The sequence below is a fragment of the Ylistrum balloti genome, unplaced genomic scaffold, assembly GCF_031769215.1.
Source record: "Ylistrum balloti isolate Yb309-2 unplaced genomic scaffold, AGI_CSIRO_Ybal_v1 Utg370586, whole genome shotgun sequence".
Classification (NCBI taxonomy): Eukaryota; Metazoa; Mollusca; class Bivalvia; order Pectinida; family Pectinidae; genus Ylistrum; species Ylistrum balloti.
In genome coordinates this window covers 1-58016 of record NW_026782364.1, presented here as the reverse complement: position 1 = coordinate 58016, position 58016 = coordinate 1, and the positions used below count along the sequence as shown (strand labels likewise).

Sequence of the window (58016 nt, the reverse complement as noted above, 5' to 3'; positions counted from 1 at the left end):
TATCGTGTAGCCGTTTCCTTTTCCTGGGACTCGTCAGTGAAGATAAGGGTCTAAATTTTGAATCCAAGAAAGCGATCGAGGTTATTTCAAAGTGATCGAAAGTGATGTCAAAATCTAAGACTGAAGGTGCACTATCCCCATGATTCTCTAAAGTTCGTAATCTTTATATATCTGCTAAACAACGTCATGTGTTTATTATGCACCGCGCCATCATGTAGGCATGCAGGTGACCGCAAATCTCAGGGACTAAAAGTCCACCAGCAGTGTCTACCACCTGCAATCTCAAATATTTAACAATATACACGAAAGTAAATAGTACCTTTTAATACAAATTTAAAGTTACGTACAGTAGAGCCAACTAGATGGCCAATCCAATAACGGGCACGTTTAATGAAAATATATTATTCGTTGCTGTGCGTGTTCACATGCATCTAATCTAGACGAAATAATTAAAAACCAACCTATGTTGTAGATCTGTCTAACAACATCGAAGGAAATCTTAGGCACTGGATTGTCTTACTGAATTTATAGAAAAGACATCGTCTGTCGTTACAACCAAAACTTCAACTTTAACTTGAGAATTGGTATTTGTGGTATTTTTCACTAATTTTACGTTTTTTATTTGTCACTGGTGATTCATAGTTGGTTCCATTTGGTAACTTATTTGCATTAGAAAAATTCAGATCGTCACAGACTTCTATAAAATATTCTTTGAGATAATAAATGAGAAGTATTCCACTATTAAATGCTACACTGTAACGAAACGTATTTATAGTACAGAAATTGTGTTCAGTGGGATACATGTGTTTGTGTTACACTTTCTTTATCCACCTAGTGCATATATATCAAACTCGGTTAAAGTCTGATACATAACTGATACCTTCAGTTTGCTTATCAACATAATATAATAATATATCTCATAGATTATGTTTGTTAAGTTTAATTTAAGCAAATTAGGATAGATAACAATATATATTCTATATTTTAATAAATGTATGGCGTTCATTTGAAATATACATATATATAGATGTAAATAAAATTTGTTGGGAGCTGTGTTAGAAAGGTGCGACGGTATATCGTAATATCGACTTCTCATATCATTTTGGAGTCAAACTCTACACCGATATGTCGATAAATCGATAGAACGTCAAAATAGTCGTACTCATACTACAGCAGATAGAGTTTTACCGACGGTACAGAGAGTGTGGGGGTTAAAACTTGACAGGTTAAATGCTCAACAAAGTACAGATCAATGCTTAACATATAAACGTCAACATTCAATAAAACAGGAAAATATATCCACGATTTTTAATAGCGCAGCTTGGTTTTACTTTAAACCTAAATGTTGTTAAAATAAGCTTACATAGAGTTTAATCTCTGAGCTGTTCCGTTCTGTATTAAAACCAGCCTTACAATCGGTATATATGTATATGGATGGTTATATGCAACATATTCGAAAGTTTGGCAATTTGTACAATGTTAATCATTCGTTTCATTGTGGTTGATGATAATAAGGAAGTCGATATGAACAGGATGTCTGCTAGCATCCGGCACGATAGTTACCTTATCCTCAAATACATCGTATATATCCATTTTCAAAACACCAAATAAAAAATACATTATGGCAATCAAATTTCTTTCAAACCACAAAATCCACTAACTTATTCCGTTTTACTTCTCCATCCTCGCCCATTTCTTCCTCGAATGTTTTGATAAAAGTTTTCATTTTGATGAATATCCTATCAGTCTTGCGTTTAGTACTGTCGAGCATTCTCTGGTTTCTCAGCATTTCGCTGCTCGGTAATTTATTGGCCTGGTTGTTCAGAGCCATGGCCTTAAGCTCACGAACGGAGCGTGTTACCACGTTCGCCGCGGGTGCTTCTATATCGGGTAATTCTTCATGCCCCTCCTTGGTCACTTGGGGAAGTCTGAGTTCAGCATCATCCCGTTTCCCTAGACTTCTTGCAACAGAACGACCAGATGGTTCTCGACCCCTTTCAGCGTAACGAGAACTTCCTTGGCTATGTAACCTTGACCTTCCGGATGCCTCTCGATTCCGCTGTGTCATGAAATCAGGAAGAATATTATATTGTTCTCGGGTCACAGATGTATCAGGAACTGACGCGTTTCCGGCATATATGGATGCACTTCCACGATTGCTCTTTGTCAGCGAAAGTCGGGAAGATTCTCTAGGTCTCTGTTCGTGTGGTATTTCTCCAGGCACTGCAGAGACATGTTTTCCTATTTCGGTTTTGCTTTTGTTGATACCTAATGATTTTGTATTGTCTTCCATTAATACTGTCTTACTAACGGAACTAGAACGTTCCTCACCATCCTCTTCCTCTTCTTTATCTTTCTGTCTTTTCTTTGTCATGTCTGTCTTGCTTCTGCGGATGAAAGGTAATGGCGGATGGATAGATCGCTGACGTTTAATTCTTGTCAGTTCCTTATCCGTCGGGATAAACACAGAAGTGAACCATTTCTCAGGAAACGTTGTGGGATCTCTGTTTGGTTCCGGACGTTTTGGTACTGGGATGCGAATCGTGTTTGAAGCAGTAAGTGGCTGGTTAAATAAGTCCAAACTGTTTGTGGTCTGAAGAAATCCATTCATGCTTTCGACTTCCTTTCTTACATGAAACAAATCATGTTCGTGTTGTTCCTTTAAGCGTTTCCTATCTTTTTGAAGTTTTTCTAAAAATCTATTCAAGGCTTGTTCGAGTTTTTCGTTTTGTAGATAAACGCCACTATAGTCAGTTTTCAATTCCTCCACATTCAAACGCTTATTTCTCTTCCCACCCCAAATCACGTCGTCATGCATGCTGTTGGATCAACAGGTACCGTTTATGCGTATCTAGCTGGTTTGGTAAGGCAATGGCTCGCTACATGAAAAAGAAACAGACTAAATGAATATATTTTAGAAGCATTCTTAATTTAGAAGACAAACTACCGTTGGTATTATTTAAAGTTTTAATCTGGTACAAAGGTGTGATACGATGTCTTTGTTGTAGTTTTATGTAAATAAAAATCTAGACAATTAAACTTTAAAACACATAAATATTCAACAGTACTGAGTAGTTCTTTTGCCATATATGTTTGTCTAGCGGTGCATGTTTGGCCTGTATCGTATTTCTGATTGTCTATACACAGCGAAAATGAAAGCTGAAAAGAACAAAGTCTCATTTAGGCCCTGGATACATATAAATGTTAGCTACTTACAAAATAGAAATTAGTATTTACTATGACAGAACGTCAAACGTATTTCGACTTTGCGTGGCGATAACAGCCAATACTGTATGCCGTGTTGTATTAAGAAAATACTTACATTGTAATGTATATTAACATCCCCTCTGCAACTTCAATAGAGAAAGCGTTCGCACAAGTCCAGGATTTGTATTGAAGTCATCATGGACATGAAGGTATATCAAACTGAACACTGATTTAATACTGGTCAGTGCAAAAGAATCAAGCGGTTGATAAGTCTATAGATATATTTAAATATGCCGGATTATTATCTCTTAGTGATATCAGTAAATCTTGCGTAAATTTTCCCAGGCTTTACTGAGTTGTGGATTTCAGCTCTCTAACGCGATATTTTGTCGAATGGTTACAACTAATGCGCATAAAACTTTGGACAGAGTAATGCGGTAAATATTGTTTTTGGATCTGAAATCATTGTTCTGAAGACTTGTCAATTGATAGATAAGTACTATGTCGCACAAACCTTCAAGCTAACACACGACATCAAAACACGCCTCCAACAAAACACATTGAAAGCGCCGAACAACCGATATGTGCATTTGGTACTTAATAAACAAATGGAAATAATTAGCGGGAACGGTCTAACGATACAGGATAATAGTGACGATAGCAGATCAGAACAGGCAATGTCCGCTATCGCATTTAAAAGGTACCACGCATTGTGTTACAAAGCGAGGACATGGATGTCGAATGAAGCGAGGCTGATTGCAGATAGGCATGGACATAGAGGGTAATTTTGAAATCCAATTCTTGTGAGAGGTGATAAATGACTTCCATCTAGACTACAGATAACCTATCTTAACAATGGTAAACGACAGAATGCTTCCGAAACCCGTCTTTATCCAGTTCCATTTGTTCTTAACTGTAGTCCGGTTTGTGAATTGATGATTTACGTTCAGTGTGAATGGCATTAAAATTAACCATTGTTCTATACATTATTCGAGTCGAATTGTCTTTTTTTCGCTAAGTGAGTTGTTATGTAATGTATTCTGCGTTTTCGTCCCAAAATATAAAGCATCATTTTTGTAAATTTCATCATTGATATCTTTAAGAAAAAAATTAATTGTTGTTGAAACAGATGGGTTCTCAAAGTTAAACAAAAGAACCGAAAATGCCTTAAAACAAACAAAAAATGGCATCTACCAAAATCAAAGACGTCTGCCAAAATGTAGCAGATATTATGTATACCAGAACAGAGAGAGGGATTGTTTTCTGTTCTGCGGTCTACCTTGGCGCCATCAGTCGCATTAGATGAACTCTTACGTCATCAGAGATCTTGCATATTTTGGACACGTGTTTAGGAATGACAGACATCGATATTTAGTGTAGGAGACACAAAGCATGTTAACATTTAATACATTAACAGGGCGTAGATTAGTCACTTCTGTAGATTACTCTGACAAAGTACGTTGGTTAACAGTTACCTACGCAGATGTTGAAAGTATCATGTGGAAATTCTAACTTGTTGACACATTGAAAGTACAATATTTGTACGTCGGTAGATATACTGTAGTACCGTGACATTCTGAGGATCAATGTCAGAATAACTTGAGGAATAAGTGTCATTAAGATTTGAAATTGAAGAGAATGAAGGGCATGAATCTAGCTAGTAAAGGACAAATCACCGGAGATATATCATAATGTGAAACTAATTAATTCAAGAAATGTTTATATGTTTTCTTTAGTGCCTTTGCATAAAAGAAGATTCACTTGAGTTATTAGAATTTAACTAAACTGTAAAGTACAAAGAAATCAAAATTTCTAAGCATAAAGTGATAACATGATATATCAAATGTATCACTAAAATGGTGTATCTTCAAATACCAAGCTGCTTCCGTTTAAATCCAAGCTTTCAGTGGTGAAGATATATACCGAGCTTCCAAGCTTGCAGTTAAAATGATGACGTTATATACCAAGCCCAAGTGAGGAAGTTATATGGAAGTTTTTTTTTTCTCAAAATTATGGTTCTATATACCATATTCCGTGTTTAATAGACATTGTTCCAAAAGTGTTTTTCACAAATATTCATGATATTCATTCTCAATTTATCTTAACCATATGCCATATCATATACAGTAAGTTCCTACAGTTTTGGTATTTTGTATGAGTAGACCTACTGAAGCAAGTCATGTATTTACAAGCATTCTAAAATTGTACACCAATAATTAGTACATTTATGAACAATAAATAGAGTACGGTGGGGTATTTTCAATCCCGTTATCGAGTTATTCCCCTTTCCATTGTTGGCCAGTAGCATTACAAGTGGAATAGGTTAAGGAGTTCATGTTGTATGTCAAACTTTTCAAACGTACAGTAAGGTGATAAAATTATAGGCTTGGCTGATAGAGCTACCATTAGTTTAGATAATACTTGACAGAGAGAATGACAAGTGTAAGGTATCCTTTCTAAATGGGTTTGATTTGGAAAAGGATAAGCTGCACTGCTCATTATTAAATGTGTTTTACCTCCTCTTTAATTTGAAAACATAAAAACAAAAACAAATACATAATGCGCATGTCCTCTACCATTACGAATATGAATAGAGGTGACAAGAGTACCCTCCGCGTGACAGAACACAGAATAATAAAATTCAGCACCAATCGACATACCAACATCCGTGGCAATGTAATTGATATTTTTCATAATGGTATTTATTCGTGGACGGATATCACTGTTTTCCCTTTAAATGCTGTTCAAATTGTTTGTGAAATATGATGAACCACTAACAGGAACAATACAATGGTATGAAAGCTGTCAGAATCAAGACATATTCACAAAATACCAAACTGGATCACGATCCCTCGAACAGCACAAACTAGACATACCGATGTCAGGAACGTTCACATAACATTGGTAAAATGTTCACTTCACTAAACAAAACGTTCAAATGACATTGATACAATGTTCACTTCACTAAACAAAACGTTTACATGACGTTGATAAAATATTCACTCCACTAAACAAAACGTTCACATAACATTGGTACAATGTTCACTTCACTAAACAAAACGTTCAAATGACATTGGTACAATGTTCACTTCACTAAACAAAACGTTTACATGACGTTGATAAAATATTCACTCCACTAAACAAAACGTTCAAATGACATTGGCACAATGTTCACTTCACTAAACAAAACGTTCACTTGACTTCAGTAACATAATGTTGTTGTCGCGTTAAACGTTTTAATGACATTAATGGCACGTACAATTTTGCACAAAAAATGTCGACATGACGTAGAAAATACAAACTAAACACGTTACAAAACTTTTCGTGAAATCCTGTTAATGAGGTTTATTGTGGTATTTGATCAGGCACGTTAAGCAAATCTGCATACATAGATTCGGACTCCTTTTCAGCTTCCTTTTCTTTAATATCCTCTTCGTCCTTGAGGATTTTCTCATCTATTGTCTTAATGAAGCTTTTCACTTCATCGTCTAGTTCTTCCCTACGCGCTTTCGTTGCCTGCAACAGACCCTGTTGTCGAATAGCACGTTTGTTTGGTATTCTATCAGCTAAATTGTCTATATGGGATATTTCCTTCAGTTTTCGTAATGACATAACAACGGGTTTCACAGGCTTGCTGCATATTATTTTAAGTCCACCTTCTGATTCTGGACGGCTTGATATTGTTGTAGTCGACATGGTTCTGTAGAATGGGTTTGATGATTTTGCTCTAGAATTTGAATTGTTCGATGGCCTCTGTCCTTTTGCACCTGGCGGCGCTGATTGCTGTCTTCGAATGCGAGGAATTGGGACGTCAGTAGCCGGGAGAACAGACGTGTACCATTCCTTCGGAAATTTCTTTCTTTTGTTTTTATTTCCACGACGTAATCTGGCAACTCTTTGCCGTTCGTCTTCTTCCTCGTCAGCGCCACCGTTAGGAAGAGATCGAATTTTACCTGTAGGTTTTCTGAACGAAAAGTCCTCGGAAGAGTCGGAATCACCACCCCATGAGTCTTCGGAGTCTGAATCTTTTTTCTTCTTTTGTTTCGGACGTGGACGTCGGGGTTTGTTGGCAGATTGGGCTAGAAGCGGATGCTCAGAAGTACTCTGTATTGCTTTGAGACCGACAATAGTCTCCTTCTGGTCTAGGATATCCAACTCGTGCTGTGAAGTTACACGGTGAAAATCCTTGCATAGCTGTTCGATTGTCCGAGCCAACTCTGTATCAAGTCTTTCGTTTTCGAAGTAAACGTCGCTATGGTCGATATGAAGAAGTTGATCTAACTTGCTTCGTTTTTTGTCCTTTTTGTTCTTTGAGTTCATATTTTATTGACCTCAGTTTTCATTTTGGCCACTTGTACCTGGAATAGCAACAGTGATTTTATAACCCAAAGAAGTCATTAAATAACACATGTCACTTCTTGTGACAGGACAATAAAAAATCAAACCTGATAATATATTGACACATTTTGTTTACATAACAATCATTGCATTTGCAACCTCATGATGACGAATTTGACAGGTAAGGTATACGTTTCTATGTATGCAAATTATGTGCATAATGGAAAGAAATATACATGTACCTGACATATCCTCAAAACAACCACAGATTCTTATGTTTAAAACATTTGTTTTTGTTTGTTTTGTTTGCTTGGGATTTTAAATTGATTATTATTATTATTATTATTATTTTATAATGACCTTTGCCATGGAAAAGGGTAAAACTGGAAAATCAGTTGTAAACGTACGGATATTTCATTCGGCATTATCATTCTATATTGTCAATCACGGTACACTGCGTTTATTTCCACTAATAGCGTCATTCTAATTCATTATAAGAGTCATACTTAGAAGATTAACGAACGCACAATAATCGACAGAAACAACTAAACAGAACGAAAACAACATACTGTCGTGCAATAACTTGAAATGAACCCACAGACATGTATGTTACTTTGTTACAAAACATAAATAAACGAACCCTTATCCATGCTATATACAATAATCAAGACTGTTTATCAGTAATGTGATTCGGTGGTCAAAGGTACGCTGGCGCACGGTTTGTATGAATACACGTGAAGGACATAGATATCGTCTTCAGATTAGCGGGTATCACATACAGGGGCCACGCTTCGGCAGCGAGGCATTGTCTGTAGGCAGATGACACCTTCATGACTCATTAAACTAATTGGGCATATTGCGACTCGTTTGCGCGTGCATGGTGAAATGTAACTATACCTGAACGAGCTCAAATCTACTTGAAATACTTTGCTATGTAACATTTATTTTCGACATGTCAGATTTTAGTATTGTTCTCATAACTTAGAAACCAAAATATCGTAACATGCATGTTTTCAAACTGAAATCCACATTCGTCTTGTTTCTGTAAACGTTAGCATAGGCAAACTGTCCTGAATGTTACTATAATGTTATCACTTACTATTAACGCTATGGAACTTGGTATGTATAGTTGTATACATTTGTCCTCAGGAGTCCACAGTAACTAATATAACCCGCCATACTATACTGAAGTCAGTCTAGTTTATGTCTTCTGTTTTTAACAAGTAATTGATGTTCGCAGTACTATTTTGATTTAAATATTATATATACATTTATGTAGCATGAATAGTAAATTAGGAACCCCGAGGTAAGTCTTTGTCCTCTAATATGTTAATTTTTTTCATTACAATGTATCTTCAATATAGGCCGAATAGTATTCATGATAAAAAAATTCATAGTGAACAGCGTTTCGCATGTAGGGTTAAAATGTATTACAACAGAGACGATGATGATGTAGTTACTAATATTGAGTGATTTGTCATTGACATTGAAAGGAATCTGTTGACTTTTTGTTTATAACAATAAACTTATCTATTTAGTATCTATAGTAACTGTTACCTTTTTATTTTATATTATTATTCTTTTTCATCACAGTTCTGTATCTCATTTTAGACAAGATATATTTTATCATACTAAATATTCTATATTTAATTATGTCCAACGTTCCTTAATTCAATGAAAAGCATTTAGCATAAGAGTAAAGTATTAAAACATTAAAAATCCAACGGCGTTGCTAAATAAGTTAACGTTTGTGAAACTGTAGATAGAGGGAACATTTGTGAAACAATAAATAAGGATCATTTGTGAAACTGTAAATGAAGGAACATTTGTTAAACTGCGGAAATGTTATATCATTGTAAATTATATGTAACCCCTCTCCTGGTTTCAATCTCGAACATTTTCTGTTTATCTTTTTAAATCAGTATATAAATCAATTTATAAAATGTTTTTCTACGCCATCATAATATTGATTAATTATCACCCATATACCACAGTGTAAATTTGAATAAAAAAATCTGTAAATGAGGGACTGTCTGATGAAGATTTATATGCCTTTACGTGACGTGTGTTCCGGACAAAATGTTTGTTTAAGAATATTTATGAAGACGCATACACTACAGGAAGTCAGAATTACATAAAGACTAGACAATACATACGACAGAGGTTTTTTTATCTTCAGTGAATTTACGGGGATAGTATGTTGACATAGCGACCCGCTATTGTAGAATCATTGTATTTCCTCTGTAATGTAACGTCGTGTGGGAGAAAGCATACTAAAACCTCACTGATATGTAAACAAAACTATGTTGTACAGAAGGAACTCTGTAGTTTCTACAAGTATTCATATTATTATGGTATCAAAATCCTATTTATCTCGTTATGATGTGGATATCACTAACATCATCTAATACCTATAACGGTACATCCAAATAGCACCATACTGAGTCCAAACTGCAATAAACTCGGTTCGGTTGATCAAACTGGGTGGTCATTAGAAATAAGTCTATATAATATAAAACTTGTAACACTGTCTACAAGAATAGAGATTGTTCCTATAGCTATTGTTAGTATCATGTGTTATAAACCCAGTTATTTCAACGGACAACAGTTATATAATAAATGGGAGCGCTCTTACACGTTGCCACAAGTAACGTATAAGTAGAAGTGGAGACGTTCTCCTTTTAATTGGGTCAGACACGCAATGATGTTACTATAAAACAATACTTCTTGTTATGATTATGTACTACACCGGTACTGATATATGGCTATCGATTATCTATTAGAAACATTAAGAACATTCTTGGTCTATTACATTACAATATGACATTCCTTTGGATTTTATTCGTATCTACGGCCTAATGTGTTTGATATTGTATTCCTTTTTATCATTGACAAATTGTTTGTATAGGGATTATAAATCTCAAACAATGTCTGTAATGGCACATTACGTGTACATACCTAATTATGGTGCCTTCATAGAATTAGGTATAAAATTCAATAAAAGTGTATTATTTTTATATTGATATATAAGTTAACTAATTGAATATAGATATAAAGCAGATGTTTTGTGTATTCTTTTATTTACGTTAATGATTTCATGAAATAATTCCAAACGATTTTTTTATGTTTCATTTGCAGGTTAACAATACAAGATTTATCACTAATGTGACACGTATTTATCTGTATATATACTTACTGAAGCAGTATGGAGTGGCCCTTTTCTCCTCTGTCTAGGTTATCCCTTCTCGGTACCACTGGGTTGTTGCCGACTTTGCACTGTAATGGTAAAGATGACGACCCCGTTTGTCGACCATAAACGACCGCTCGGATGTCACTATGTATACGGGACAGGGTATATTGTTATGTTGGGTGCGATCGAGTGAATACCATTTTCGGCCAAACCTGGCACAATGTACGGGTATATACACAGGCTGCTAGCTATTGATCCTGGTGTAGGGTTTTCATGTAATCTATGTATGTAATCTTTATAAATGGAATGTCCATCAAATAGACTCTGCATGGACTTGGATTGGTAAATATAATAGCTGATTAAAGAATCTTATGTTTTAACCAGATAAAATTCAATGACACAATGCGGACAATACATCGCAAACCATTGGCTATACTGTATGCCCACCCCCTGTATAACCATACCACCACAGAGAACAGTTACGTAGACAATTTTGGTAGAGGAGGCCGTTAAACAGCTCAAGCAGTATAAAAGTACAGTATATATAGAGTCAGCGAAATAATTATATCGTTAAATATTCACTACAACCACATCATAATGTTTAAAAACAAAATTTAAACATGTCAGAAATGTTCCTAGATTTCAGCCTTGTTATAACTGTATAAAGGAGATAAAATGATTTGATTTGTTTATTAAGTCCCTGTATTTGTCATGTTATGTCAATTGTTTTAACTTGTAATCAGGTTTCGATTTATTTGTTAATATTATTCTCTTATCATGTCAATAAGGAGGCTAATTCACCCAGGTGTCGTAAATGATTGTTTTTTTCACTCCATGATGAATTAGTAATGCAGTATTTTCGAAAATAGGTCGGGCATCTCTTAACAAAACTAAACATTAGACAAGTGATGTTCTTATCACAGAAGACTTCTATTTGATTAAGGATTGACCTGTTGAGTTCAGCTTTCAGAGTTCAGGACCGACAATAAAATAAATTTGTCGTTCTTTTAGAACAAATCTTGAATAAAAACGGAAAGAACTAAAATAAAGAGTTATGTGCAATTAAGCCTGCTTTCTACAATTTTGAATATACTTTGAGAAAATGATTAATGGGTGAAAACAAAAAAGTCACATTTGTCTCTAATGATTGTATCAGATCAACATCGTTACATTCGTTTCAGTTTATCTACTGTAGTGTCATGACATTCCATATCCTTCGATATATGTAATGGGATATTTCTCTGAAAGCATCCTTCACGCTTATACATTATGGATATCGTATTTCATAAACAGGCCCATATAATCAATTTGATTCTGTGGCTATATGGAGATGGACGATACTACAGACGGTTACTTATGGCAATATGACATTAACATTTCAAAAAGTCGAGCAAGAGGTTTTAACTGGTAAGGTGTTGTATTCTAAAGTAATGCATATTCATACATGATAAACTCTATTCTTATAAAAGAATATAATTAAAATTACTTTTTCTCACGTAACGCATTATAACGTCTATGCTTAATGCTTCCGTTCCTTATCAACCCCTGTAACGTAACTTTGACAAATGTAAAAACATTTTTAAAACTTGTGAAGTGCAGATATATTGTAAATAGGTGTCCTTATAATTCGTCTAACATGTAATGCATCTTCTCCAAACATATATGTACCATTTCTATGGCAACTGTGAAGTGTGACTTATAGTACGTTAGATGACATCCATTGAGTAACCATTATATTTTTTCCTTGTGTTTTTGCATGGAATCAGCAATGGCTTGTCGTCAAAACGGCTATTCCACATAACGGTAACAGTGTCTATAATAAATAACTTATTTCAATAATATCGCCAACATTATTAGAGCGAAAATCCACATATCATTCAATCAAGTAAAAGCTAGCAGTCGGGCCATGAAATGACTGGCAAAAGCATTATTACGTCATAATACAGCGAAATCAATTGCATTTATAGTACCATAATTACATTGGCCTTTTAGTATTGTTGTAATGGATATGCTAATATCTTAGTATAAATTAAGTTTTTTGAACTGTCTTTTTCAGATATAAGACAGCAACACTGAACTGTCTTGTTATGGCTGAAGACAATAATACTGAACTGTCTTGTTATGGCAGAAGACAAAAATACTGAACTTTCTTGTTATGGTTGAAGACAATAATACTGAACTGTCTTGTTATGGTTGAAGACAATAATACTGAACTGTCTTGTTATGGTCGAAGACAATAATACTGAACTGTCTTGTTATGGCAGAAGACAAAAATACTGAACTGTCTTGTTATGGTCGAAGACAAAAATACTGAACTGTCTTGTTATGGTCGAAGACAATAATACTGAACTGTCTTGTTATGGCAGAAGACAAAAATACTGAACTGTCTTGTTATGGTTGAAGACAATAATACTGAACTGTCTTGTTATGGTTGAAGACAATAATACTGAACTGTCTTGTTATGGTCGAAGACAATAATACTGAACTGTCTTGTTATGGTAGAAGACAATAATACTGAACTGTCTTGTTATGGTCGAAGACAATAATACTGAACTGTCTTGTTATGGTAGAAGACAATAATACTGAATTGCCTTGTCATGGTATAAGACGGCATCATAGGACGGTCTTGATAAGGTACAAGACAGTAACATTGACTGTCTTGTTATGGTAGAAGACAGCAACATCGAACTGTCTTGTTATGGTAGAAGACAGCAACATCGAACAGTCTTGTTTAGGTATGAGACGACAACACTAAACTGTCACATTATGTCATTTGTGGTCGTTCTAAATGATAGTTGTGCAGACAAATATAAGCATATTGCAAAATGCGATATTTGCCTTAAAAAAGTTTTGTCTTTACAACGACCAAAAAGCTTTGTCATTTATAACGATCAAAAATGACAAGTCATAACAGTCCAATGCTTAAATGAAATTCACAAGGTTCCACGCATAGATCCACTGTGAACGACCATACGTCCGTGCCCTGCTATGTGAGTGTAACCATGTGGTACAACACAGTATAGAAATGTAACCATTATGGATAGATATGTTTAAATAGATGCAATTGTTTGCCTATATCCGTTCAACACATGCTTTGTCAGTGGGTATAGTGGTGTCGCTGTATATTTATACAGTAGTGAGGTTTAATGAACTCATTATGTTGGTATGTATACATAGAAATAATTGTACATGTACTCAGTTGTAGGTGTTACACCTAGGTTCACTTAAATATGAAAGAAATGTCAACTTCCGTATTTTATTTTTTTTATTTGATTATTGTCTCAGCTGAACAACACTTTCAGAAATCACCGTAAAACAACCACTTTCTACAGTCTGGCCATTGGTCATTCGGCGTAATTTGCCACTACCGAGACAGAAATTTGTATTACATTCAGTAATACAGCAATACAATAACGTTTTCAAAATATTTTTAGAATAGAAAAAAAGTAATACTTTCACAATATAAGAAAAGAATAATTTGGTAAATCTACAAAAACAAAAGATTTATCAGTAAAACAAATCTCTCATTTCACGTCGTTTTTACATATTGTTCTCTGTGCTTTGAGTAATTTTCTATATTTTATTGGAGACTATGTAATTGTCGAATATATTGTGTATAGCGATAATAAGGTGAATTTAACAGGTATCTCTTCAACTAAAAATATTCACATGAAATGCAGCAATTTTCAATATGATGTATCCCACATACTTGTATTGTGCCATCGGTGAAACCCTTCGTGCCTTTTCTCAATGAGAGCTATCAGTTCCTATACCGCAGTGTAGTAGTGATATCTGCATTCCTATCTAAACCCGATTCAAACAAGTTGTTAGTTAGTTACTATATCTTTATTATTCTCAAGGAGATTTCTTGAGCGTGGTTTTTATCAAATTCATCCCAAAAGACTTCAATTACTATGGTGCCTCTCAGAAAACAGTGTTGTCCCTTCTTTGTTTATAGGAATCAGTAATGAACTCTCTGAAATTGTGAGATATAACGCCAAAATCATTGCATGTGACCAGATATTAACTAAAATGTACTAAAAAGGGTAGAGATGCTTCAAAATCGCAATAGAATTTGGTCTTCCGGACCACTTGGTCTTATTTTCCGTGTAATTTTTCAAGGTTATCTGTGTAAATCTTTTTTATTTCCTCTCTTTCGCGGAAAATTCTGAACACGATATCAGTGCAAACATGCTACAAGTGATCAAAGTATGGACTTAATGCTTGAAGAACTCATCAACATTTAACAAGGTCGCGGCCACCAGGTACTTTTGTGGTGGTCATCAGATACTTAGGTGGCGAATGTCTGATAATTACCGCCATCACTAAATATATATACCTATATGAGCTTGATAGGCTTCAAACCGCATCTTTCATGGCACTATATGTGTTTGACATTATCTTTAACAATGTTCGAGGTACCTGGCTCGACTCTGACAGTACAGGGCCCAAGAGTCACCATAGACGATTAAGGTTTTAAAAACACGGGTAATAATCCGTTATGTAGCGTATCGTATAAACGAAAACAAAAACAAAAAACAAAACAAAAACTAGATAAAAAAAATCATTCCTTACATACGTGTTCAGCTACCACCAACAACCCCATTATTATTCATCTAACATATGCTTGTTTATCAAGTATCTATACATTAATATTTCCATTGGCATCAAAACAATTATTTCAATAACTACATTTTAATACACATAAAACATTAGCACAAACCGATCTTTGATACATACTCAAACATTCGGCCTGTTCGCTTGTGTAGACAGGCCGATTCTCTTGAACTTTAAATGTAATACTTCACACATAAATCGGAACGGCCCTTCAAAGGCTTGTTTCAAAAAGCAAAATCAGGTGATACAGCTGATCGTTCAAAATGTAAGAGTTATCTCTCTTAGCTGATATTAAAATGATGTCGTAAAGTAGTTTTACGATATAGCTTAAGTAAGTAATGGGTTAAGATGATAAATTATAGACACATTCCTCTCCAAAGAAGAAATGCTATTAACAGTACATTATGTATTGCATATAGTAATTCAATATGTTATGCGATTATCTTTTTTGACAACCAAAAACTAGCCTGTGACAACACGCATGGACCACATTGAGCACACGCTGTTTGCTACCAGATCGAAAAACAAATGTAAGATGATTGTGATCGGGTAACTTATTGTATTGGTGACATTTCTCTTTTGAGCAAGTCTTCTTCCTTCATCTGTCATAGCGAAGGCTTCTCATTCAACACAGAAACTCCCGCGACACATTCAGGACTCTCAGTTAGGGACGTATCACGTTCCTGTATAATGTATTGCAATTATCTGATGAGTTAGTTTATATCCAGTGTTAGAGTCAGAAGAAACTCGATTTGTGTAAGTTGTGCTGTTTGACAGGGTTAACCAGTTCATACATCTGTTGGTATTGGTGAGAAAACACGAAACTGACAAATTATCTTTGAAATAGGCTTAATAACAATACATTATATCCTTGGCATATGAGTTTCGGACCCCCTAAGAATCATTTATCGCTAGCTACGCTATGTCGATGAATGTCTATCGAACAAATACATAAATGACTTGAAATGTGTTCATACTATAAGAATTAAAACGAAAGTAACTAACCAGAGAAAAACCAGTATTTTTCTAAAAACAATATAGATTAATATAGTTTAATATGTACACTGTATTGAGAAAAATTATACAATTTGCCAAAAACATATTCTCAAAAACATTACTGTGAATGGTTAGAATAATAAATTTTCATTCTTTCTGGAGGCATAATATGTTACAGCAACCAAGATTATCCATGTGTGAGGTCAAGCAGGTCAATAGTTCAAGTGATATGGCTAGACAAAATGGTTGTTCCGAAATACCTAACGCTCCAAAACCGATGTCTACACGATATATTATATCTTACAAGGACATACATACATACAGATACATATATTTTATGTTATCTTAGTTTCACAATATGTGTTTTATCAACAAAATAAATTTAATCATAATATAAATACTTGCTAAAACATTAAGTTAATATACATGTGTATAATGGAGGTGGTATCATATGACGACGCTTCTGAAATGGCATACTAATCATTCCAATAATATGAAAAGGCGGAGCCTAAAGAGAGTATAGCTGCACAATTACAGAAATGGAGGAATTTGACTTAACGCATAAATAATGTACACAGGAATAGATACATGTAGTTTCTGGATAAGTAAATTAATAGTATGAGTCATGCTGTGTTGAATGAAATCTTGGTTACCAGGATATAAGAATATTTACATAGTCAATATATTTAACTCCAAATAAACAGATATTTTTGCTGTTTTATTTAGTTTGTATTTGAAATGTTCTTCAGATGAATAAAATGTGAACTCCTGTGTTAAGGAATGCAGCCCTAACTTCTTGTAATTAAGTGAAAGTGAGTCATAGCATGTAATGCGGGAGGTTACTCTAATCTTGGTCATCCAGCCACTATATCACATTACAATGTTTCTAAATGATGGGTCAGAGACATATATAACATACACTGTAATGTGTTATATACCTCTCTGGATTGAGTGAGGCTCTTTCTCTTGTGGACAGGGCCTTTCTCTTGTCATTTAGGATCATGCCATTATCATGACATAAGCGTGTGTGTGTGCTTGTATAAATGTTGTGAGGTCATGATACTGGTTGATGTTCTTGTATATATGTTGTGATGTCATGATACTGGCTGGTGTTATGATATGTTAAGCAATAAAAAGCCAATTTTTTAGCTAATTGTAAAGAGAGTTAGTGTAAATAAGTATATTAGGGCATTCTGTTTTTATGTTGGTTTCAAATGTACATTTAACTTTGATTTCAAAGGTGTACTTCCATAACAATTTTCCTTTTTGATGAACTATATACTATTTACAAAGGTAAGATATATGGGTACTAAGGGAAGGCAACTCCACTCACATCCCAATCATTTCAAGCTGCACTCTATATGCTGTACATTAGTTAAGTAAGATTTGTCAAGACAGGAATATTGCCACAATGGCTGGTGTGTCTGGTATCACAGGAAATGAGATTCTGGAATAGACAACATGTACATGTCTGTGATGATATGCTCTGGCATCCTAACATCACTATTAGCACTATGTTCATAAACAATTGGATTCCAAAGTTTGTGAAAATTATGTTTGTTTAGATATTGCTTTCAACTGTATACAAATAAATATATTATACTATATAGTGGGGGCTGTGATTGCTCAGTTGGTTAGAATATATTGGCCCTCATAGAGTCATATGAAGATACAAGGTGCATTGTTTGACCTTCCGTGGCATGTTGTTGTTCCACCACCTACTACAAGAAGACCCCGCATTTAAATGACTCTGGCTGTTTCCGGGTGATAAACTCAGCAAACAAACATGATCATGGTGTGTGTGCGTTTGGATGTTCTGGGAAAAAGAGAAGAGATATAGTTATAGCATTGCTGTACTGACATTGTTTTATTCTAATATTTCAGAGATTGGTATTCAGGATGATTGCCTATGATGATGAAGATTTGGATGAACATGTTGACTTACGTGGTGGCAGTGATGATGAGGTAACTACTTACATGACTACAACCATTGATTCACAAAACATTGTGTTCAGGCCCGTTACATTTAATACTCTGATACAGTCATCAGACTTGTATATATGTGTTTAGAGTACAATAATTTAGGAATAATTCCTATTACAATTAGTGAGTAATAGCTTTTCTGAATCTATGGGTATATATTATGTTTTTCTTTCCCCAGTCAGCTTTTACTATTATTGAGATAAATATCTTAGTGGAAGTATATGATTAACATTTTGTTAACACTAATTTTCTCAGACTGCAATGTATATGTAAATAATGTATAAAGAAAAAAAACTGCTTGCACTATAAAAATGTTCCATGGACAAATGCAATACATGTTTATACATTCATATTATCAACTATTTCAACAGTTCAGCGATGCAAAGTATTCGGTCCTGGAAAAGTAACTGTGATATTTTTGACAGGATTCTAATTTTATTTACAGGTTCCAGATACAAGAAAGCATGCTAAGCTGATTGATGCCATCGCTTCTTTAGATGGGAAAAACAGGTAAGGAACCAGAGATAAATTGGATGATTTATATGATCGGAATGTTGGTCTTTTCATATCACTAATTAGCTGTATTTTTTACTTTGTCAGAAAATAATATACAGTAGTCACAAATTAAATTTTTTTACTGGGATTTTAAATATCTTATCCAGTCACATTTATTCCAAAAGTAAATAAAAAGATAAATGAAATAAATAAGAAATTTAAAGAAAATAATAAATTGTAAATATGTTGATCATTATAAATTTGCCAAAAGAACAAAAACATGTAAAGAATGACAAAAATATGTTGGAACAGTAAACCAAAGACTTTCCTTCATAAATACAAAGATACAATTTTATTGTGTATGTGCAGAATCCATGGTCTAATTTCTGTCGAATCTAGGATGGTCTTGTAAAATAATGCAACATCTGCTCTAATATAAAAAATATAATACATAATTTCACACTGTTGAATTTCACGCAAACTTTGAACTTTTAATAGTTTTGATGTTATGCTAAAGTAAGGCAAAAATTGAATCCACATGAAATTAGGTAAAGTTTGTCCATGTCTTATCATGTCAAATGACAGTTTGTTGTACATAATGTTACATTAGTGTTTGTTATTGTTCTCTGTCCTGACACAATACATGTATATACATATCTCTGCTTTAGTGAGTACAACCTGTTATATTATACATTATATTTTGCAACAAGGTCAGTAGAAGGTTGGTGTACATAACCTCATGTGAAGATCAGAGATGTGTGATTCCATGCTGCCTATCTGTAGTAGTCAGTGTTTTCTCAAGAATCTGAGAATATTCTTAGTAACATACAAGTAAACTGTCCAATTAATACCAATGATGAAAATTTATGTATTTGTGTATTTTATAGTCATCGACTTAGTCAAAGAACAGTTCCCACAGCTCAAGTCTCAGAGTTTGGCTTCACTGGTAGTAGTAACAGTAAGTTTATTATTTTCAGTGAATAAATCATACATTAAAATCAAATTTTCCAGAAAAGTTAGAAGTGAGAGTAAAAAGAGAGTTCAGACACAAAGATCAGGAAATAGCTTTTAATATTTTCACAAGTGAAATATCTGGTATTTTAATTTTTTAACTCTCAAAATATTTATTGGGAAATCTTTTAAATTCACCAAAATTAAAGTCTGCAAGAATGAAATTCATTGTGAGTCTTAACAGGTTTAATTTGTGTTTGACAGAGAAAGCCAAAGTGAGACTATATGAACTGGTGGGATCGCTGAAGGATACCACTAGTCATGGAGAACTCAAAAAACACCTCCGTACGATTGACAAACGCAGCAAAGTGGTCTCTGTTCCCTTACCAAAACATGAACGTGGAAAGGTTGGTCCTAAAAATTATTTCTAAATGTTTTTGCAACAGTTAAGTGATAAACAGTTTGTATTAATAGATAATAGGTATTGTTTGTATGTCACATGACATAGTGTTGAGCATACATACTTCTTTGATTCAAAACTATTTTGTGGAGATTTTACATACATTTAAATCATTAGCTTCATGTGATATTCTTTTTCTGTAGATTGAACGGTCAGTAGCATATGAGAAGACAAGTGAAGAGCTGAAGAAATGGGACCCAGTTGTGAATGAGAACAGATCGGTAAATATCTCAGTATCAATCAGTGAGGATGACAATTTATCTAAACGATATCCAAGCAAATAACAGGATTTTACAATAATTTTCATTCCATATTATAAGTTTGAAGCAAATCTGAACAGCAGGCTAAAATTAAGAAAATGTGTTGAGTTTCATCATTATACTAAATGATGTCACCAAAATTATTTGTAAATGTTTAGGAAAACACATTTCCCTGTTAATATTTTAGAAGCCATGTGCATAAGATAACACTTATCCTTGTCAGGATTCTAGAGGCCTCATTCCTGAATGGATTTTATCAATCTTCATGTATTTTTGAAGGAGCATTATACCTTTTAAAAGTTCAAATTTCAATGTTTTAGGGTCGAGGAAAGTTATTAGATAGAAAAGACCATATTAGATTATCATTAATTGCAAAATTAAACTGGCTTTTCCTTGCACTGTTAACTAATAATCATTGTTATTTATCAGGCAGAGCAGATTGTGTTTCCTCTAAATCAACCGTCTTTGAAACTACATACAGCAAGCAAATTTGCAGGAATCAAAGTGAGTACACATTCAATTTTGATATTTATTTTTTCTTTGTTTACTAAATCAATACAACATTTATTAACAATCAGCAATATTTTGCTTTATTTTATTGCATTTTATACTCAAAAAGAAATTCTCTTAAATATTCTTGCTGTAAAGTCCAAACAACACCTGAAATGCATTGGAGAAAATCATCCTGTTACTTGTAGACATTGATGTAAACTTATGGAATTATTCCCTCAGATGAGAATCTGAATTTGAATTAAAAAAAAAAAATTGAAGACCAAGCTTGGGGCATTACCTAGGGTTCACTCTCATAGTTCAGATTATATGTTTATCAAATCGTTTCTATTTATGACTCTTTTTGATTTGGTTGGTCCATTGCAGAATATGCTGCCAATTTTGCTTAAGATCATATGAAATCATATGTGCATAACACTAAACTCTGTGAATGGTATATTTGATCATGAAGATCGGAAAACTTGCTTTCGTGTGGAATTGCATCTGAATGTGCAGTTATTTTTACAGCCCAGAACTCCATTAGAGATGGAAGTAGCTGCACTGCTTCAAGGAAGTCAGAATGTGCCAACTAGAAATAAAGAATTGACAAAAGCAGAAGAGAAAGCTCTACAAGCTATGAGTATCGAGGAGGTAAGAATAAAATATGTGGTGTTATGACTTGGTCCTGCACTTACCAGGTGCCCTGATACATACTTAAATCAACTGATCTATCTAATCTTTTAAAACTTTTTGTCATTTCATGCCTATTTCTACACATAGACCTTCATGACATTAATGAATTGAAAGTGATCGAAATTAAGTAAAATAAACACTCGCAGTATAACAGATGTATTGTCCCCCAGGAAACTTCAAAACCATTCAACTCAAGTTCACAAAACATGCTGTATATATCAAGTTAGTACCCTAGTTGTGCCTTTTGCTATTGAGGATATTTCATCTTTTTGCTGTTACCATGGAAAAATAGTCAATAAACACAAAATTACTGTTAACTTTCCTTTCTGGACTACAACTTGGAAACCATTCACCTCAACTCTACAAAACTATTTGTTATAAGTTAAAGTGCCCGAGTTAACTTTTTTTCTGTTACCATAGGAACAAATAACCCTCTTCACAAATTAAAGTTTTTCTGGACCAGTGCTCTGAAACCATTTAAGATAATTGCTCATGACGTATTTAAGTACTTATTTTGTTAACATGGAAACAGATAGGCCAAATCACAAAATTAAGTTTTTTTCAGACCAGTTCTCTTAAACTGTTCAAGGCCATATCACAAAATTAAGTTTTTTTTCAGACCAATTCTCTTAAACCGGTCAAGGTAATTACCCAGTACTCAAAACTTGAACAAGTATCAAGCTGTCTTTCAAACACGCTTTGTGTTATATTTTTTCATGTATTGACTGATTATGGACCAAAAAAATTTATAGGATGGTATATTTAGCTTTCAATTGCTTGGAAAATATGTCAAATATTATGTTGTTATGTAATTTGTAATACATCTAGGAACTTTCACTGTAAGTTCACAGATTTATCACTACGTTTGTACTTTTATTGAGGCCGTACACCAGCGATTTATGCTGAACTTGTTCCTTCTCACATTTGGATTGAACTTGTAAGATGTAATGTTACCTATAAAAATCCTTTATCATTCAGGCTAGAGAGAGGAGGTCAGAACTGCAGAAACACAGGGCACTTCTCTCTTACAAAGAATCCAAGGCACGTTGGCAGAAAAAGATTAAAAGTAAAAAGTAAGTAGATAGTGGCACTTGACCACAATACTTCCATGTTGTCTGTAAGAAATTTTGGGTAACATTATTTGTTACTGAATGATAAACATTCCAAAAACCATTGACAACATTCAAGTGTCTACACACTCCTCTACTTAAATGGACAGTGCTATCAAATAAAAATATGTTAGTCAGGTTTGTAATCACTTAACTGAGAACATATTGAAAAATTCCACAAAATGAAATTAAAAAATGAACTGAAACATGTCAGACCTGTGTTATTTAATGAACATAACTTTTATAAATCTTATCAAGATTACGGCTTCTGATCATTACATAATACAGATATCACAAAGTTTTGAGGAAGGAGAAGCTGAAACATGAGAAGAAAGCACTTGATGAGCTAGAAAAAAATGATCCAGAGGGATACCAGGAAAAGCTGGATGACATCAACAAACAACGCATACAGGTATACATTGACATCTATACACAAATGTAGGATACGTATGAATGAAAATATTGTAGGATATGAACTTTGATGCTTGGAATATTGTATATTGAATATTATATCACATTTAGGATGAATTTAGTAGTTTTCTTGATAAATATTTCATCTTGGTTAAGAAATCAAAGTTTATAGCTCAAATATCTTGAAAGCTATTTAAATTTTTTTTTCAGTCTAGATAATGAAATTCCATTTTTGATCTGATGTAATAATAACAAGGCTTTCTGTTGTAGGAGAGGATGAATCTGAAGCACAGAGGTGGGAGCAAATATGCCAAGAAGCAAATGATATATGCCAAGTATGATGACAAGGTAAATTATCTATTATTGTTACCTGAGTCATCCTAACTGCACTTCCTACATGTATGTGTATATCTTGCTGAAGTTAAGGTGTTGGCAGTCCTGGTACCTAATTGTTTACAGTATAGTCTGAAATCTCTAAGGTTTACTGACTTCCCATTATCACAATTCGATACTGATATGCAGATCTCACCAACATGTTTAATTGCAATATTACAAACCATAGATTCAAGAAACATACTTCTCAGGCTTTCTAAGTATACAAGGTTATAAATAGAATACATTTGTGTGTATTTAATGGTCATGTTAGAGTACATACCAATAATATTTTACTTCAGTCAACATATTCAACAGTTGATGATAATTATTTGGAAAGAAAATTCCATATTTGTAAGACCACACTTTCAAGAAGGTTTTTTTTTCTATGTTTTGCTTTGCTTCGCTGTCCCACCAGCTAAACATATATTTATGACACCTGTCGTAAATTCCAGTTCAAAATCAGATCTGGACCTTCAAGGCAAAATGAGTTTTTGTGTGAATAACTTATATCTGCTATTCTGCTTTTGGCGAGATCTTCAAGATGTCGCTGCAAGTTTATCTTTCCTTACCTCCATAAATTACCAGAAGTCAGGGGATCTTATTTGATTGTCTTCATGCTAACTACTCTGACCCCTATAGATTACCAGAAATCAGGGGTAATATTTAGGATGTCTTTATGCTAACTACTCTGACCTCCATAAATTACCAGAAATCAGGGGTACTTATTAGGATGTCTTCATGCTAACTACTCTGACCTCTATAAATTACTAGAAATCGGTGGTACTAATTTGAATGTTTTCATGCTAACTACTCTGACCTTCATTTAGCTCTTAAACAACGACAATATTAGGGGTATGATAAGGATGTCTTTATTGGTCTATTAAGAAGTCATATAAAAAATAATGTTTATACATAGAAATATGTATAATGTTGTACATATGTAGTTACTTTTTTATATATTTATATTTTTAGCTTACTTAGATATCTATTATGAATTATATTGGCTGGTATTAAGATCAAGGCACACTAATTTAAGGGTAATCTATCATGGCTGAGGGAGAAGTGTCACTCCTTGTAATAAATAAGAAATTAAAAAGGTAGTAGATGTTATCTGTTGACCTTATCTAGAGTAACATGTACACTCTAACTGTAATCTAATTGTAATGCTGGCACCCCTGAGTACAGGTACATTGTGCTTGACATTACAGGTAAAGTCACCTGCATGTTTATTTGTATATTGATGAAATTTCCACTCTCATGTAATGTTTGCACAATACCCTATATCTAAAATTTTATGGTTCTGGAAAAGATTGGTCTGAAACTTTAAACGAACAGATTTGTAGAGTAACCAGGTTATACATATGTGCATTATTACAAATTAGCACTGCTGTTAATTATGATATCATCATATCATTCTAAAATCTATTTGTTTTGCCAGGCTCGCCAGTCTGTCCAGGACATGTTACAAAAGAGTCGCGAGCTAACCAACAAGATAATCACAGACGCTGGTGATAGTGACTCAGATGGAGGTGTCTCTATGGACAGTGAGGATGAGTCAGCAATGTTAGAAAGTGAAATGACTGAAGAGGGAAATCATTCACAGAAGAATCCATGGATGTCTGTAGAATCTAAAAAACCTAAATCAACAGGATTCGAGAAACCAATAGCAATAGTCAATACAGATACTAAACAGGATTTGATGGAGGTACCAGCAAGAAGAAAGGAACCAGAATCACAATCTAATGAGGATTCTGATTTTGACGAGATAGAAAATATCTTTGAGTCGCCAAAAGTAATCACAAAAGAAGAAAGCAATAAACTTCAGTCAAATATCAAAGCAAAACAAGAAAACAAAAAGCAGCCTAAAAAGAAAAAGAAACAAAAAAGTAAACAGAACAAAGCAGGAGCAGAAAAGCCGAAATTACAGCAAGTCAGCGTTTCCAAGGAAGAGGAAGTGGATGAGGAGGAAGGTGAGGAGGAGTTAATAACTGAAACCCTGACAAGGAAACAGACCTTGGAGGACATTGAGGATGGACTGCTTGATGAAGAGGAAGATGAAAAGGACCAAAAAAGGAGAAGAAATACTGAAAGAGGTATTACAGAATCTTCAAAGCAGCAGAAAGATAAAAGTTCTGAGGTACAAGTTGATCCAAAAAAACTCTTCACCTTGGAATCCAAGCTGGTGAATATTAACAATCCAGATGTGGTTACAGGAAGTGATGATGAAGATGATGAGTTAGATGCTGATGAACAGCAGAGGTTGACAATTGCTCAAGCCTTTGAGAATGATGATGTCATTGATGAGTTTACTAGAGAAAAGAAAGGAATTGTAGACAGAGATAACCCAAAAACTATTGATCTTACACTTCCTGGCTGGGGCGAATGGGGAGGCACTGGTGTCCAAATGTCAAAACGCAAGAAAAAAAAGTAAGTTTGTTAGGAACTGTCAGTTCCTTCATAAGTTTTCATCATACTTTGCAATTTATATCTGTCATTTAAAAACTGACATTGAAATTTAATCTTGAATTGTAGATACAACAATCTTTAACATTTATGTTGTAAGTGTGAATAAGATGCTACTTTGTGTCTTTTAAACATTATTTCAAAATGGAAAAATAAGTTTGAGAATATGTGCCAGGGAAAAAGTAACTCAGATTTTACATAAGAATCTTTCAGGTAATAATAACACATCTTTAGCCATATTCTGATTTTTTTTAAACACATTGGTATATTGCTTTTACTTTCATCATTAAAAAGTTTATTGAGGAAAGAATGTTCAGCATGTATACATAACATTTTGAAATTTGTCCTGGACTTTAAAAAAGATTTTAATTAAGGCTCTTTAAAAAGGTTTCTGAAAATATCTACCATAAGAATATATGCTACCACAGTCATCAAATCATCAATCCTTTGTCTCCATTAACATCCACCTTCTCTTCACCAATTTCCACTGGTAATATGATTCTGGAAGAGTGTCAGAGCATATTTTACATGTTTTCAGATTCATTATCAAGGCTGCTCCTGCTATCCCTAGAAAAGACAGTCAGTTGGGAAATGTTATAATTAGTGAGCTGAAGGATGATTCTGTACGAAAACATCAGGTAAATAAAGTTTTACAGATACACTCGATTTAAAATTGATTTATCATATCTTTTTCCTTTAATATTACTTTTCTTTTTTAAATACATGGTAATGCCACTTTGTCAGAAAAAAGCATTACTATTAAGGCAATTCTTGCTCGCTTTAATTTTCTCAATGAAAACTATATCATCACTATTCCTCCAGGCTGTGTGTCTGGGTATCACTTTGCATTCTGATCCTTGCTTTTTGGAGTTATGCCTCTTTGTTGAAAATCAGATTTAATCTTCATACTAGCACCTTCTCCCAAACTTGTATGCTGATATCAGTGAAGTATTACATGTAACATAACTTCAGACATTGTACATTTGTGAATTTTTTAATCACAGATAATTGCCATGGTAACAGAAACAGATTTCTAATTGGTTGAGATATTTTGGCCTGTAAAATCATACTGTATTCATTTAAAATTTATGACAATTGTCATTGTATTTATTAAAAGATAAGGCACCTGTTTGGCAATATTAGAGTCATCACCAAAAATTAACATGGGCGGATATTGAGCGATTGTGAGCACAATTCTTTAATTTGGAGTAACCTCTATTGATCATTAAGCACTTGCATAATTATTAGTTTTCCTTGGGGATAACAGTAATAGTTATGATTGTTCAAAGTTTATTTAGATATAGAATTATCAAATAGTCATGTTCACAATGATATCAATAAAGATCTCTGATTTATTTCAGGTGTCAAAATTACCTTTTCCCTATGCCAATGTACAACAGTTTGAGCAGAGTGTCCAGGCACCAGTGGGTAATACCTGGAATCCTGAGACAACCTTCAAGGACCTCATTAAACCCAAGGTCATCACTAAGCTTGGTTCTGTTATTGAACCTATTGATAAAGCTGAAGTTTTCAAAAACCAGAAGACAAATAAGGCAAAGAGGAAGGCAGGCATGGCGTTCAAAGATAGTGGAGATAAAAATAGTGATACAAAAAAGAGACCTAATAAATCTAAAAAATAACATTTCCAAGGAGAAATAAAAAAAATACAGATAGTCATTGAATGAAAACATGCACTGCAATGCATATGGTTTATGAAAATAATGTACATTTTCTCAAGAAGTAGTCCGTAAATGAAATTACTGGAAATAAAATACTGAATATGTATATTAATACTCTTTACTGATTTGTTGAACAAAATGGCAGCAAGCTTCTGAAGAAGGGCTGGCTATCAGCATCTGCAGTGTCTAAACCTCATTAACCTATTAACAAAAAAACCAAAGCATCATAGTATTTGGTTTGCAGAGTCGTAAAGAAGGTCAGTAATACCATACCTATGAATTTGATTTCTTCTTTGAGAATAAACTAATTTATATTGATAATAATTTCCTGGGCTTATGTGACCACACTAATTTGAATGTGTCCAATTTATGGACATAAAAGTAGATACAAATATAAGTTATGTAACTAACAAGTTGACATCAAGAGTTTTTGAAATGTGTCAATTTCATGTTCTTTTTAAGGGGAGATAATCTTCCTTTTTAATTACAGTTATCAACTGAATTTTTTAATTAGGATCTGGGTTTGACCCTTAAAAGAAACATAAAAAAATACCAGCATACCAGGTACATGTATTTTATACATACACATCAAATCTAATATACATTTAACTCGGAAGTATACTGTTAAACTACCATCTGGTTCACTTTGCTCTCAGTGTTATATATACCACAAGAAGAATTAGGGGAGGGATATCACTCAAGCAAACTATTTCAAGAATTACTGTTGAAAAACAACATTATCTTACTGGAGATCTATATGTTATATGTAAATTTAAGAATTTACATATTTGTCAATATTTTACAAGTGATCAAAATAATCACAGTGGGATTCAGCAAAGATGATGACATTGCAGAATAATTGTGATCTTTTATCCTGGTCAGGTATATCCATGCTTTTTACTGATGTGAGATTTCCTTCTCTTACCCTAGGGTTTAGATGGAGTTCTTCTCTAAGGATCACGATATAATGTCACAGTGACAATTCTTTCAAGCCACCTCAGCAATTCAGTAATGCTTTTGTAACACATGTCAGCTATGCGAAGCACGGGGACAACAAAAACACAGATCTAATTGGTCAAAGGAGGGTAAGGGAAAATGGGGGAATATCAGTCCTTGAAAGCCTGATGTGTACTAATTGAATACTCTTTCCACTCAAGTCTCAAGTTGTGGTCCCCAAATCCCATCTCTAAGGAGTGAAAGATTCTATTAATTTTCTCTTAAGGAGAGAGCAAATAAATCATTTTCTGAAAGTTGCCATTGAACCTTTTTTAGACAGGAGGATGAAGATTCCTTACTTGTATTTTCTACGTAGGAAACATGGTATATGTATGTGATTATCCAACACTCAACAAAAGTAATTCCATCTATGTGGTCAAAAACATCATATATACAATGTACTGTATTAAGGGTAACAAATATTTACTACGAGAACCCTCTTAATTCTCAGAAATGAACAAAAGTAACAAATGACAGAAATTATTGACCTAAATATATGTTATTGAAAACTTGAGTCTTTGGTCACCAAAAAACTAGAAAGTCAAAATGGTTACTGGGGTATGTTTTAAAACAAAATTGGTGATGGTGCAAGGAGTATCACTGACCAAACTGATTGAGACATTCTCAGGGTTACAAGCACTGTGGTACTTAATTCTAAAGGGAGATAAATCCTTCTTGCTTAAAAATGATATAGCAATGGCATATTATATCGAAATGAGATTTCTTTAATTCAGTCAAACCTGTCATAAAGCACAAGCACTGATCATAGGTTATTTCCTTAGGTGGATCCTCAGTTATAAAGACATAATAAATAAAAAGTTGACAGATACCTGTAACTGAATATTGATGGATAGCCTATCATTTATGAATATCAATAAATCAAGTTAAAAGTACTTATCCTAATCTTTACAATCAAATTAGGTAAAGTTACATGTATCATTATTTATAGATATTGGGTATTAGCATAAATTAATCAAATAACAGCTATCCATAAAGTATCACCGTAATTGGCCTCAAACTTTTTTGTACTTGTCTCGCCATGTAGTACATATGTATCTACATTATTTAAGTAAATACAAAGACTTACACTCAGTGTTATGTTGGACAGCTTTCCACCAAGCTGCATCATTTCAATTTCCTATTGTGCATTTTCCATTTCTTGATAGCAACATCTCTCTATCCCGATTTCTACCTATTGTGTTTACATGATGAATTTGATTCCGTATTAAATGGCCATTTCCAGTATAAAGACTTTTAGTGCAAGATGTTGACAACTGACAGGCAAAAACTTTGCCACACAAGCATTTGCTGTATACCATGTTCTGATTTGAGAATGTGACATTACTTACTTTGATCAACCAAGATTTGCAAAGTAGGCAATAGGGGCTTACTCTTCCTGAACACCTGGGCCCATATTCATGAAACCATTCTCATGCTCAAGCATATATTTTGTGCTGAAGCAGACTTTTTTATAATTCACCTAAATCATATAAAATAATATGTCAAATATAAACATTGAATATAACTTTGACTTAAAGTCCTTTCAATTCTTTTTTTTTTTTTTTTTTATCTTTGGCAAAATCAGTCTTATTTATTAATATTTAGCTTATACAAGACATAAGGCTTGAGCACAAAATTCATGCTTGAGCTTGAGAACGGTTTCAGGAAAAGGGGCCCTGGACTTATTCTCCTTTTGCTTTTTTAGGTGTCTCCATGTGTAAATCTTTCGTTTGTGCATATTTTGCCCTAGTTTTAATGAATTTGAGTTTGGGTTATGATTATGTTCAGATCTTGATATTTTATTGCATGTATTTATCAATAGTAAATCAGCTTATGCTGTCTTCTTGATATTTATTTCCAATATTTAAGGAGTATAGATATTTATAGTGGAATAATGATTCAAGAAATCTAGTCGAAAATATATGGATGTTCTATAGTAAAAAAAAGTGCCTATTATAGACGAGGAAACTGCAAGAAAACATTTCATTCAAGGCAAACAACATGCATGCCTGATGGATTTAAGATAGGGTTAAAAGTCACAAGCATAGTTAGTTACACGTACCAATAGACTTTTTTTTATCACATTTAACGCTGGGCTTATTGGATGTCTTAAATACCCCAGCATGATGAAAATGTTTTGTTAAATGTGAGTATTTTATGGTACTTTATCTATACTAATTTATTTTCAATTGATATTATTTTTTGATGTGTGTTCACTGCTTCCCTCGACAACCACTGTTTTGGGGTTTAACAATAAAATGAAGGCGAATTAACCTAGCTGAAATAAAAACTTTTTTCATTGGTTGTCGCTACGTCACGTGATGTCAACAGTGGGGTAAGCTGATATTGTGGTCGGCTGCTGGCCACGGCACATACACATGTGTGGTGATTTACAAGGACGATGTCCTGAGAAAACAGCATTGACAGGTTAAGGTACATTTTAAAATATCATCCTATTACGACTGTAAATTTATTTTCTTTCTCGTACAATGTGTCTTTATACTGGCTTTACTGGATTTCATGCGAGTTTGTTTTACTGTCATTGACAAAGTTCTGAGTTTTTGTTGCGACTCTCAACAATAGAAGGAACTAGACTGTGTCAAACAATATGGTAATGTCATTCAATAGCCAATTCAATATTCTAAATCCCATTGTATGTTTTGAAAGGTCGTATTAAAGGTCTAATCTGCCTTATTACACAAGTGGGATTTAATTAGCACGTGTCTACGGTAAGACGTGTGGTTGTGTTTTAAAATAATCGTCTGCTAAGATTAATCACTGACGTTGTCACTTCTACTCAATACATATGGTATATTAAAGTTATCGTTACATATTCGTAATGTTTATTTAAGAAATTAGAATCACAATGTAGCATATAACGTAGTCGGTACTTTAAGGGCTTTATTATGTCGATACTACACTAGACTAACCTGGTTACGTAGCCATAGACCCAGAAGTTTTTGTTAAGAATTACCAGCTGAATTCAATTACCTTATCGCCTATAGTTTGACATATCCATACAGACCAAAATTATAAAGTTCAATTTAATTGATATTTTCAGTATTCAAGAGACAGGAGCCACTCCATGTAATAGTCATGCATTTCAATTACCACAGTCAGTACAAAGGGCCTTTAACAGAAGTTATACTGTTACTTACTGTTACTGGTCTGCTGATCATGAGAGATAACTGTCATGCCTATATAATGTACTTGAATTAGCAGTAGAATACCAAATTACCTCAGTATTGCACTTGTTAGTTTAACGACTGACCAATGTTAGTGGTAAATTGAGTTCAAGTGAATTGCTGAAACACTCAAATATTTAAAAAAAAAAAAAAAAAGAAAGAAAATGTGGGTTAAACTGCTTTGATAGTGAGCATCACAATCATGATCATATGGTCTCTTAGTTATTGAATATTTGATTGTTAAATATTTGGCAGAGGCAAAAAGAAAAGAAATATGTCAATAATTCTGTGTATGGTTGAACATAATTACATTTGAATGATTGTAACTTTATTGTATTTCTTGAATGTGGCAAGTAATGTCAATGATGTGTTGACATTTTGTATGTTGATGAAATAACACATTGCCCTGGTGTATCTCACCATAGTGCTATTGACCTGAGATACACATCAACAATAATCACTAGAGATAATAGTTATTGATGATGACAGGTTCAGGTTGTTTTGGCGATGGGATTAAGTTAAATGGTGATTGATGTCAGAGAGGCAAGAGATGATGGTGTTTTTCATTGACAGTATGGTTAGTTTTCTACTCTGAACAAAAATGCTGCTTTTTGCATTTACCAGAATGACAGACTCACTTTCTAATGTCTGCACGGGGAAGAGGAAATTGCACAACCTTCCAATGGCAATAAAAGCATAGGTACATCTGTCTACATAAACCATGATAAAACATCTATGATTCTATTTTACTATATCTGAGGAAAGTTGCTCTATCATGACTGTAAAGAACTATGAAAAGAATCTGTTTTGAACTTCCCAAATTCAATAAGCAGACAGAATATTAGAGAGCAGACATTTCGCTATAACATATAAAGGTTTATGACATGCATCAATGGTAATAATTTTTAACATTGCAAAAAATGCACTGTTGTTTGTTATAATTATCTCACACTATGGCTATCCATAAATAATCCATATTTCAACCTTGTTTACAGCAGATCTGTTAGAGTAGGTAGAGTTTATTGTAAAGATGCAAGATTTACATTGTTTACTTCAGATGCATATATATCAGAGCAGTATTTACCAGATAAGTGTAACGAAGGAGGATTTACATTATTTGCAGATCTTCCATATTGCTGTAATGAGGCAATGTTTACATGTATAGCCTATTATTGTACACCTTTTCTGACTTCTGACACCAAAGTTATGATTTCTTGGACCTTTATATATAAATGTTCCCCTAATAAGCTCACAGTGATTTTTTTATTTCATTCTGATATTTTGTTCGTCAGGAGGAGATATGAGAATCAGCAGGAATCTGGATTTTTGGAAATGTGACGTTTGACCTTGGCTAACCTTGTCCTGACCATGTCAGAGAACGTAGGACAAAAAAACAGGTTGGTCTTTCGAATCAATGATCATGGTCAGGGCCCAGAACTCCTACGACAGGTGTTCTTGGAAAGAGGCTGGATTGAGTTTGATGAGGATGATCAGGAGGAACACGAGTGGAACCTATGGTGGCGCACGTCACGTTTCCGCAATTGCGATTATGATCAAATCAATCCATGGCAACGTCTGAATCACTATCCAAAGTCAACCGGTATTACAAAAAAAGATTGCCTGGCAAGAAATCTGAAACGAATGAAAGGTGTACATGGGGCAGGAGTCTATAATTTCAGTCCAATTGCCTTCAATCTTCCAAACGACTATACCAGATTTGTAGCAGAGTATAGCAGGTTAAAGCAACAGCACTCTGAATCTAAGCATATACTTTGGATTTGTAAACCGGCAGACTTGTCCCGTGGGAGAGGAATATTCCTGTTTCGTGACATTTCTGAACTACAGTATGACTGCAATGCTGTAGTCCAGCAATACATCTCTAACCCTTTCTTGATTGGAGGATACAAGTTTGATATCCGTGTTTATGTAGCAGTGCCATCCTTTCATCCCTTAAATATTTACATCTTTGAGGAAGGTCTTGTGAGATTTGGGACTGAAAAGTTTGATCTGAATGCCTTACATAATGTTTTTGCTCATCTTACCAACACTTCTATAAATAAACACAGTCCTGGGTATGCTTTGGACAAGGAACGTGTTGGTCCAGGTTGCAAGTGGACAATCACACAGTTAAGACAGTACTTTCACCAACATAATGTCAACGACAGTACTTTATGGACTCGAATAAGTAACATTATTATTCTGACTCTTCTTGTTCAGGCTCCACAAGTGCCCAAGTGTGACAACTGCTTTGAACTTTATGGATTTGACATTCTAATTGATGAAAACTTAAAGCCATGGTTATTAGAGGTCAACTTCAGCCCAGCCCTAAGCTTTGATTGCCAAGCTGATCTCTTAGTGAAGAAACCTTTGCTTCATGACCTGTTGAAGTTATTGGATTTCAAAGAGAAAGATATGGAAAGAGGTGGAGATGCTTATAAAAAGCTTTTCCGTCGGGGTCGCACTATAGAGCCATATGATCGACACTCATCTATGAGCCGTGCCAGTCAGAGAGGAAGTACTCTTAAGAAGACAACATCCTTCCACAAAAACATGTCATCATTAAACAAACAGCAGACAGCTGTACAAGAAAGTGCATATTTCATCAATGAAGTGCCTGAATCCAAACGAGATGAAAACATGTGTTTTGGTTTACCACTTGCCACACCTGGAGATGAAGGACGACCAAGCAGTGCAAGTTCCGGAATCTCTAGTGTAGACAGTGACAAACTTGAGATCTTGGAAGAAGGAAGTCTGATGGAAAGGCAGAGGACAATGGGTTTAATGTCAGAGCGATCTGCCACTGCATGTAGCCGAAGGTTGTTTAGTAGAGATGGTGGGACAAAACCTGAGGAGTATCAGGAATTCAATAATAATAATGTGAAAGGAAGTTCAGCCCGTTCTGCAATCATACCCGTACACACAATGATGGAGAGGTCTGCCACTATGTCATCTGTGGTGCGAAGAGCAGACTATCAACAGGGATCGCAAACTCTTACAGAAAAAGGATCAACTAAGAGTTCCTATACCTCTGACAGTGGTGTTTCAAGTTACTCCAGTTCTAGTCATGAAAATTCAGACTTGATCACAAAGCCAGAGAGTCGTAGGAATAACAAGTTGTTGCCTCAGAGGTTGCAGACAAACAACTTACTACATCAACAGGTGGATCAAGAACAGGTAACTCAAAGAGGGGAAGGAAGTCCATTGTTTGATCAGAGGAATAACGTTTACAACATTAAATCTCTGCAGCCAAATGAAACTTCAAGTACACTTAGGAAGATTGCAGCATCTGGGATGACAAACTCACAACAGCAGTATCGTAATGGTGGAATACGTAATGGAGCTAGAGACATTAATCTCCGCAGGAACTCCATGTATCAAACTCGTTCAGCCATCCGGTATCCAACACCCCGTTCAAGTCGAGAGTCACCTGCTCACAGATACAGCAATGCTCAAGACAACAATAATGCTGTTATAGGTTCAAGGACACAACTGTATGTATCTACTTCTCCCGTACCTCGGCGTTTAACCCGAAATGCAGAGCGACAAATTGCTCCTCCTTTACGAAAGAGCCAAAATTCACAGCTTGGAATGAGTACTAATAGGCATCGTGTGAACTCCAATGGGCCTAAAACAAAAGGTCCATGTTCTAGAGTAGGGGACATGTTTTTGGTGTTTCCTTTCAGTGATGTCACACTTCGGACAGCTAACAGTACGTTAGACCCACATGTTGTGATTAAGGAAACTCAAAGACTTCTCAGAGAATCAATACATTCTGTAGATAAAGGTTCACAAGGACAGAAGTTGAGTGGACATTTGCCCTATGGACAGCCATTGGATGCTGACAGACTATGGGGACCGATCAAACAGTTACCAGAAGAGACTGCTTGAATTAAGGTACTATTTTTTGTAAGCTAACTTGATTTTGAAGAAATCCATTATTCATACCATACATATGTATCGTCCAGATTATGATATTTTCAACTGTTTGAATTATTGAGTTAGATGTACAAAAAGTTCCTGCATCACATGACCCAGGGCCATGCATGTAGAACTCAAGTAGGTATAACTTACACACTTTTTTATCTAACACTGTGGAAATAGTCCTAAGGAAAGACCTAATGTGGAATGTTAAGTGAATATTTGCTGTTCAGTCCTGTAAAAACTTAACTAATTTTGCATGAACTTGACAAATTTAACCAAATTTTGCATACATATTAGATATGTTTATACACTTAGCAACAGAAGGACAATGGTAACCTTAAATTTAGTAATCACAGGTAAATGTATATACAAGACATAGTAAATTTTTTAAAATCTCTTAATTGGCAGAAGCTTTAAAAATGTTGCAGTGTATATCTCTAGATTCAAGCTAAAAACACAAGGGAAATATTAAAACAGAATAATTCAGACTATTTTATGACGCAGTTTCATTCAATGATTTCAATTTGATATTGAATCAATTAATGTATTAGGTTCCTGGTGACTTTTCACATCTATTGTTTAGAAAATGATTACTTGTTATATTCACTTAACATGTTACATGTAATTCTTTTATGAGATTCACTGTAGGTGATCAAGTTTCTCATTTCAGTGTTGTATAATTCAAAGGCAGTTTATTTTAATAATCAAATGGGACTATGTCATCTGGTTATAAACTTCCTGCTGGTGTTCTAAGAACAGAAATCTAAGAAAGACAAGACCATTAAGAATAATCATAAAATAATGATAATCTGATGCAATTGAAATCCCAGGAAGAAATATGTATATAAACTTAATAGATTATGTATTTATGATTTACACAAAAGTAAGACTTAAAAACGTGCTATTTTTAATCATCCATACATTTCACAAGAACTAGTAAAGACATAATTTAAATGACATTTCAATACAGGTCATCCTTTTATGTGATTAGTTTGGTGTACTCTGCATTTTATTGAACATTCGTTTATTCAACTGACTGAATAAGAAATAATAAATAGGTAAAGGTTCTTTGTGTGTCTCTTTAAGCTTGCAGGATCCTGTTTAATAGACTTTTTAGCACTTTATCCTCTTACCACATAAAAAATCTTTTGATAGTGAATTAAATTCAGATGTGCCATAGATATGTATAGAATAAGTGGTCTATACTGGCAGTCTGTGTGCATAGAGGTGACAAGAAACTTTTTATGGGGTTATATAATTTGCCTTTTATATGTGGACACTTTTAGAACTCTCTACTCATTTTGGACAGTAAGTGAATTACAATATTTTAGATAGGCCTCCAATGCCTCCAATCGATGGCAAGCACACTGTGTCGTGTATATTCTACCTGTATATTTTGGTGTATGTAAACACACACAAATCTCTTTCTAATAGAAAGCAGATTATCTGCAAACTGCCATTCAGGATCTTTATACATGCACTGACAACATAAGCCAGTAGCCATGGAGTAGAGTTACCTGGTATTGAACAGCTTTCCTTACCAGGGTACAACTGTCTAATATAGCACAGGTCTGATGGTATAATTGGAAAGTTCCCAACTAGTACACGGGGACACCCATGTATGTGCCAGGGCAACTCTGGATCACCTTCAAACAGGTCCATAATATACATGTCACAGGCTGGTGTAATGTTAAAACATATCTTATGTCAGGCTTTGATTAATTGAATTAATTTAAACAAAAGATTTAAATGAATTTAAAATGCAAAACTGATACAGATCTTGTAATTTATAATCACACAGCCAGTTATGATAATCATACAGCCAGTTATGACTGTTACAACGTTAAATCAAATCATCTGTTAATATTTTTATTTTCTTTTATTGCACTTATGTGTATAGGGGTAAATCTACCTAAAAATGCCAATGACAATTAAAACATATTGATGCCACAAAAAATATTAACATGCATCAAAGATCGAAAATACTATATATCAGTCCAGTTTAAGTATACTTTCTTTTGCAAACATCAAGCAGCTGAATGGGTTTAATTAGTGTTGTTGACTGGAGGCAGAGAGGTGAAGATCAGTTTTGAAAATCTAGTGATTACAATAAACCTTCAAATCTGTCATACCTTCATTACATCTATAAGGACTTTAATTTTTGATATATTTGGAATATTAAAAGAATCCATCTTCAGGTTATGAGGAATTTTCCAATACCTTGAGCTTCACTTAATGGGAACTTTGGACAGAGTGACAGTTCTAGCCCAATAGTCAATAAATGCTTAAAACATTTGCTGTTTTAAGATGGATATTTGAAAACATGAAATAAATATTTTACATGAGGGGAGAATGGAGAGGCTTCATATTTGATTTTTCAGCTACCAGGTAGTTAAAATAAAAAGGCTAAAACTAAGCATGGGAGTGGGGAAGGTTGGAGTTGGGAAGGTAGCACTACTATTGTATAAAACAAGAATGACAGTCATAATTCTAGAGTCCATTTGTACCGAGAGATAAAACATCAAGGTCATTATGTACTGATCAATATCTGTATAACAGCATACACCACAGCTCACTGCTTGATTATATAGTGTCTATCAACCTGATCTTCCACTAAGAACTACACATATGCTAATGATATATATATACAGCAATGGAATACTAAAGCTTACAGCTTTCAATACACATTCTGTTATCATTGCTGTATTTTATGTTTTTCAGGAAACTTTCACCCATTTTGCCTTTTGCCATAAAAGTGAAAAATTAATTTGTGTACAGTTTGTTGCTAAAATGAAAACCTATTTTTCATGTATTTCAAAGACATTTTAAGACTGGGTGAAAGTGTACAATTTCCAGTGAGAGTGAGAAAACAAAAAAAATGACAAACAGACATAGGGTAAATGTTTACATAAAAAAAATGTATAGGCTTTAACAATGAAGAAACACTTTTTTAATGCTTGTTTGTATCTTGACATCCAAAATAGTTGAATAATCACAACATTTATTCTGGAATTCATGAGTGAAACTGGGGAAAAAGAGGATGCCTGTACCCCAAGTACCTTGTTTGGCTGTCAACATATTTTAAGGCTTAAAAGGCCTCAGTAACAAAAGCTAATTATAGGTATACTTCAGCACGTCCTACTTGTTTACCTGAGAAACAGCCCTCATGCTATAACTAGAAGACATTTATGGGTGTGAATGTACTGGATATGCTAGTGTTTCTGGACTTGTTGCGAAACAAATACTCTGAGGACCAAATTCAATACCATCTCAAACAATCAAGTGTGAAACTCAAATCTTTGGTTGTATAGCTGTAGCCGTCAATAATTATCATGAATTCTTTTATGTTTTGCAGTGACTAATTACAGAGTGAATTATTTATCTCTCACGAAAATGGAAAACAAAAACAAAGATATTGACCTCCTTATTCATAGAATACATTCTTCTTCATTCTGTGAGCATAGTACATGGGAAAAGTTAAACTATTTGTTATCATAACAATTTTAACTATGTACTAATTATAGTAATTTACTATTCAGTATAATAGTTAGTCAAATGTCAGTATAATAACCAAGTTGAGATTTGAGTATTAAATACAACTGTGACTGTAGCTTTATTACTGAAACATTTAAATGACCTCATGATCCTCACCTTTAAATTATAATCAATATTTTTTACTTTATTTCGTGGTGAACACTGTTGTCAAGTGTGGAGGTATTCCATTTTCACTTTGAAACAAATGTTCTAACAAATACTCTAGTGCCCAGTATATATTATCATTAACCTTGATATCAACTATTCTAGTCATGTAACCTGCTTGATTATATAAAAGTCATAGATTAGTGGTCATATTAATTGTTTTTGATATCGAAGTTTAGCTGGGGGTTGATTTTGAAACTGGTTTGCTATAATTTTTTTTTTGAAACTTTATATAAAATATGACTACCAGGTATCTGTTATGCATTTTACATAGACAAACAGTAATAAGTTATTTGTAGAATTTAATGTTTTGTTTTATCATGATATTCAAGGCCAAATAAAAAAGATAGAGAATCACTTGATTCACTACTTCTTATTGAGATTTATAGCACATGTTTCAGTCATGATAGAAGCATGGTCCTGTCACATGGTTTATTTACCACGCCACATTGATATGAGTCTATTACAATTTTCATTGGATATGTTAATAAATGGGCTTGAATTTCATAACAATGGTCTCTGACTGTATGAAGCGTGGCACAAATCACACCAAGTAATGAAGATTGTATGAGCGTAATGAAAAATCACCATTTAATTGTAAAGCTATCCTTTGTCTAATTTTCAAGACTAATTTAAATGAACTTTAAATTGATATACCGTGAACCATCCAGACAGGTAGTATTAGGTAGACGTTGGATCAATGACATGGTTCAATGATATTGTATTGGATAATAATTACAATGCCAGGCTTTTCTTGTGAGATATGGCACAATCTCATCTGTTAGCCACACAGCCAAAAATGCAATATATCACAGATAGGATAAAAACCAAAAATGGGAAATAGAAGAACTGAACCTACTGTGAAAAGTTTCCCTTTCCCAATCAAATGATTTTAGCATTATTTGGTTTGCCATACTATTTTCTTTAAATGTGTAAAACATTCTTGTAGTAATCCTGTGTCTATGATGCTGCAAAAACATGTCCAGAGCATAGCAAGAATCACAAAATGTTGGTTACACTCAGGTGATGTGCATTGTGTTAGATTCAAGGTCCACAACCCCTTATTTACAGAGTTACTGCCCCTTGTTAGAATTTCATGTTCAGGACATAACTTTGCTTGCATTTAAACTTGCTTTTACATTGGTCATTCTTAGATGATGAAGAGTGTACTAAAGTCAGATCCTACAACCCTTTTATTACAAACTGCACGGGCAGGTTTCACAGGTTATCTACAAGTAAATGTTGACTGTTCTACAGAGGAAAATTTTATAAAAACAATTTTTGAATATTGACAGGTTCTGTTACCTTTGAAGTAAAAGTAATAACCATAGAAAATCAAAGTTCACAGGTCTTGTGTGATTTTTTCCAAATATATTTAACATTGGTCTGACAAAACATTTCCAGTCCATGGAGTTTAGTCAATGGATAGAATTGATGTCCAAAAGATATGGTGGAAATACCTGTCCCTGTTTCCACAATATTTCAGAACCATAATTGAAATTTTATCAAATACTGTTTTACACATGTATACTTTAAATATCCAATATAAATTGATTCCTTCATCAAATACAAATTTAAACCAACATCTGTTATGAAAAAAAGAAACATCAAAGACTAATGTGGCACTGATATTGACAGTATTTGATGTTAAAGATATTTCTTATTGAAAAATGTAATTGTTATCTCAGACCCTGTAGGCCTCATTTTCATTATAAAAGCTTACTGGATTGTATTGCCATTTCATTATTGTAAATTACATGATTACAGGAGTATACTAAGAACTTATGTCAAAAAAGCCATTTAATGTCCGTTTATCATTCCATAAATCTGCCTGACAAAATGTCATGTAAATTGTTACTCAAAGATGGAGTAAAATACAGAACATCAGCATCTCGCTGATCTTGTTATCACTTCTCCTCCTGAATAGGAAGTCATATTGACACATGACTACCTCTATTTATCCAAAGATGGTCCTAAGTGAAATATAGCCTGTACCACATTCAAGATGGTCCTGGTGGCAGTCAACTTGAAAGAGTTGTTTTGACTACTTATTGTGGACAGAGATTTGTATTGAGAGAGGTATTAATGAGTTGTGTATCATCCAATGATCATTCAAAAATGACATTTGGACCTTTCTTGTCACATTTAATATAGCTGCAATGGCAATCATTAGACTTCACAAAAGCTTGATACCTGTGGAGCACCAGGAACTTTAGTCTGTTTAACTACCATGTACCACCACACTTTGACTACCTGTCATTTATTTCTTTAACCTTGCCATTTTTTTTATCTGAGATACATTCTTTCTTTCTTTTCATTCAATTTCATGGATTGAATTATGTTGCGATTGATTTTCGCGACTTTTAAAACGTTTATCAATCTTTTAAAATCAGGTTTCATATCGCCTTCCATGGTCAAGGCTTTTTGTACAGCATGGTTTTAATTACCTTTTATCTCCTTGTGTTTGGGTTGTACTCTCATATTTCTTTGGTGCAACATATATCCAGGCATCTCAAATCTTTCTTTAATGGTGCCTAGGTTGTCTACCTCTGTATGTGGTATCATTTATCATTTTTATCATTAAATTTTGCATCTTGTCTCAAGTACAGTTTACTGAAAAATGATACTACTGAAAAGTAAATCCAAAGTGGGCCTTTACATCACACACTTAAGTTATTCTGTCTTTTTTTTCTGTGAAGAAACTTTTAATATAGAATTCCTTGGTCTGATATTTCAGCAATGTTAAAAGTTAATAATAACATTCAAGTGTCTGTGCAAGATTAAAGTTGTTATATGAAGAGATTTACTGTAGGTTATGGTCTGTTGTCACTATCTATTCTAACGTAACATCGAGGCCAGGCCTTCCACTTAAAAGGCCTCTTGCATTATTCATTATTTACTCATCTAAACACAAAATGAAGAAAGAGAACTAATGCTTTTATATCTGGATTTTCTAAGGTGGCGAATGTCAACTTTGCCAGGTCATGTAAACAAACAGATAATATTACATGGTAGTCAAATCTACCCCCACCTGTGGGTATGTGATAACTGAAATCAGTCTACAGGATATTTATTGGGATGTTACAGAAAGATGGAAATTGTTTTGTTTAGTCTAGGTTGTTATTCCTAAGTCTGCCAGACACGTATAGAAATCTTGCACATTGTATATATGGAAACAAATTCCAAATACAGCAACAGGCCTTCATTATATTGATATTCGAAGATTAAATCAACATAGCTGTTTTATATATAGATTGTTAAAGCACCTGATTAGCTCCTTATGTGCAAGGCTCCTTCTCCACAATGTGTACTCCATCAATCATATGTACGCCAATATTACTGGCGAATGAAATTAATGCAGATAGCATCATGTGCTTGCATGAATAACATAATCTAATGTTTTTGTGTAAACAGAGTTTTGCATGTAAGGAAATAAATATATTACTTAATGTTTTGGGCTAATACTGAACAAGGCTTACTATTATTAAATCAATATTGCAAGAAGTTGAGATGGATGTCACAGAGATCATCAAAGCCCAGTGATAGTATTTTTTGCTCTGTTAATTTGCTTATACCGTGGCCCTTCTCTTAAATCAAAACTCCTGTGATTTTGTATAGAATTTAAGATAAAGGAACCAAGCCTGCAAGCATTGACACAACCAAGTGATAGTTATTTTGTATGTACTCTCAAACCCGGAATCCTTCCTATTAAATTTCCTTGTTTTGTTAAGTGCTTGATGAGTTTAAGTTTTGAAATTGCAGAGAAAAGTTTACATTCAAATGAGGAATTCACTTTCATGCATAAAGTTTTATCATATTGTAAGTAAATATCTAATCACGCCTACCATGCTTGTATATATAAATATCAAAATAAGTCCAGAATTTCGTTTTTTTTCTTCAGTTGCCAACAAGACTGTGCATCGATTACAGATGAAGAGCATTGTAAGTAGACAAACTTGACTGAAACACATTCAGATCTGCTTTTGCTGTTCAAGTAGATTGCCATGATATACAAAGCCAAAACTGAGCCAGTGATCAGTATTACCATATCATGCCAAAATGACTTGTGCCCTGAACAACGAGGATAGAGAAGTGAATTTTCTATGCAATATTATCACTTCTTTGGTGGTATTGGAGTGTATATGGTTGATAAATACAACCCTGTAAAGGAAGTACCTTATTTTTTGTTGTCACATAGATCTCATTATATCATTAGTTATGCAGTGTTATATACTGTCATAATAAAGCTGTTGATTTAAAGACAGTTTTAGATGTTGTGAGAAAAAGTGGAATACACAACAAAGACAAGTCATGGACATTCATTGTTATGATAAAATGACTTTTTAATAACCCCTTTTTTTTTCTTTATAAAAAGTTAAAGTTTTATTTTTAGTTTCACGTCTTATCTTTTAAAGCCAGGAACATATCAAACTTGTGTATTTGAAACAAAAGTAACAGTGGGCATAAAACTTAAGGTAACTACTGACACAATAATATTTTTACATCACAAGTATTGATAGTATCTAAAAAATTCAAGGTATTGACATATTGGTTTAACAATGCCAAACTACCTCTGAATGTGAAAGTGTTAAATTGGTCATACAAATAACGAAATTACATGTATTCTGACTAAATACACAGTCACTGGATCAGCTGAAGTACTTGTGTATACAAACGTATAACAACTAGATTATTTTTACAAACACCTGCAGTACTTGTAACATGAATTCTATTCTGTTTATACTAGAATAAGGAAAGTATAACAGCACTGTGAGACATTTGGTATCATAACATATTACAATTTAAGCGTGGTGTTTTCTAGTATCACAATAAATGTGTTTTTCTAGTATTACAATAGATCTATTGTGAAATAAGATTGATGTAGTGTACAGAAAAGAAATGTTATTAGTTCTACCTGTACACGCTATAAATAAGATTCCCTTGTGAAGTGCACTGGTGAAAGCATGTATGAAGACGAATCAATGAAATAAACTTACCATCTCATGCCCTTGGTCATTTAAATTTATTAGTCTTAAAATGAAAATTAATTGATACCCTGAAAAGTTTTGCTAGACAGAAAACCTTGATTAGAATTTGTCAGTGAGTTTACATTTTCTTTACACTACCTATTAAAAGGACCCTCTTGTGAGAATAAATGTTTCATTGGTGATTAGACTGCTGCAAGGAAAGAGGCATGTGAACATTATTGTACCTACCTAAATTATATACATATATATTAGTATAGGTGTGTGCGTCATGAAGGAAATGAATTAACAAATCTAGTGTTGTCATTAATCAATGCCACAGCGTTTGAACATTATACTCAGATTGTTGACAAATGGAAATCGGCATGATATTAATGCCAACTGTAATATGAATACAGAGTACGGCCCTAATTCACATGGTTTTCAAATATTGATTTTTAGATCGAAAATGCCTGAAATTCAGTGTTGGTTGTAAATTACCATTTGACAAGTTTGAAAGCCTTTTATTAATCTTTAGTTAATCAATGTTTCCAGTTATTTTGTTATATTACTGAAGTATATTCATGAACACGCAGATCAAAATTCCATTGTCGATCAGAGACAATACGAGAGTTTTACAAAAATACTTGATATCATGCATAATTTTCCACATATGATCAGGGCTGTTGTGACAACGATTTACATTTGTGTGTGATGCATGGTTCAATGTTATTTATTTCACTTTTTTTTCTTTCATCTGAAGAAATAATTTGTTGTTGAATTGGTTGTAAAAATAATTCTGTCATGCTGTTATTTTTTTCATTCGGTAAAAACAATGTACCTTTGTTGAATGGAAATTTGATTTCTATTTCACTGTCCCACAAGAAAGAAAAAAAACCTTCGACAACCTGCACATATTTATCCATATCACACTTCACTTATTGTCATCAGGATATGTTTTCATCAAAAAGAATGTAAAGTGTTTTTCTGTTCACTTTGCAGTTGCAGTTTTCTATTTATATAAGAGTTTTTCATTTCACTTATATTTAAATTCTCTAATTTCTTCTTAAAAAATAAGACATCTTACACTGTTTTCAACTATATTTGGTGTGCTTATACATGTACTTCTAATTAGTTATCAAATAAAATGGCACCAGTGACAGACTTTAGATATAACTGTATATAAAAAATTATTTTCAGACTTATATAAAAGTATAACCATATGACAAGTCGAGTTTCAGATGGATAAATTGCAGAGATGTTACCTGTTTGAGGTTGATGCGTTTCACCAGATCTTCTGTGTATAAATGTCACATTACTCAAATATCATCAATATTTAATTTCGCCAACTGTTTTTGTTCGGCTGAAAATAAATTTGCTGGTCATTTTTGTTATTTTAATCACATTTACTTGAAGTTATGCAAAATGTATGAATTGTAAGTAATCTGCAGTACATTTGTAGTACAATATGATTTCTTTTTCTTTTTTAAATTGTTGCATGCGAAGTTTATATATAAATGTTATTGTGGAAACCGTTGATTTTTGGTTTAAAAAGAAATGTTTCACATTCTATTTTGTCACTGTGTTAAACTTTGTCTATGTGTTTAATGAACTCTTATGGTGTAAGTATTGAACTCCCTCTGAAGTCTAGTCTTAATATAGACCATGGTCTATGATAGATATATATACCATAAAACCTCATAGTCTGTATGTACATGTTCATATACCTTATCAACAAGGTTTAACAATGTTTAGATTATTATAATATTAAACTGACTTATTTTTTTTAAGGATTATCATTTTAATATTTACAATATTTATTTCATCATTTATATCAACATCTGTATAGATATCTTGTCACTTTGTTTTGTTTGCTTTGTTCTGTGTTCATTGGTTCAGATAACAAAAATTGTTAAACACGAGTCTAGGATTTTATCATAAATGGTGTATACCTGCTTCATGAATTTCACAATAATATGCTGGTAAAGGATGTTAGATATTCATGAGTATTAGAAAATTCTTACTTATAGATGTGCAGACTATTGTTCCTCTTTCATTTGAGCACATTGAAACAAGTTCTAAATTGCTGCTGTATCCTAATCAGTCAATCTGCATGTAATTTAAAATCTTTACGTCATTATGGGTGTTTTGGGACAGTATTAATGATCACAGAAATTTATAAAAGTATTTTAATCTTCATCTTTGTCCACATCATTTGGAAGCACAACTTTTTAACTAATATTTGTACATTAAGAATGACATATAGCCATCGTGTTTCATCCTTCGTCATGTTCCGTCCACCTTTAACTTTTCACAATTTAAAACTTTTCTTGAGCTCGGTCAGTGCCATTGAGCTGAAACTGATTGGGATGTTATGAAAAGGACGCTGACAAAGAGTTTTTAGTTTTTGGCCTCATAAAAATTTCATCTTGGCAGCCACATTGATAATTTTGTTAAATGTTTGTACAAATGCTGTTTCCTCAACAAAAGCTATTTTAAAAGATATCAATTCTACCAGTGAGGTTCAATCCAAACTTGCCTTAAATGATCCTGTGATGATCTTGACTGAGTGTTCTTATTTTGCGGATTGTCCCAAAATCCAAAATTGACACCGTTCTGAAGAAAAAAATCACACTTTATACTTATAAGTTCCACTGCTGCAAATGAGCTGAACATTTGTGGGGGTTGTTAAGGAAAAGAAGCTGACAAAGTGTTCTTATTTTATAACCTTCTGGAAACTCCAATATGGCAGTCAAGACGACCATTTTGTAACATAGCGGCATAATTGTGGTTTTTCAGAACCACAATTTTTTTAAACTTCTTCATGAGTTCCACCAGTGGAATTCAGGTCAAACATGCATGGAATGTACCAAAATGGTCCTGACTAAATGTTCTTATTTTTTTGGTCTGTCCAAAATCGAATATTCGCATTGTGACATCCATCTTTAGAAAAACATTCTTAACCTCTTCACTATTTCCACTGGTGCCATTGAGACAGACTTTTATGGGGATAGAGAGAAACTTAATTGAACAGTTTTTTTGTTTAGTATCTTAATTGTTAAAATATTAAATTCCAAATTGATCATTTATATCTGTTCACGCTACCACTACAGCTATCATATCAGTTACACTGTATAGGTCTTTACAGTTAATTGACTGTTGAGGTCCATGGTCGTCTTCGTTTTCTTCTGTGATTTCTTCTGAAAAGAGACAATTCTCTTAAATGCATTAAAACAGGCAACAAATCATGAAAGGATTTTCGCAAAATGTGAATTTTACGTGACTACCTTAATTATACTATCCGATAAAAATAATTCAGGTTGTTCAGGCTTTGGTTCTAATAATTTGACTTACATTAATACAGACATGATTTATGAAATGATATTGCTGTACAGCAAGCATTGGTTGTGGTACCTCATGCTTCCACCTTAATGTTTTGAGAATGTCTGTCATGCTTAATGTGATGAAAAGCAAACTTTCAGTTAATATTTGAATTCCTTTATCCCAAATGTGAATAGCGTATAGGATTACAAAATAATCATATTGAAATATTACATTTCATTACAGCAACATACATTTTCTCAGTCATTGCAGTTCTGTACTGATGAGTACATTTCACTTCGTTAATTATCATTTTGGCAGAGATAAATTGTCACATCTAGCTGGTAACTGTGAACAAAATTTGATGGTACCATAGACTGTATAATGTAACAAAACAAGCGGTAGTTTGAACTGCCTTTGTTGCCTTCTGATGAAAGCAAGATTGTATATCATGTGATTTAAATACACTTTTGTTAGTGACCTTGATGGACCTGCAGCTTTTTGCTGCTGTTGAACATATTCATCAGGTGAACATTATCCCTCAATTTTTTTTAAAATTCTATTATTCCTATTTTTATTGTTTTCTATTATCGTGTTTAGTTCCCATGGTTGCTTTACAGTTTGTTTTCTATCAATACGTTTGTTTTGTTTGATTTCTTCAATATTTTTCAGTGGATATCGTAATTATGTGGAAAACAATGTCTTGGAGCATTTGACCTCATTTGCTGTACCTATATATCTTAAACATTGAGTGTTTCAGCTTTTAAGATATATTTATTTTTCAAAAAAAAGAAGTGTTATTTTCTTGTTTACCGTTGTTGTCTGTGATTATGTTTTGAAATGAAGTGTGTATCAATACATGTTAATTTATTTATTTAGGAAACTGAATAGTTAAAGCAATTTTTTCATTACTTTGTAGAGTATGCATTTGTTATAGCATCTTTTTTCTCTCTCGTTGTTGTTCTTGAACTTTTGTATTCTTTAATCATTAATGGTGCTTTGGTGCTCTTCAATACATTATTTATTAGCATAATGTGTTTCAATATTCATTACTGTGTTAGACAATGTATATTTCTTGAGGTTTATGGAAATTACATTCCAAAATTACTATATCCTTCATGTCGTCTTTTAGTTTTAAAATATTTATATTGTTAAAAGTTGCACGTTATTTTTAGGTATTTTATATTTCAAGAGTTTAGGTATGCATAAGCCCAAAACATTGCATTTTTATCACACATTACACGAGAAAAGCTTTACATCAGTAGTTGGAGATAGGACGGTGACTTGAGATTAAAGATATAAGGAAAATTAATCTGGTCTGCATTATATAAGGAAAAATACCGATGTTTTCAAGGTTTTTTCTGTTAATACTGAAGCATACATTTTAACAAATCAAGGACCATTTACTGATCTGTACATTTCACATGTAAAGGGATACAATTTGAGAAAAAATATGAGAAAATTTGTACACTAGACTTACCCTAAAAATATTATGTGACGGTAAACTCGCTTATATCAGATATAAAGACTTGATCAGACACAACGTTTTTCTATGTGTGCAAGTTAGACATATCCTTGAAAGACTTACTAGACAGTTGTTAGACATAACCTTTTCATTTCGACAAATAAGTTATTTCAACTTATACTTATCACTTTTGGTTGGGGGAAAACCGGAGTACCCGGGGAAAATATGTGGTCAGGAAGATGACACCTTACCTTTTCTTGTCCGTTCCGGACGGTATAGGAACCTCGCAGGGTTACACGGAATTTGTATTCTAGACACAACTTTTACACAAGACTCACGAGACACTAATTTGGTTAGTAGACAATTATTGTACATTACAATAAATTAGTAGATACACAAGACTTGCTTGAGAAATAAATTTTCTGACAAGACTTACTAGTCAGTTATTGTGTATGCCGGTAAATTTGTGAATACCCAATACTTTACAAGGCCCACAAACTTTAGATGTATACAAGTTCTCTTGACCAATGTGTAAAATTTCAAAGGTACAACCGTTGTATGTTATTATAAATCTATAATATACAAAGATATCTAGACACAACAATTTATTTACAATACTTACCTGCCACTGTGTGTGGCGGTAATTTTTTATTTAAGATGCTGGTATTACTTGACTCAACCATCTTATATGACGATGAAGCTATGTGTGATGAATATGCATAAATTGAACTGGTTTCATATCTTTCATATTGAAATTTCAAAGAATAAAATAGCATTGCTTTCGATTTTTGTTGTTTTATATATATCAGTGCATCATACAATAAAGGTATCCTCATTACAACTCTTGTAATACATACAGTGTAAGTTTTCAGTAAAAAAAGAAAACCTAATGCCAGGTTTAGTGGGATTACACAACAAGAAAAACAAAGGCGGCTGTTGCTTCTCTTTTGGCTCAAACATAATTTGAATCACGCTTTTGAGTTGCACACGTGCAAAAGGAAATTTATTTGAGATTCAGCGAAAAAAAAGGAAATGTTAACGCCTCTCCCTGATGACAACCTCAATATCATGAAAATGTTAAAGATAAAAATGTACAGCTGCGCTTTTAAAGAATTTTGTTTGTCACACTGTTATCAGAGTTTCGGGAAGTTTTACTAGAAATGTTGCATGTTGAACGCGAAGTTTCGGTGGGAAAAGATCATCAATCCATCCGTCCATCTGTAGCGTTTAATAACGTGTTTTGTAAAAAGACTACAAGGAATATTCTGTTTCTTGATTAATGTCGATCAATGTCATATTTAAACTCTCCCTCGAATGTTTTCTCACACAACTTAGTAAGAACTTGCCCTTCCTGGCGAATCCATTTATTAGCAACTGAAAGCAAAACCACATGAAAAATGAACTGGGAACAAAAAGAAAAAAATAAGAGAAACAACGGAATTTCAAAATCAGCGTGTTTCCTCGATTTATAGATAATGTTGACATAATAGCTAATGAGATATTACCCCATTTAGATCCTAGTAAGACTGGGCATCCAGCGTGCAGCATTCTATCATCCTTGGCGCCATTCGGAAGAATGTTGTACCAGAAAGCAGCGCCACCCTATAATTGTTATACCATTCAGTTAGCAGGAGGTAATGTTTACACTTGCAGTTATTGAACAACTGTGATAACTGAAGATATCTTTATTTTAAATATCATGAAAATAAATCATTTCTTACCACTAACTAACGCTAAGTAGGTTAAGTAGGTAGGTATACCATAGTCTATAAGAGGACGATGCTGGATATCATACATAAGGTAAGTAAAGGACACACTTCCCCTCACCCCCTTCCATCTTCTAAACTAGATATTTTCATCACACTGATATAAGGACTTAATCAAGATTTCAAGAAATTTGATCAAAATCTGTCTACAGGTATAACTTTCAGAATGACAAATTATAAATATTTTTGATAACAAAGACCTGTGACCTATGAGCGATCATATGGATATTCAAATGTGTCAAGAGCGGTCCGATATAGCAATGCTATTTTAAATATTCATGTTAATAGCTGACAAAATAAATTTTATAAATGTCTGAGAAATGTTAATTGCGAATGTAGCTTATGTAGTTACATTTATTATGTTTAGATAGAGTTAATTTTAGTAATACTAAATAGAAAAACCGTTCCAAATCAAAATAATAATTTCATTTGAGTATCAAAGAAGATTTTTCTCACATAACCTCAAAAACATTAACACAGCTTGCAAGGTGATCTTACTTTCACAACAGGTACCCTGGCTCTTAGTTTCGGGAATACTGTTGCTCCGCCAGCCTTCACTGAACTCATCTAGTAAACATTAAAATGATTACAAGTCATTAAGTATATGGCCATTAAATACAGGATTTTCACTGTGACTGACGTTCACAAAATTTGTATAAGGTAATATGATACTATTGTCTTGAAATAATTTTTTAGTAAAATTCATTATATTGTTTTCCGCAAAAGTTTGAAGGGACAATAAACATCACTGGTAACACTGACATGGATTCCGGCAATCAATCACACGTAACATTTACTATGGATCTTACGTAAAACATCCACGTGGCCATCCTATCCCCACTGTATTTTACTTCATCCGTCGTGGAAGTAGTTGTCGAAGGTTCCCATATAGGAATATTCTAAAAACAGGAAAATTTACTTTAAAAAATTATACATTTTGCAAATCATGTAGACGATTACACTCAAAATGATTAATTAAACTAACGAAATCAGGAATGTATTATCACAAACCAAAATTTTATCAACAAGACTCTTGTTAGCAAACTATATAGACGGTACGATTGAGGGGTAGGCGGAAAATTCAATTTTTGTTTCTGATGTTTTAGATAAATTTTGGTTATTACAAGACAATAACAAATTGTGTTGCAATTACAACGTTAATGCAGGTTACACACTACCATTAAAGGGAGATAAGGCAAATCAAATTATCAGGTACCTTTTGAAATTTCTATTGGTGTCAACTTGGCTTGCTATAGAAGGAGTTAAGTGTTCTGAACTATTATATGATCTTGTTGATCCACATCTAAACCTACCAGATTGTCATAGTGAGGTGTGTACTGTCCTCCTATCCCATAATTCTGTATCTGAAATAATAAGAAATGCTAACTCATAAGATAAAGGGCAAAAACAAAACAACCGAATTTCTAAAGCGGTTAAACTCATTTCGCTCCGTAACCTTTAACATGATACCATTTCCAAAATAGTAGTCTTCTCGTCGCCATACCTGGTACTGTTCTATGCTGCTATTTTGTAATCTAAACGTGGTGTCTAGTCCTGTAATTAGACCTATCCGCCTGTTTATTTTCAATAAACCCTCGTTTCCTTTTGCTGCATCAAACAACCAGCTCCTGAAACCCGAAAATGTGAAATAATTGTAAAATGTACCGCAAATCATAATTCCTATCATGTACATTGATACAAAATCGATTATATATGTTTTTTCTGAAGATAGACACAGAGACTAACAGATGTCGGAGACGAAATTCTTCCGTTAAGATGAAGTAGAAACGCTTACTCTTCCTGAACGCCTGGTCTAATATTGTATTGATATGTTGTTATCTCTCTCTCTCTCTCTCTCTCTCTCTCTCTCTCTCTCTCTCTCTCTCTCTCTCTCTCTCTCTCTCTTAAACATACTGTCAATATGACCGATTATGATTACAAACTTTACATAAGATAATGTTATGATATTATATTTGAACGATAAATATATTGATTATTTTAAGTTGCTGGTGAAAATAATTCTTGACGAGATTCGAGGTGAACAACGTGCATGGAGACCGACATTTGCCCATTCTCGGAGGCATTTTGAAATAGCAATGATTCAAACAGCTTTTGATTTACTATACAGTACTTTAATATAAGCAGTCTTTGAGATTTATTTGTAAATAAGAAATCACAATTGACAACCATGTAGTGCAAACTCTGTCAGCTTGAATAACGATAGTGACCACGTTCACCAATACTAAATAGTCGATATTGCGTGAATATTGCCCTAACTGGGGAATGAACATAGACATGTAAGAAGGTACCAAAATGAGTTCCACTGAGGACACACTATTGTGTCTTTCGACACAAATTTATAATTTGACTAGGACATCAAAGGGAACTGCATCATACAAGTACAGTTATTTCGTGCTTTTATGGCTCGTCAGTGATGTTACGGGCCTATCAATGGAGGAGAGGAGGAGATTGACCAATGTCCGAAACTGGTCAAAATCAGAGTACAAATATAAACGGGGAAGTGTAATATAAGGCTGGACAACCCACATAATCAGGTTACTTACGTAACACTCAAGCGACTTCCACGCACGACGCTTTCGTTTCGAACCAAAACCGTCGACCTTGTCATCTATAATGAAATGTCAATACCCTTGTTAAATTAGTAATTGTATGCCGACAGAATCGGTTCAGATAGAATCTAAATCTAAACAATTTTACAATGTGTTATATACATGTTCTGTAAACATTTTGACAACATCGCTGTTGATGATGGAAATATATGCTAGTACAAAAATTACCATACCACGATTTAGTGTACTTAGGTATATGAAACCTTCACCTCTTTAAATAAATCAGATTAACATTTTTGAGTAAGAAAAATTTTCCGAATGAAATCATGATATCGACCATATAAGTTGTCTACATTTACACATCCTCGTGTAGCATATTCCTCGATTTCCGAAAATGTCTCAATTACGAAGAGAATTTCACTTGTGGAGAAGTATTTTTAAATAACTGCAGAAAATGGGTTTAGGTATCAGTATGTGATGCACGGACAAAAATAGAAGTAAGGTAAGTAAATGAGGAACAATACCTGTCATTACATTTTCATCAATTACATAACACATGTTAGAAAAATGTAGTAGTTCATAAAGGTTATTGAAATCCGTGCCGATTTATTTTCTAAATATGTTTATTTGTTTCGTACAACTTGTAATACGATATCATTAATCATGTGATATATTATCTTCATGCAGTATGCGTCATGTGGGTCATCTGAGAAATGCTTTAAAAAGTCATCATCGCTACAAATGTTCATATTCTAATTTAACCATCAAGTAGTGAATAAAATGTAGTTACAGAAAGATGTCACGTGACATCACACCTGATAAAACTCATCAAGATAAAAATCTTGATTTTTACATGATATAACAGACATAACAAGTTTGTAAATGGAAAAATAACCCTTTCTTTGGAATTTAAAACGTATTACGAATAAAACTACTGTATTTAGAATATTAAAGTGTTTTCTAATATCATGATTTGTTGATAATAAAATTTCGGCTTTACAGAAGTTGTCATTTCACTGAGTTTGCAGTAAAATGAATAACATATAAAAACAGACGCGATACATCTATACCATATAGATATGGTGGTATATCGTCATAATTACGTGGCTGCTCTGGTTTTACCTATATAGTGAGATCGTGTTAAGCATCTGCCTAGTTTTTTATTTCCACATATTTGATACATGACGTCATTTTTTAAGTACCTTGAAGACATTACTCTTCTTCAGTATAATTATTTTTAGAAGTATCCTGAGGTGTCATAGTTTTATCATTATTATGACTTTGTTCAAATGCGCTATGTTTACAAACATTCTATCACCACGGTAAAATGAGTTTCACAGTCTGCCCTAAAGGATGATTTTCTCTCCTTCTCGAACTTTGATATCAGAACTTCAGGTAAATAACCTAGCATCACTGAAGAACGCGCCAATGAGAAAATAGCTGCACAGACATTGTATACGTATATATGTCACAATGTTCCTTTACAATTTTCCACTGGGATGAATATTAGTTTAATAACCACCTGCATAACAAATCGACATTTTCAACAAGATGAAGATTAGTTGCATAACTACCTGCTTAACAAATCGACATTTTCAAAAGGATGAAGGTTGGTTTAATAACTACCTGCTTAACAAATCGACATTTTCAACAGGATGAAGGTTGGTTTAATAACTACCTGCTTAACAAATCGACATTTTCAAAAGGAGTACAAAAAAAAAAAAAAAAAAAAAATATAATAATGAAACTGGTTTTTACTTCACGGTATGAGATCACTGTCATGTCATATATCGATATGGTCTGCGCTCCACAAACATTCTAAATGATGCATTAGTTGTAGCTTTATATGGAAGTTACCACCATCAGTCACATTTCTAAGCCAAATAGCGATCTCTGTAAGGGCGGTTTGTGTGTGATTAACTAGAATTTATAATATCCAAGCTCTTTTGTGTATGTAGTTGTACAGCCCAGTTATCAAAACTAATCGAAATGTTTGCATGGTCTTCGACGATCCTACAATTTGGATGATGTAATGGAAACTAGACTTTCCCGTCTAGGATATAGGTCTAAGTACTCACAGCACCCGCAGTCGCAGTGTGCATCATATCTATTTCTGAGTCGAAGAGGACATCGTGGAAAACGGATAGTCGCGGAATATTGTTGATCACTTCTTCCTTTGCTCGGTAATATGGAATTCTTGTTGATCGCAGATAACACCTCAGAAAGGACATCTTTCGTGCCGTCTGATAATTTAATAACCAAATGTGTAAGCTACACAAATATATCGTTACTGTATTACTGTATACTGTTTAATCCAATTGCATTTCAGCAAAATATAACATTTTAACCTCAAACACAACAAATAAAGTACCAACATTTCAACTAAATTTTGATTCAAGACAAAAAAATATGCTTCAAAAAGATTAAAAATATGAACAAAAGAAAGATTAACATGACATCCCGAAGAGTACAAGGAAATAAGACCATGTTCCGGAAGGGTAAACGTTTTCTTCATCGACGACATCCGCCATGTAAACCATGGTCAGTCTAAAGTAAGTAATGTCACGTTCCCAAACAAGAAATTCTTCTTTGTAGATCACAAGGGATACAGATCTATAAGTGTGATGAAAAGTATCTGTACACACGCGCGCTGGTTTTTGTGGATATCAGGGGTTAGATAATTATGAGTGTAATGATAAGTATATGTACACACGCGCGCTGGTTTTTGTGGATATCAGGGGTTAGATAATTATGAGTGTAATGATAAGTATATGTACACACGCGCGCTGGTTTTTGTGGATATCAGGGGTTAGATAATTATGAGTGTAATGATAAGTATATGTACACACGCGTGCTGGTTTTTGTGGATATCAGGGGTTAGATAATTATGAGTGTAATGATAAGTATATGTACACACGCGCGCTGGTTTTTGTGGATATCAGGGGTTAGATAATTATGAGTGTAATGATGTGTATATGTACATGTTATCCATTCAGAATGGATACCTACCCTAACCTCACCTCTACACAACGACTGGTAGACCTGGTTAGAGTGAGACAATGTTCCAGGCCTCAGCACTTTAGAGTGTACGTCTTTTCTGTAGCTCTGGGACATGTATAGATGATAGTCGGCTTTAATGTTGTTGTCGTCTATAAGTTAAAGCAGAATGTGATATAAAAAACCACTTTGAGTTTGAATTATTTAATTCTTCAAAGTTAACAATACTTTATATATCACATAAATACTTATATATTTTGTGTTTGATATGACTTATATCTCATAAAACTTAAATGTTCAGATTCTTTCTAAAGTTCTGAAAATATTCTTCTTAAATTCAAGACAGGCTGTTATGAAATAAGTATCAACAGGTTAAGCCAATAGAAAGTTCATTGACAAAATATAAGGTGTTCCGACTTTGTACTGACAGTAGAATAGCAGACTTGTTATCTCTTCTAAATATATCTTACTTTGCACTATCGCAAACTGCTGCTTCAAACTGAAAATCTGCACGTAACATCTCGCAAATCTGTTCTCAGCACGTTCCTTTTGACCGGTTTTATATAGGGCCACAAACTATGACAAGCTCTTGTGAAAATATCTATCGCAATATCTAAGTTATGTTCTTAATATAATATTGGCTTCCATTTCATTGCGATTTATGAAAATTATAATTTTAAAAAATTAACTCGCCATAGGCTACAAGCGAAATGGAAAAAAATCTATTACTTGTTTTATATATATATCATATGAATGAAACTAACATTTTCACCTGTAAGTACTTACCTATATGTAGAAAAGGCGTTATTATTTCCACAGATTTCCACGGCATTCCATACTGGAATAAAAATAGAAAATACACAACTTTCGTATGATAATAATTAAACTTGTTTAGTTTAAGAAACTACGAAAGTGAACTATTAAAAGTTAATATGTAAGTTAAATTAAACTATCTAAAACTGTATTCTACTGGACATAAGTCAGACGTGTTGTCCAGAAGCCAGAACATACTTTCTGTTAATAATCTATCACACATGTCCAGTATACATTCGCTCCCGGGTTAATTACATAAGCTTACCAATACCGTCTAGCAGGACAGGTCAGCAAAACCTTAGCTTGTCGTAAACCACCTAATCTACCACTATGTGTGTGCATTAGACCATGTAAATAACTCATGTGTTATCCACTTCTTGTTAGCAAATATGTAATATTAGATTATCAATGTCTACGACTTTTAGTATAAATACGACTAGGTTTCTAGCCAGTCGTCGATTCGGTTCCTGAAGGCATGCGAGTGTACCACCTCTCCATGTCTACACACAATAAATTTACATCAACCTAAACAGCGTTTGGATTTCTTCATCTCCACTCAACACTGCAACACTCTTCATTCTCAACAAAGAAGTTCACCCACTA

General features: G+C 33.7%; 4 protein-coding genes across 4 annotated transcripts; 2 read left to right on the top strand and 2 right to left on the bottom strand.

The window, feature by feature from the left end:
- Positions 1 to 6552: 6552 nt before the first annotated feature.
- Positions 6553 to 7527, bottom strand: LOC132556725 (uncharacterized). Its single transcript, XM_060221166.1, has one exon. The coding sequence runs from the start codon at positions 7525 to 7527 to the stop codon at positions 6553 to 6555; it is 975 nt and encodes a 324-aa protein (XP_060077149.1).
- An 8332-nt stretch (positions 7528 to 15859) lies between these two features.
- LOC132556733 (U3 small nucleolar RNA-associated protein 14 homolog A-like) lies at positions 15860 to 27775 on the top strand. The gene is made up of 14 exons (XM_060221175.1): positions 15860 to 15882; positions 18233 to 18313; positions 18777 to 18841; positions 19714 to 19784; positions 20042 to 20184; positions 20381 to 20458; positions 20927 to 21001; positions 21515 to 21637; positions 22658 to 22752; positions 23077 to 23200; positions 23470 to 23547; positions 25013 to 26001; positions 26576 to 26675; positions 27399 to 27775. Exons 2-14 carry the CDS (start codon positions 18248 to 18250, stop codon positions 27675 to 27677), a joined length of 2286 nt encoding a protein of 761 aa, XP_060077158.1. The 5' UTR covers positions 15860 to 15882; positions 18233 to 18247; the 3' UTR covers positions 27678 to 27775.
- Positions 27776 to 33265: 5490 nt separating this feature from the next.
- LOC132556724 (tubulin polyglutamylase TTLL7-like) lies at positions 33266 to 35785 on the top strand. Its single transcript, XM_060221165.1, has one exon. It carries the CDS (start codon positions 33266 to 33268, stop codon positions 35783 to 35785), a length of 2520 nt encoding a protein of 839 aa, XP_060077148.1.
- Positions 35786 to 50543: 14758 nt separating this feature from the next.
- Positions 50544 to 57438, bottom strand: LOC132556736 (prolyl 4-hydroxylase subunit alpha-1-like; the record flags this gene model as incomplete). The annotated part of the gene is made up of 10 exons (XM_060221177.1): positions 50544 to 50641; positions 50773 to 50869; positions 51532 to 51600; positions 51843 to 51932; positions 52347 to 52397; positions 52538 to 52661; positions 53598 to 53662; positions 55682 to 55846; positions 56613 to 56752; positions 57387 to 57438. Coding segments are annotated over 10 exons (951 nt in total), but the record flags the coding sequence as incomplete, so codon positions are not given.
- Between the last annotated feature and the right edge of the window lie 578 nt (positions 57439 to 58016).

What these genes read in the sequence shown, in the direction of transcription:
- LOC132556733 (XM_060221175.1), top strand. Translation starts at nt 18,248, where the DNA reads ATGATTGCCTATGATGATGAAGATTTGGATGAACATGTTGACTTACGT. An exon ending in CAAAACATGAACGTGGAAAG is followed by an intron (nt 20,185 to 20,380) that starts GTTGGTCCTAAA and finishes CTTTTTCTGTAG; the next exon opens with ATTGAACGGTCAGTAGCATA. An exon ending in TCAAAACGCAAGAAAAAAAA is followed by an intron (nt 26,002 to 26,575) that starts GTAAGTTTGTTA and finishes ACATGTTTTCAG; the next exon opens with ATTCATTATCAAGGCTGCTC.
- LOC132556724 (XM_060221165.1), top strand. Translation starts at nt 33,266, where the DNA reads ATGTCAGAGAACGTAGGACAAAAAAACAGGTTGGTCTTTCGAATCAAT.
- LOC132556725 (XM_060221166.1), bottom strand. Translation starts at nt 7,527, where the DNA reads ATGAACTCAAAGAACAAAAAGGACAAAAAACGAAGCAAGTTAGATCAA.